Source organism: Symphodus melops (assembly GCF_947650265.1).
Source record: "Symphodus melops genome assembly, chromosome: 17".
NCBI classification, from domain to species: Eukaryota; Metazoa; Chordata; class Actinopteri; order Labriformes; family Labridae; genus Symphodus; species Symphodus melops.
Genome location: NC_136707.1, coordinates 9,102,584 through 9,172,085, shown reverse-complemented (window position 1 = coordinate 9,172,085; position 69,502 = coordinate 9,102,584). Strand labels below are relative to the sequence as shown.

Here is a 69,502-nt window from a genome sequence, read left to right as displayed (position 1 = left end):
GTTCTTACGGTAGTTCAGTCTTTAGTGTTTCCTATTTTATATTATAGTTCTGGTTTTGAGTGTCTGTCTCCCTCTCTTTGTTCAGTCTGCCGCAATAATCAAAATTTTCCCTAAATCTGATCAGAATCCGATGTAAGACTCTCCACAATATTGCAAGTGACCTGGGTGCTTTAAAGTCCTATGAAGCTAGTTATCGACCTTCATTTAACTTCATTTATCACAATCATCACCATGTCTGCCGTCAGCAGACCGTCAAATTTACAAACTCTATACATTCAGAAAAACTATTTGTTCCAGTATTAGTTTGCCTTCAAACTGACTATACTTATTCCTGATTCTTCTCTGAACTGAATGTGTTTCTCTGACTTTTTAAAGTGGCGAGTAGGCCTATAACACTTTGCAAACTTATATTTCAGCAGAGAGGCATAGGGACATTTAACATTATTATGAAAATAGAATTCAAAGCCATAAGAAGCTATTCATACATCTTCAACTTAAAGGCTCCAGTATTTTTTCAGTCTCTGTTGAAGGATATCAGTGAAAAATAATCATGAACTTAACGGACTACAGTCTGATGCAAAATGATGCAGGCTCTTGATTGGCTCCGGGAGCTCCATGATCAAAGGATCTGATTGGTAAGTGGGTGGAGATTTTCACAGTTTGATCTCTTATCTTCATCATAACCTGCTCCTTTTTGGTGTAAAATACACCAAAAAGACCAACATTGCTACTAACATGGCTAATATGTGATTTCTCATGTATAACAATGTTCCTCTATCAGATGTTGTTGTTTTTTTATTGTTTTTTTTTTATCACATTTATTAATATTCATTGTGTTATACATAGTTGACTAGCTGAACTTTGGAATTAGCATTGATTATGTTATAATACTTTTATTTAGATACAATTCATGTTGAGGCTACATTGGCACATCAGAACAAAACTATACTTACCATTATCCTTAACAGACGGATCCACCAGCTCATGGATCTGCAGCACTGACCAACTGAATAAACGAACAGGTAATTCTATCAGGAAGAAAGTCAGGTTTTAGCTGTCTGGAACTCACCTGAGATGATTATTTAACTTGTAGACAACTCAGTCTTCCTGCATAAACTGTGAATGTGGAAAGGTTCATTTATCCAAATGCAAGTGAGACACACAGATTATCAAAAAGATGTAACGAGTATGCTGAACTGTGTTCATCCAGCTTTTCTTCTTCAGAAAGATCCTTGCTGTATTCAGAGACATTTTTTTTCTACATGACCTTTATATAACCAAGGTTTTTTTCTGAGATTGGAATCAATTTTCTGAGAGAGTCCGAGGGAAAATTGTGGCACAATTACATTACACAAACGAATACAGAATCAACACAACCAGAAGCAACAGTGACGAGGAGAGGAAAAATGAATTAAAGCAAGAACATTCAATTAAACCATTTCCCAGAAATTGATGCACTGAAGCATTTGCATTCGTTTATTTTGGATCTAAAATTGGTTGATGACATATTAGAAATATGCACATAATCATATGCCTTCCCGAAATTGAATCACATAATAGTTCATGCAAATGTATGCAGCACTTGGGTCGTGTGTAGAGGGTGTTTCACGTTATAGAAAAATGAATGCAGGGTGAGTCTGAGTTTATCTGAACAACAAACTGATGGCAGAAAAAAATACAAGGACAGGATGACCTGAATGCTTATTTTGAGGATGAAAGATTATCTCATTCTGGCTGCACTGACTATGGTGATTTTTCACAATTACATTCCATTACATTTAGTTTCAGAGTTTATAAAGGAAATTATCTGGCAAGCTTTGCAATTACAGCATGGGAAGAATGTGAAGACAGAGTGGTGACAGGATGTATTCTCACAGAGCAACACTGTGAGAGAGCAAAAACGGCACTTGCAGGGAGGTTTCTTTTATAATAATATTAGGGGAATATACAGAAACAGATAAAGAATTAAAAACAACTATTGATATCCAATGACTAAGTAACATTCAAAAAAAGGCTTTTGTTTTGGAAGAAAATGAATTATTTGATTAATCCATTAAAAAGAAAAAAGCACCAGCTTTCCAAACCATTCCTTTGTTAAACTTTACATTTACTGTATATGTGTGGATGAATTGCATGATTAGTGCAGTGTATGCAAAGGACCGTACTTTTGAGTGTATCTCTCTCTCTATAAAATCAGCAGCAGAGACAAATTGCAAATTGTAAAAACAGCTCCAGAAGGAGGATCTGAAAAAAGAATCATGTTCAACACCTGAATGGAAAAACACATGGTTTATGATATCAAAAGGGATTCCTTGCTGCAAAAAAAAAACTGATCAATCAACCACGTAACCCTTCTTATCAGAGTCTCCACTGGTTGTCTGTAGCTTCTGCTGTACTCACAAGACTACAGGAAGTGACTTTGCCCTGACTGTTGTGTAACGGTCATTGTTTATCACTCTAAAACCATTATATTAGAATGGGTAGATGTTAAAGTTATTCTTTAAGCCATGTGTAAAGTAGTTTTTCTTGCAGCTGCTGAAGCAAAGTGCTTCCAGGTGTGGAGTGCATGCGACTGTGCGTGAAACAGGTAATAACACAGCAGGTTTGGCTCAGTCTAGTAATAATCACCCTTAGCCTCAGCTGAAAGGAATTGACAGGGCATGCTTGATGTTTGGTACATGTCTGCTTCCGCTTTGAGTAAGTTCTTTAGATTTAATGTTAAATTTTAATGACTGGAGTTTCCTATTGTCTTATCCTTTCATGCAATACAAACCAAAAAGCTGTTTTTGTGTTTTGATGACAGGAACCCTTTTTTTTGCCAGAGCTTTGCCCTTTTTTCATATTTTCTTCAAAAAACTGCAGGACCTTGGCAGGAAATGTTCATTCATATAACAGCAGGCTGAGAAAAATGGATGACAGAGCAATTCTAAAAAAAAAATATATATATATATATATACAGTATATTGCATAGTGGAGTCAAGCCCTGTTACAGATGAAGAAGTTTTCACAATTTTGAAGCTCTCCTGCACCGAAGAAATAAAAAGGAAGGGTAGACAGCGGCAAAAGACTATTTTCATTAAGTAAAGCCGGCACAGCGAGAGATGAAGCCACCATATGGCGAGGCGGTGGCGATAGGTTGCGACTGTGCAGAAGGCCGGGGACAGATATAGAGCGTTAATGGGACTCAGGTGCTGCTCGTCGCCTCATCAGGCCGCCCCTCACCTCTCTCCGCCTCCCGGCCACCAACTCTGCTCGGCCCTGAGTGCCACACGCATCCATCTTTTAGCAGACTTTTTTCTTTTTTCTTCCTTTCACAACGATGGGCTTTGGCGTTACAGCGTCAATATTATGCCACTAGAAAATAATGCAAAGCCCCTCTCTCTTCTTTTTTTTCGCCCAGAATTAAAAGAGATCGGGACTTAACCTTTAAATCTTAAACTGTAAACGACTGTTCCGTCTCACAGGTTCACATGGAGACAACACAAAACAATAAACGAATCACTGCAACACAAGATGAATAAATTGACATCGTTAAAAGGAGCAAAAAAGGAAGAGGACTCATGGGTGCAGATAATAAGATATATAACACAACAAAACATTAAGCTTAAGGAGCGGAGTGGAAGGGAATGAAAAGAGCCGAAGACGAAGAGCCCATCAAAACAAGGTGCAAACAGTAATACTACATGACAGATTGTGGCATGTTACCAGTGTGAGTTACATGTTGTTGTTTTGTTACATTATTGTACGTCAACACTGATTGACACCGTCTTGAAAGTCCTCCAAGTCAACACAGGATCTTTACAAATGACATGAATATTTAAAATCACAGCTTGAATCAACCAAAACTCCAAAACAGTAACAAGTCGTCTTGCATAACAACGAGGACAGGTTCTTCCTTGGCATTCATCAGCCTCCCGCTGTTCTTCACTCGGGGAGGATGTTAGATGCGTTGCCAAAAGTGTGGCATTCATCTCCTGCTGGTAAAAATGACAACTCCCCCCCAATAGGTGAAGTTTTACACCTTCTAGGAATGAGACAAGTCAACCATAACAACCAGTGGAAACTCAGTGGGAGCCCGCAGACAGCTCGGCTGAGGAAAAACAACACCCAACACAGTGCCTCGGGTTGTACAAGCAGCTTTCTATACTGTGCTGACATGAACCCAAGGGGAGCTCGCTGTACAGCCATGTCAAGTTCTGCCTTCAGCATCTTTTAAAAAGATTAATGAGCAAGCACAGTCCAAAAGACCAAAACACCCCCCTGCCTCCTCTCTCGTTCTCTAAAATAACCCAGAGGGGAGTTACAGTCATTACCTTGGATGCAAAGTGATTGAATTTCACTTTATACTCTTAGATTTCATAAACATTCTTACTTTAATTTATTAAGCCTTGGCCTTCATGATATCAGAGCAATATCTGTAAACTGTGACTGCATTATACAGCATGAAATCAAATGTTTATTTTTTTTAGACATACTGAAACAAAACATAATTATGCTAACTATAAATCAATTTGTAAGCAAATCAAATAAACTTTATAAAGGATTTATAAAGTTTAAGGATTTATAAAGGATATATTGTAAAAATCCTATAGATAGTCTACAATGCATGTGTTTGGGCAAAAGTTAATGTGATCTTGTCTTCCATGTTTTATCAACTGGACTCCTGAGCTTGGATTTTAATTTCTGACATGGGCGAAAGTATGCTATTTAAAAAATGAAGCAATTATGTGTTTAACCAAGTTAAGGTTTCTTTTCTAAATATGTGATGAAAAAAAAGATATGATATCAGGTTATCACATTATCTTTTCAGAGGTGAAAAAAGAGAGAGAGAGAAACAGGGCTGTGGTTAAAAAAAGAGGATGCTGGATCTACTGGGATGCCAGTGTAATCTATTCATTTGTGAACATGAGGTCTTTGTTGTGTGTAATAAACAACTGAGGTGAGTATTGAGAGTTGAACATAAACATTTTTCAATCCTCTACTACCTCTAAAGTGAAACTGCTTACACCAGTTGTGTTCAAATTAGATTTTGAAAACTTTTTTAGTGAAGTTACTCTGAAATTAAGTTCTTTATCCATTCCTCAAACGCTTGCCTCATATGATTTGGTGTACGGAACAGCCGAACCTGCAAAAGGGGATGTTACTCATTTCTGTTATTTACTCAGTTAATAGCAAAATGAGGAAAGAAAAAAACTTTGGGTGTTGATGATGTCGTTTTCATAGAAAAACCACAAACTGTTGGTGCTTCATGACAAATAGTTACCTAACCTGTATTTGAATATATTCACAGTAACAATACAGGCTGCATAAAACTCCGAACACATGGAAAACACAACTTGTAAATTAAATACAGACTTTTGTTGGTTGTAATTCACAAGCCTCCAAAATGCATCCAACACTATAAATAAAGCTGTTATGTTCAGTTTCAGGTCCACTTTGATTTACACTTAAAAACGTTTGGGAGAAACCTGAAAGCGAGCTGAAACCTACAAAGACAACACATGGATTGTTTTTATCAACTTTCACGCACACATTAGTATTTGACAACAGGCTCTTCATTACATATCCCCACAATTACATAAAGCAAGCAACAACTCTATAAAGGTTGTTTTTTTTTATTTTTATTTTTATTTTTTTTTTTAAGTGAAAATTGGAGGACATTTAAAAGTAGCAACAGTGCTAATCACTGTGACCACCATGTCCCCTGAAGATGACGTGCAGGTTTTTTAAATAAACCTTATTACAGCTGACATGTCAGCCATGGAAAAACATGAAGACATCTGCTTCAGTGGCTCTTGAGGCTTGTCTTCAGATGCTGAGGCACCCTCCTCCATTGGTTCCAGCTGCAGTGTTTGTTCAGCTGGAGATCCCACAGGTCCTGAAGGTTCAGGTGTTCCCACAGATACATCAGGGACGTTGACCTCCATGCACAGCTCATCTTGAGTCTCCTTCCGGCTGGCTCCCTTTCTTCTTGGAAGCACGTAGTCCTCTGTTTTAGCCTTTAGTTCACGGGAAAGCTCCATGTTTTGTGAGATGAGAAGGCTGATCTGTGTTTTCAGCCCCTCCACCTCTTGACATTGGATGCTTTCATTCTCCGTCAAGCAGTCCACTGATCTCCTGCTCCTTTTGTTGGAAGACAATTTTTTCAGTCTTCAAATTCCAGATTATAACCTGGTTCTCTGCAATTACATTGTACAGAGCTTTGTTTTCCATTTCAAGATGACGGTTTTCAGTCTGCTGCTGGAGCTCAGCTGTGAACTTCTCTTGGCTGGCTTGAAAAGCCTCTTGCAGCTTCTTGTGCTCTTCCTCGATGGCTTTGTGATTGCTGAGCTGACTCTTAAGGTCTTCCAGGAACTTAATGTCCTGCTCAGCTCTCAAGGTCCAAATCAGCTGCTGGTCTCTTGGGACACTTTTTCTGCATGAGCCTGACTTTGTTGTCTGTTCTCACGCCGAAGGGTTTCCACCATCTGATTGGCGGCGAGCATGTCAGCGTCATACTTGAGCTTGAGCTCATTGTGAGAGACTTTGAGGTTTTCTACTTCTGCTTGAAGGACATTGTTTTTCTCCTTTCCCCTGTTGATGTACATTTCTTTGAGGGCTTTCTGCTTTGCAAAGTGTACCTTTGTCTCCTGCAGTTCTTGGCTGATCAGGACTCTTTCATTCCTCTCCTTGCAGCAGAGTTGCCTCTCTCTCTCCAACAGTTCAGTGAGCTGCCCCACATCCCGACGGAGTCTTTCAAGCTCCATCTCTTTACCGTTGCCTTGCTGTCTGAAGTACCTGCTGTTCCTTCTTGGTTTGGTTAGTTTCTGCATTTTCTTCGTCTGGTTGTTGTAGACACAAAAAAATGCTGTTGTTTAGAGTTTGCAGATTGTCTCTGATGAACAGAAATATCGAGACAAAGTCTTGTTTAGCGATCGTTGAGTAGTCTCTCTCTAAGTGCTGGCACTTGTTGGAAGGTCAAAAACGGCGTGATAGTCTGGACAGTAGCTATCTCATATTAAAACTTTTTTGTGACGTCATCAAAGACAAAGAAATTCAGAATTTTATTGTTTGTCGCTTTGGGGAGTTCTGAAATTCTATTTCTTCTTCTACTCTTTTTTTCCCTGCGTGTTTACATTCAAAATCAAAATATGTGATACGAATGTAAAAACAAGGATAGTCCCGTTAACTGCATATATTTTTTTTTTCTTTTTTTGTTCTTTTGAGTTATGATAAGACCTCAAATATTTACAAGAAGTATTAAAGCCAGAGAAGTAAAACATTTTACAGTAGACAATTCAGCAAGTGTTCCATATGAAGCAATAATTTTGCGTTAACTCTAAAAATGTTACAAACGATAACATTTTTTAAAATATTAGCAGAGAGCAGCATCCTATTACATTTTCGGGGTGTTTCTTTAACATTAAGCCTTTGTTGGAACACATAGAGTGCATGCTTATCTCTCCAACGATGTGTAAACAGCTACACAAAGTAAGATGTCATACAATTAGCCCCTACACCATCTGTCTTCTGCCCAGTCCTCTATTCCCAGTTGGAGTCTGTTGTTTTTCGATTCCACCAGCAAACAGAACAGCCCCCTGATTCCCACTAGACTGAGCTCCCCACCTGTCCCATGACAAGTTCATTAAATAGAAAAGATTAAAAAAAAACAAAAAACCTTGATTCCTCATTACTTTGTACAGAGCTGCATGTTACTTTAAAGGAATTGCATAGAGTTGCTTTGTTTGGAACCAGCAGTAAAACAATCTGTTTCTTATGTGGTGAGAAAGAGGAACAATGTCCCACAAGCATTGTACACAGTGGATGCGCAGATTTGTAACATAAGGATGAAACTGCTATCGCTGCAGTCATGTCAACTCAAGCCAACTTTATGTTTCATCGCTCCTGAAACCACAAACAATGTCTAAGCAGAGCAACAGCTGCACTGCAGCGTCACGATAGCTTTGGGTCTAAAGACACAAGACTATGGACTCCCAGCAAGCCCATCTCAAATCTGATTAAGGAAAGCTTTGTTGCGTGACATTCCTTCCATCTCTACTGAAATCCAAATTGAAGGCAAAGATCATTTCAGTGGTTTCTGACCCAGATCAAGCTGTAGACTCAGAAGGAAAAACTTCATCCGGCCTCGGCAGCAAGTATTAAGGAAATGTCTTTTTCTTTTGGAGTAAAATAGTGGACCATATGAATCTCAATATTTTATTTTTTTTAAAGTCTAAAACAACAGAGTTTAGAGAGATTCAAGGGATGTGGGGTTCACACCTTAGTTTCAGGTTGGATTCCTTGTATGAGCAAACCGGAACATATTGTGACTATAAGAGATGAGCTGATGTTAAGGATCCACATTTGTTATGTTCTCTTAAATGATGTCAGATACATTTTGACTCCAGATTTATATCAACACATTTTGTAGGAACTTGCACTATGGTTTAGATAAGTGATTTTCATTTGACATTTAAAAAATGAATACATCATATACTGGGTGCATTTTTTTATAGTCAGGAACTCATGACAAACCTTTGCATCAGTCACATGCATCAGTGTTTCTCTGTAGTGATCTCTCAACTTTCACCAGGATCCTGTTAATTCAGTTAGAATTGAATGAACAGCCAAAATAAGGTGCATAAACCTACTAAGGTGATTCTTTTCACCACATTTGACTACATACAGAGTAATTTGGGGCCTTTATGCCTTTATTTGTTAGGACAGTGGATAGAGTAGGAAACCAGGGAAAGAGAGTGGGGAACTATACAGAGAAAAAGGGCCACAGGTCACACTCGATACCTGGCTGTCTGCCATCTGCGGACTCTCGCACCTCTGTATTCAATTCAGTTCAGTTTTAGTTGTCGGGTACACTTAATAAAAGTTTAAACTCAATTTGCTTATCAGAAGACAACAATAAAAATAGACAATATAAACCCTAAAAGGACCCCACAGCAACCATACACACACACACACATACAAAGACAAGCACAAGAGAAAAGCAATGTCTTAAAATAACTTAAAGTTTCCACAGATCTCAGGCAGTTTGTTCCACAGAACAGTACCATGGTGACTCAAAACACCTTCACCACCATTACTTTTGACTTTAGGCAAATTAAGTAGACCCATACCTATTGATCTACATAGGACGCAACCTAATCCATCTGCGCTGGAATAACCTTTTCTTTTTTGTTTGGAAAACAAGTGGTTGGGTTCTAAATATTGTCAGGCAACACTGAGATGAAGCACAGAGCAACGGGCGGGGGGGGGTTGCCATTTGTAATTGTTTTAATTCTTGTTCCACAAATCATCCATGAGCCAAAGACCGCTTTGTTCTGAGATGATTAGATGATTAATAATTCAGACTCGCATATCAAGATGGAGTTGCATAATTCAGAACGGCATAGGGCTACAAGTTGATGTAACTAATTGGACACAGTCTTTGCCGAGATAAGCTTTAAACCATCTTTTTAATACTAAACCCCCCCCCAAAAAAAACAACCTCTCATTGTTTTTCTCTATATTAACAGCATGGTCCGATTTTTTTTTTAATTGGTGTGATACTCAGAACAAGTCATTTGTTTCCACATGTAGGAAAGAGCGAACGTCTTCAAAAAGTGGGGGTGTAATAATGGACAGACAAAAACATGAAAGTTATACCTTCTCATTAGCTGATTCATGAAGCATGATATAAAGATCCATCTATTATAGACTCTTGGAGTGTTTACAGCGCCTGATAAGTGGTCTTTCTGGTCTTCAAAGGATTGCTGATGATGATAATGAAGAATTATTATTCATGAGCTGCAGAGGTTTTTATGCTGTACTCGTGTTTAAAGGGTTTGATAAAGAGCTGCCACTTTTGGGCGTAATGTATAATCAGCTTAGGCGTTCTCTGTTAAGTATTGCAGTAACTAATAAAGTGTAGATAGTTAATCAATGGGAGAAAAAGTTTTCTTAAATAGAAAATGAGGACAGTTGTCAGACGTTTCATTGTTACTTGAACCTTTCAAACTAAAAGTCTGATAAACAACCTGGAGGAAATCTGCATTTGCCGTCACAATGTTATCATAAGGGTATCGGCGTTCAGCTCCCATCTGTATTCATTTACCACACTTGTTCATAAATGTCAGGCTTCGATCTGGGGATGCGAAATGGTGCCCCAGAGTGCAACCTGCGCTGTTTTTGTTCTCTGACGCCGCTGTTTTGTTTTTCCCCTGTCTCTTTAACCCTCCTCCCACAACCATCTCTCACCCTGTTCACATAAATGTTCCTGACATTTTCCTGCAGGTCTTTCTGCAACCAAAAAAAAAGAAAAAGAAAAAAAAAGCAAAGACCAAGAGGAGATACAGCTTGATTATTCACTGACATGTGTCCTTTTGTGTGATAGTGCAAGGGAGGCGGAGACAATGCATCTGGAACTTTTTTTCTGGCACTCTTTGGTGCGTCATGGTGAGATGCACTCCAATATCACGTTTGAACAGGCACAAATATTTCGACTGCACGTTTCACTTAAAAACTCCTATGTTTTCTAAAGCACTCGGTTGTTTACATGGAAATTTCCCCAAGTCATTATGTCACATTGCTTTGCCAAAACACTGACAACATAAACTGAAAATAGTACCCATGCAAAGTTGTCGCGGCGTCCCGAGATTTGAGATTCATTTATTTGTGGAGATGGTAAATTATCATCATAATAGTAGTCATTACTTGGTGCCAGTGAACGCCTGCTTGGCTCGGTCTGGTTACATTCAGGAAAAGGCTCCGGGAATAATGAATGTTGACAGAATGGCAATTCTTTTTGGCAACTCAGGTCAGGCCACAAAATAAATAACTCAATGGTAATAATATTATTAGTATTCAGTTTATTTAGGAAGGAGGCAGTGCAAATGAATAAATTACATGATTATACATGGGTAAAAATGCCGGGATTAGAGCCAAAACGCTACTTTTCATCTGTAGTCCCCATGGCCTCAATGTTAAAGAGGCTTTTTATTATTATTATTATTTCTTTAATTTCCTTTTTTACTGACATTGAACTCCAAAAGGAAACACTCCATTTATAAAATGTGTCACATTTAAGTGTATTGTTGCATTTGAAACAATGCTTTTCTTTCTGTATCTCATCAGTGAAACACTTTCGATCAAATCATGCCCACTAAGATTTTCATTCATTTTGTGTCAAAAACAATGCATGGGCTTCTTTTTTCCCCATCTTCTGCTGCCCTTCGACATCACTGTAAAGTGTCAGAGCACACAAGGAGTAAAGGAGTAAAACACACACGAGTGAGCACAATTTTATTCATAATAACCTGAAAAACAAAAGTGCTGTGTGTTTGATTTGCAAGTAAAACATGATTAAAGCGACATTAAGTGGTAGATGATTATACCAATCTTCATCTTCATAATTTGATGATAAATTACCTCCTGAATTGCCTCAAAGTGACTAGAAAACAGAGGAGCCTCATGATAATTCAGATGTTTTACCTGCTTATATTGACATACACTTTTTAAACACAAGTAGAAAAAGTGTTGCATGATGGGATATCAGGATGTGTCTCCTTTAATATCCTGATAAAATTGTATAAAAGTGCAAAATACAAATATACATTCAGCTAAAAAAAATACAAAAGTGACGCAGTTCAATTATGTTTTTTGTGCAGCAGATTTGTTTTCAAAACTCAGGCCGACATGAGAGACTATTATAGCTTCTCAGCATCGAATCTGAATTTAAAATGGGCAGCTCTCCAACAGTTTTCTCTCTTTATTCACTAATATTTACATCTGAACCTGCAGCTGGCCAGAGAAGACTGAATTAACCTGTGAATGAATCATCATTCAGCCTGAGCCCGAGTGCTCAGCCACAGAGGAATTTACATAAATCCCACAGTCATTTTAGGATCATTTAAATCTAAATAGCAAAGGGCTGAATAATCAACAAGTAATGAGAAGTAAAATTGGTCATCTGCTTGTATCTTTCATGATCAGCTTCATCAACAGGCATGTCTGCTCCCCATTCATTGCAAACAATCATCTTTAGAGGTCAGTCCCTTTCTACGCAGTTAATCTCACCAAGAGGCATGAATGTTTCAGTTCATACAGTATTACTCATTACAGCCGAGACAGAGGCTAAATATTCATGTATTCATGTGAGCCACCTCTTCTTTTGCTGCCATAAATGCTAATTTAGTGCAGATTAATCATCTAATTTTCATTTTGTAGAATGATCAGACTTAAAATGTCAATTAAAGGATCATCTGTTTCCATTACCATCGATAGTGCATCTGTAATTGGGATGATTTTTCTTTTTAATGAGTAAAGATTATCCAGTTATTAAATGATTTATCAACTAAAATGAAGTAATGAATGAATGTAGTCAGATTGAACAAGAAAGCCATCTTTTTTTCTTTTTTTTTTTTTTTTGGAGGGGGGGGTTGGGAATCCTCAAATTAAAAAGAAAACTTCCATGAGGTTGTTTTTTTTCTATTTCTTCCTGAACCAAAGAAGAATTCAAATTCATGATCACCTCTTGTTCAGTGTAAGAAACTTAGGAACTCGCCGATGGGGGCCAAAATTACACACATTCCATTTCTATTGTAATCCTTGTCAGTAAGAAATGATAAGAACACTAATAAAGACAATTATTTGTAGCTACAGCATTGTTAGAGCCTCATTTGGGTCACCCCACCCCTCAAAGGTGAAGTTGGTTCAATCCACTCGTTGTGTGTCTTAAACTAAAGCAATGAGAGGGGATGTTTTTAAGGTAATCAAGCTAAAAAAAAAAAAACATTAATATTAATGATTTCATTGGAATGGGTTGAGAATAAAATCCTCTCCAAAAACACAAGTAAACATTTTTTGGAATACTGAAAGTGTGCTGTGTAGCTTTAGCAGCTCCACTTACTGATAAACGAGGCAAACTAAGCCGTTCATCCTGACACATTTGCAGTATGCAGCAGGAGGGGAGAGTGTCTTGTTTACTTGACTTTAACTCATGTAATCCTTTTTCAGTGCAAATGTGTATATTTGTATTATCTGGCAAACACGATGTCACGTGTTCATCTGGAAATATTTGTACACCTGATATTTATGTCCAACCAAATAAGCTCATTACTGACTCGAGCTACAATGAATAATTGGTTGTTATTCATTTCTTGGCACATGAGGGGACCATCCCCCATCTATCTCTCTTCACTGTTGGACATAATGAAGGTGTAACATGTAAAACGCATCAAGAAAAGTCCAACTAACAAATATTTATTTATTGCAAAATCAAGTTTATTATTACATTTTATGATGTTTTGAGTGAAGAGGGCCCATTAAGGGTGCATATGCACTGGCTCAAATGTATATACTGTACATGAGGCTGTTTTACATTTTGAATCCTTATTGAGATTTCTGAGATGCCACACATGAATGGCGTATTCCCTCCTGCGGCTCTGAAAGAGCCAGCCTTTAATTACATTACCAGCTGATCTGCACTCTGGTCAGAGCACTATCACATTAGTATGAAAGAGAAGAGACAAACAAAACAATAAAACCAAATAAATACTGTTTGCCAGACTTCTCTGTGTACTGATTGAAAAAAATAAATATATTAAAAAGAAAATGTGTCTACTATGACTGAGAATATTTTCCAAGCAAAGGGACATCTCTCCTCTGTCAGAGAGCAAAGCCAGTCAACACTCGCAGGCTGCCAAGCTCCGGCATCATCCCACTTCCCATTAGTCATGCTGGATGTGACTCTTATGTGTTAGGTTTTCCCTTCCTAAGCCCTCAATGAGAGAATGATTACATATTTCTACATGGCTGGCAGAGCACATTATTAGCATAAGCAGTTCTGTTAAATGACATTCTGTAAGAAAGCAAACAGCAGACTGACAGTAGAACAAACACTGTGGGGCAAACAATAACTGGAGAGAACACACAGCATTGGGCTCGTGAGGAACATCACTCTTGGTGATTCTTGCACACGTTTACATATCACTGCTTCACTGCTGCTACTGTGTTAAGTTTGCAGGGATAAGAAATCTGCACCGACAGTATGTAATGTGTACCTGTGCCTGCAGCTGTGATGCTCACTGATGCCTCAACAGTGCCACCTTTTGTTCAAAGGTAAAGTGAGCGTCTTAATTAATGTTCACACCAAACACAGTGTACACTTGTTTGAGTATCCAGAGAACACTTCTATTTTTTCATTTGAGGAGACACGTGTGAAAAAGGGGCAACTACAATCTCTTTTCTTGCTTTCTGTACATTCCAGCGAAGAAATACCTCTCAGCTGAGTCCTTCCTGCTTGCGTTTGGTTTTAAAGTCCGAACACTTCCGAACACGCCGGAGAGTTTCTCCTGGAGTTTATGAGCGAGGATGCCGTCCCAGTATTTACAAAGCAGAGACCCCCCCGGCTGTAAAACCTTCGCGGCCAAGTCAATCAAAGACAAACACATCGAGATGAGTTTCTCGTGGTCCATGTCTCGAAAACCGCTGGCGTTGGGCGCCATGTCGCTGAGGATGACGTGAGCCTGGCTGTGTGGGAGCAGCTTCAGCAGCTTTGCGTGTGTGGCAGGGTCCGTGACATCATGACTAGACAGGAAGTGGGCACCATCCAGAGGTGGGATGTTCAGCAGATCAATGCCAATCACGGTACCACGTGGTAAATCTGGGTCTGCAAAACAACAGATTGTTAAGGGGACATTTCTGTAGGATGTGAACGTGTTAATGTGTTACTTCCTTCATACCTGATGCATCACAGGCTGACGCTGTGATGTGGTTATGCAACACAAACATAGGTGAGTAACTCCTACCACACAAAGAAGAGGGTTTCATAATATAGCATTACATATTTGGATAACTGGAGCCCCAAACTATAACGGAAAACCTGTAAGCTGTTACATGTTTACCTGTCTCTTCGAGGTTTTGGTTTTACAGTTTTCCACATTTTGCTTATAGACATGCAGAAACTAAGAAAGCTGGTGTTTCTGTATTTTAAGAGTAGCATTACTTATATTTATTCTAATTAAAGGACTGTAAGTGTTCTTATATGCATTTATACATCTTCAGTAATTACGTGAATGTCTGTCAGTGTAGACAATGTGCGGTCCACTCCCCATCCATTCATATAAACTGCAGATTACAACTTTTGAATTATTTTTTACAGAAATTCTAAGCTTTTACTTAATGATGTGTTTTAACACAAAACAAAAGGTGGTCAAACCACTTGGAAATGATCCACCGTTATTTGCAATAGTAGTTGTTGTAGCCTTTTAAATGATACTTTAGAGTTGTTATCTAACTGTAAGCCTCCACAAAGATCAACATACAAAACCCCATACACGAGTAAATACACATAGGTACATGGTAACAACATGGTGGAACCGGAATTATGATAACTGTTGAATAGTAACTGGATAGGACTTTTAGGACTTTTGTAATAAGATGAGTCAAAGGCCCTGCAATAATTATGTAATTTACAACAGTTTTAAAAGCACAGAGGGAAAATCCAATAAGACTCCATAAGATGTTTCCAGATAAACATAAGCAAAATCCCTTATCATTCAAGGTTTGTTGACAAGATCCACTGTTTTTGCGCAAAGCAGTGAGTGAGGTGTAGAAATCATCCCAACCACTCCATCACTGCTAAAAGAACACCTTAATGTGAATCACCGGTGCATTACACCGTCTGGTTTCCCTGTTAATTTGTGCAGCCTGCTGTCTCACCTATCCCAGCTGAGTTGACCCTCTGGACTGCCACCTGGCTCCAGGCTCCTGGTGCAGCTCCGCAGTCCACCACGCTGTATCCGGGCTGTAATATATGAAACTTGTCATCTATCTCCAGCAGCTTGAAGGCGCTCCTGCAGCGGAAGTTTAGTTGGTGAGAAGCTTTAACATACGGGTCTTTGAGCTGCCTCTGCAGCCAGCGCTGCTCAGCACCACTTTTACTCTTCACCTTTTTCATTAAACATGGGGAGGAGTGCAGAGATCTCCTCTGCAAAATAAACCACCACATTGTTTTTGACTGTACACGGGGTCATTTGTACTGTGGAAATAACTGCGCTTGCGCGGAAATACAACTTGCCATTGGTCAGAAATTGCGTAACACCTTAATAGGTTCCCAAATGTAAGATTGTTAACAACGGTTCCTACCTGAGTTTTCTGCTCACCAACAAGTAATATTTAAAACAGTTTGTTACACATGACATTCGCCCTATATTCTATTATGGACGACAGAGTTTAAGGTCGAGGTTTAAGGTGAATTCAGGCGGGTGGTTTAATGGGGAGACGCGTTTCTAGTGGAACATATTTAGAGGGGACACATTAAACTGATTTATAAACGATATGATGGCTAGGTGGTTCTTGTCTGACGTTGATGAGACCAAGCCATGGCTTTTAGGCATCAGCGCGTCATGTGACGTCGTCTGTGCCGCTGCACGCGGGATTCACTCAACCCGAGGTGGCGCGTGTGTGTTGTGTGTACTACACCGACTGCTTCCTTTCCTCTGTCATATCTCAGAGTTGGTCCATTTGAGGTCATACATTTGTACAGGCAAGTATGTTCAAACTCAAAAATAATGCCTAACAGTCTGCGCTGCGTCCTTAGTGATTCACGTTTTGTGTATCTTAAAGCCTCCTCCTCTTTCTCGCCTCAGACTGAGGTCATGTTGAGTCCCAAGCTGCTGACCCTGGTGCTGGTGGTCCGGCCCGGCAGAGTGCTGCTCGGCATGAAGAAGAGGGGGTTTGGGGAGGGGAAGTGGAACGGGTTCGGGGGGAAAGTGCAACCTGGAGAAACCATTGAAGATGCTGCGAGAAGGTAAACGCAGCCATTGGTCAATCAATGCCAGGAGAAAGAAAAGAGTGACAGTTTTGATTTATTTGCTTTATTTACAACCCTTTTTCTTTCTCACATGAAACATGATTAGTTGTGATTGCCTCGATGACAAATTCTCAAAATGGGAGAAATGAATAATATATAAAGAGAAATAGATTCCTTGTCTAGGAAGCACTGATGTTATCCCAGCACTGTCTTCTCTGCTTTTAGTGCCCATGTGAAGTGCACTGTAAGTTGACTTTTAAAGTACACAGTATCAAATATTAATCCTTTACAGAGAGCTGCAAGAAGAAAGTGGTCTAACGGTGGATGATCTGAAGAAAGTGGGAAATATCAAATTTGAATTTGTTGGAGAACCCCAGCTGCTGGATGTCCATGTTTTCAGAGCCGATGATTATAATGGAGAACCGACAGAATCAGAGGGTAGGTTCCTACAGCACCACACACAGCTGTGAGCATGTCATGGTAAAGTCCAGCTTAACCTTTTTTTTTTATTTTTTCTAGGAAGTGTTTTTGTTATTCATAATCGTAAGTTTTGAGTTACATAAAACCTGAAATCCTGCTGTTTGTGCACTTTTTTCTTCCCGCAACATTAACCGACTTGACCTTAATGTTTACTCTAAACGTCTGTCTTTTATATGTTATGCTTCCTTACGTTTAAGAAAAAAACAAAATCAAGTTCATTCCAGTTGTTTTGCATGGATAGCACAATAAAAACAAAATAGTCCACCGCACTGATCCTTCTGAGTGAAAGGATTAAAACTGTTCCCTGAAAACTTGTGAACTTTTTCACAGACGTGGCTGTGAGCAAGAGGAGCATATTAGTGAAGGGCAAAAATCTATACGCGCTCTCCGAGTGGTAAAGTTTAAAGACCATAAATACACAAAGGGAAAGAAGAGGCCTGGGGCTGAAAGAATGCTGAGACCTGCAGTGATCTGTGTTTCCTGTAAGTTAAATTTAGGTCAACAGGGTGATGCTCAGAGACACAGGAGGAGTTAGAAATTAGCGTGCCAGAGTCTGAAGGCCAGGAAAAGTCAAACGGAAAAGAGCTGAAGAGATAAAAGGAAGGAAGAGGCTGGAATGGAAAGTTAGTGGCGAAGAGAGAAAGCAGAGCTTCGAACAATGATTTGACAACAGCTGAAGATGAAGAGGAGAGATTTCCTCATTTTATCACACAACACGCCCCCCCCCCCCTTTTTTTTTAACTACACCGTTAATGGAGTTTAGCAGGGAAACCTAGACTGATTTAAGCCTCAAATTATTCCTACTCTCACTAGTCCATCTGGAGTTTCATATTAGCTGAAAGGAATAAGAGAATAGATTGAGTCCCCCAATCTTTTGCATTAGTGTTTAATATGATGTATGAACAAGTGAGATTACGAGAGAAAAACAGAACTTAACTGAATTGTTTGTTTTTTTTTCATTATTTTTATTATTTTTTAGAGATGATGACTTGATATGGTTGTAAGGCCTTATGTAAACTGAGCTGACTGAATACAGGCTCACAGTAGAAAGTGTCTAAATCATCATCGAAAGTGTCTTAAATACTGTGAAGTCTCGTGATTATTTTCTCTATTTTTGTCCAGAAATGAGGCCACGGTGGTTTGAAAACGACAAAATCCCCTTCAGTGAGATGTGGGCTGACGATGTCATGTGGTTCCCCCTGCTGCTCCAGAACAAGAAGTTTGTGGGATACTTTAAGTTTCACGGTCACGATGTGATCCTCAGCCACACACTGGAAGAAGTGGAGGAACTTTGAAGCAAAAACGGAGGAACAAAGTGCCGGTGAACATTCATGAGCGAGACCCGAAACAAAGACAAAAAGCATCAACGTTCGCACTGCTCAGAGTTAGTTGTTTAGCATCATTTGAGGGAGGAAACAATCTGACATGGATGACTTAAAGCAGCAGTGTGTAGGATATAGTGGCCACTTGTGGTGAGAACGCAGATTGCGACAAGTTTATACTGGTTTCTATAGTTGGTGGTGGTTCAAAAGTCTTCTTTAATGTGGCAGGCCGGCTGTACAGCCAACTAGTTCGTCCTCTCAAAAGTTTCCGTAAAAACACAGGCCGACCCCGCGTTTTATAGATGTTTGTATATATAATGAATCAAAGACATCTAATTTCCAGGTGATTCTATATCAATAAATTCTCACTCATGAATATATCTGAAAATAGATCCAGATAAATCTATAGACCGATCCTTTAGAAGAAGTATTTTAACTTTAAGTCAAAATATTTTAAATGTGTACTGCTTTTTTGTTTAGTAAGATCACTCAAATCATTTAAAAAGGATCAAAGCAGGAAATTGCCATTATGGGGTTTTATTACTGAGAATATTTGATTTAACCCATTTCAGGAAAGACTTCTTGAAAAAGATATTTACATTATCTACAGAGATGTTTTTTTTTTTTTTATTGGAACCTCTGCTCTGTGCAAGTCAACTTTGTACCCAATATTAAGAACAAAAACATTTTTCTAAATAAAATAAAAGTTGCATGTGTGCACATGATTTGCATTCTGTTATTTTTCATTTACACTGTTGGAGAGTATTCGAGAGGAGACTATGTGACAATGTGTTTCTGACGCTTCAGATGTCAAATGGTCCACTGGGAGTTTTTGTAACGAAACGTGCCAAATGTTTCTCATGCTACATGTCTAAAAAGCAGCATGTCTAATGGTGTTTAGAATAAAACAATGTACAGATTAAGTTTGTGTTGATACACGTCAATTATTCATTTAATCTATTTTGAAGGCAAACATTTCCAGTGATTTTAGGAAATAAAAGTAGTGATGATTCAATTTCAACTTTTTAAAAATTGCTGTCGGGAATTTTGCAGAGCTGTTTTTCAGGTGAATTTCTATCATACATCTTTGGCAGTTAACAAGTAGCTTATAGTGTTTTATTAATTCACATGTCAGATATTTGCCCTTTGTAGTATAGTTCACTTTGAGAACAGGCTTCTCTGAAACGGCTGACAAACTGAAACTGGAAAGCCGAAAGAAATATATCAAAGGTAAGCTCCATTACAGCGAGAGAAAGAGACTCATGCTGCTCCACATCTGTATGAACTAACATCTGTATCAAAAATACCAAAGTGTAAAAGGACTCCGTATGTAAAAACTTCAGGAATGGAGATTTAGAATAATTTTAACCTTAAACAGTCAAGCTTTCTATCCCTCCCACCTTTACTCAACAATCTGAAGTGTATACAGCTTCTGACACGATTAACATATAAACAGATGCCTTAAGAAGTTAGTTGGAATGCACAAGTATACTGTCATCTTCCACATCTGACATGCTGGCTGGTCCCTTGTAAAATTACATTGAGAGTTTTTTTTTTTCTTTCCTTTCTTGATTTTTGACTTGGAAATGATTTCCTCATCTAGCCGAGCATGAGCTGTCTGATTTCTGAGCCTGCAATGTTTTCCAGTTGCATGGTTGATGATCAAACCAAAAACAATTCAAGAAGTAGAGTTTACTTTTTCTTCTTTTTTTTTAAACAAACAAAAAAAATCCTCGTATTAAATGGAATGTTTGATGGCTTTGTAAAAGATCACAAAGTTTGGCGTTCTACACTTTCAGTAGCGCGTTATTTTCCTGGTTGTGTCCCTCATCACTGGCTGTGTTTCTCTCCTTCCCCTCGACTTTTCAGGTTTTTCATATGGGGGGCTTCAGTCCATTATTAGTGCCAAAAAGACACCCGAGCTTTGGCTGGAGGTCATTCCAAACCTCGCCCATCTGGAAAGAAAGCAAGCAGGTCAGTTTGTGACATCATTGTGAGACTCATAACACCAACAGAAAAAAATTGTCATTCTAAATAGTTTAGTGAAAGTAATTGTAATCATGTTTTAGAAGAACATTTTAGCAGAATTATCATAAAGCCCTCTGAGAAGCAAAGAAACCTTCTCACTATGTGTTCACAGGGATCAAAGTGAGAAACATTTTGCTTTAGGTACCTAACCAAAGGAACAGAGTGTGCTTTATTGATTTAAAATATTCAAAGGCAGATGTGGGATCCAGTCATTCGCGTCCTAAAAGATGATATTATTCATACAGTGTTATCATCCATCATTATTAGTACTTCTGTCGGACTATAAAAGGCAATTTAAACCAGGTTTGACCCTTCTGGAGTGTCACAGAAGCGACGACGCAGAGAAGCATCTGTAGCAAAATGATTTCCCCGACAAGCGGCCTCACCTCTCTGTGTCCTTGGACCTGAGAGTTAACAAAAGCGCCCAGAATGTGGGATGTGATTGGAAGGTAGATGAAGATAAGCTGGGTCTCCTGATGAAGGCAGAACAGGGAGAAGTAGTTCCGCAGCTCCATGGTCTGAATGGCATTTTCTTGCTATTAAAAGGGGGGGAAAAAAAGACGTTATCGTAAATGTCACAACTCGGGAAAAAAAAGCTCAGCTATTTTTGGCTGCTCGTTGTCTGTCTGAAACTCTGTTACTTGTGTTGACATTCTTAAAAAGGAGATTTTTAATCTCAATGAGTGTTTATCTTCCTGGTTAAATAAATGAAAAAAGAAAAATAAGAAAAAAACATCAATACTAATTATGTAAAAGTGAAATAATCAAAGTTTGATCACTTTGCAGATATTACGAATGACTGATAATATCAGTTTAAAGCTTTAAAAAAAAAAGCTGGATGTTGGGTCAATCGCTCCAGTCCAGGATAAAACATTTTTACTTTTAAGCTTTAATTATAATAGAGGACAGGACAGTATAGAGTAGGAAATGAACAGGGGCTGAGAATAACATGCCTGCTTTGAGGAGCGTGGCCTCAACACATGGGGCGCTAAAGTTCACTGCCAGGTCAACAGCAGCCCCCAGAGTAACAACTTTACATGTACTCAGGATGAATCAAATCCACTTTAAAAAATGTTTTTATTCCGGCAATACTTAAGTTGAGAACTAAGCATCTGATTGTAAAAAGTCTGTTTATACTGTAAGTTCCATTAGCTGTACTCTGTGAGCTAATGAGCAGTGTTAGCATGATAACGCGCTAAGCTAAGATGGTAACCTAGCATCAGAATGTGAGCAGATTCACTGTCTGCATATTGGCATGCTTTAATAAGCAGTGACATATGTAGTTTGTTTTACATATCTAACCACGTATTACCTACCCAATTTAGTATTTTGTTTGTCAAATCCTAATTGCTATAAATTAAAGCATCCAAGAAGCCTTCAAATGTGGACAGAAATCATGTGGAGAGACTAAGAAACCTGAATGATTCGTGACTCCAGCTGCTCCACAGACGCCTGCTCTTTGGGCTGCACTGTGGCACTCATCATCTGCCTTTTCATCATGCCGTATTTGTGCAAAGCTCTCTGATGCTCGTGGAGCACGCCCTTCTCGTGACGCTCACACAGATCCTAAAAAAGAAAAAAACACACACAGTCACATGAGGTTCCTCTCATTTGTCTCTCAATGGTCGTATGCAAGTATCAGTAATGCACAGAAAGCCAAGGATGTTGGAAATCTGTCTATGCAAATGATGAAATTAGCATATATATTAGAGTTCACAGATTTAATCAAAGCCATGTAAAATTCGACTTTATCTGCCCACTAAACAATACCTCTTGTTTGATATCCATAAACAACATAAATAATAGGAACATTTTTCCACTGAGAAACACTGTATAAGTAGGATGTTAAATTAATTGCTATGTTGAAATTAATTACTATGCGACCTCAAAAGATGTGTCTCCTTGTTGTGTTGTTCCATCAGGCACACAGGGTTTATAAGCTGAATTCAGGGTTAAAAACATAACTGCAATGTTTCATGAGAAGTGCACAATTCTCTGCAATTTAAAACGCAAAAACATCAAAGCGGAATCCCCTCTCACATTAGTCGGACTTAGGTTAAATGAAGGCACTCACTCTGTAGGATTGGAGCAAATCCAGGAAAACGTTTAGTTTTTCCACGACATCATCCTCTTCCCGTCTGCCCTGAGGACATCAATAAAACATAGAAAACAGAATTTATGACAAATGTTGGTCCGGCAGAGCGGAGCAGGTGATAGACTGAGGGCTGTACCTGCTGAGCGGCTTTGTCAGACAACACAGTGAACTCCACAGACAGACTCTTCAGAGACTGACGCAGGGTCCCCCAGGTGCTTTGTGAGGAGGCCAAGGAGGGAAGAGATGAAGAGTCTGAGCCCAGCGTACTGCAGGAAAAACAAACAGAGGCAAAATGAAACATTGTAGTGTCTTAGCTGCAAAACTCATGCTCAGCTAACCACTATGAAAAGGCAGAAAAAAAAAAAGCTTTGGAATGTTATTAGCCTAAAGTTTGTTTTTCAGAGTCCAAAATCTCTGGATCCTTGATAAAAATGTTGGAATTAAATACCTGAGCTCTCTGCCAAACATGAGAAGATCTGTGGCATTCTCCTTCGAGCGCTCGGCCATTTTCTCGGCTCTGTCACGCAGCTTGTTGAAACTGTTGTGGATGTTTCTGATCAGCTCTCTGCTTGTCGAGAACTGAGCTTGAATGTCAGAAGGGAGATATTCCTGCAAACAGATCAAACGGATCGCTCTCTGAAATTTCAATTTAACATGAATTAGTAAGGGTTTTTTTTTGAGTGCCTACTATTACCAACCTTTGCTAGTGTTGCAATTCTGTTGGTCATGAACTCATCGCCTGTTTTCTTGTAAGTGTCACGCAGCTTAGTCTGAACATCCTGTGTGGGAAGAAGGGTGAGGAAAAAGACACTGAGTGGCTGGAACAGGATGCAGTGTAATTCTCAGTCATCATGATGATAATGCGTTTTTTTTTTCAGCAAGCCCGGGACAAAGAAGAAGTGACAAAATGACAACATACGGAGCCGCTGAAGGTGAGGAAAGTCTTGACTAGCTCATCCTCGGAGAAGAACGGATGCCGCGCCACAAGGTTAATAAATCTGTGGAGAGAACGTCTTCGCCCCTCAATGAACTCCCGCTCAGAGACAGAGGTCAGGACTGTGGAGAGATAACAGAAATCGAACGATTTATATTGGTAGGAAAGGGAAGAACACCATGAGAACACATTTAGCAGTTTGTGTAAATGCTGAAGCAAAAATAAAGAGACTCAAAATAAAGAGTCTCTTGATTTTCAGCCTGTCAGTTTTGGCTCCAGATGGGAGCTGGGCTAGAGATCCTAAATAGCCACATGTGCATGTCTGCATCTGTTTAGGCCTTGGACCAAATGTGTTAAAAATGAGATTAATATTTGGGTGTGGGGTCGGATATAAGTCTGCTTAGCAGAGCTCTTTGGCAGCTCTTAAATTTGACTGGGTTAGAATCTGGGAGCTATGCGAGCGTCTGACACTAGAACACATTCATCTGAAGGCTTTGACAAGCAACAGTTTTCAAATTGAACTATGGGTAATGTAGGAACTCAGTTTTGAGAAGGAAAGTAAATGTTTGACCCTTAACAACTGTTTGGTTTTTTTTGGTTTTTTTTACTGCGGCCCTTTTTTAAACCCTAAATGATAGAACGTTATATACAGGAAGTTCATTGTTAAATATGTCTTTAAATTCACTGTTTTCAGAATCTGACTAACATCCTGTAAAAATGCAAAAATTCCTCTGCACTGATTGGTGAGAAAAACAAAAAAAAAATTATTGAAGTGCTATTGAAGCAGACATTGAGCTGCACTTATGGGCAAGAGTAGAGGAAAAAACTGAGTTGTTGGGGTAACAGCTTTTCTCCTGTGATACATTTTTGACTAATGTACTTTGAGAAGATCTCTAATTGAGTCACTGTACAGATTCCTCAGTGTCTGTGTGTGTGTGTGTGTGTGTGTGTTGACATAATTATCATTCTAAAGTGACAATCAGTCATTGAGAACTGCAAAAGGCTCATTTTACGCATCACTAGTTTCCTTTTTCTTTGAGGCAATAGCCTTGATGAATGGTAATGGCTGTGTTTGAATTCAACAGAACCTGCAGGAGTAACAGTTTGTATTCAAACTCTTTGCTTTTTCTTTTTTCTTTTTTTTTTTTTTACTTTGTTAACCAAAAGCAGTTTAGTTGAAGGACCACTCATGAAATGTACAACTAACCTTTAAGTGAAAACATGAAACAAAATGATTGGTTTCAGAAATAACAACTCTTAACAAAAGGGAGGATATGCTGAACTGAAGAATCACGAGGGGGGAACTTGTATAAGCCGGGGTTCAGACAGAGTAACATACCTCCTTTTAACATTCTTTTAGGTGGTAGTGCCGGCACCACTCTGTAGGCAAATCTCTGAAGCAAAACCTCATGGAACACGTCGAAATCGCTGTAGCGTCTGTACACTGATATCTTGTATCGCTACAAACCAAAAAAAAAAAACAAATCAGGAAAAGGAAAAGGAAAAGTGGAATAAACTTTTAGTCTTCAGTTAAAAGTTTAGTTACACGGCTGATAACAGAAAAGCGAATCAGATCTTTAAATTCTGACCGCAAATGTCTGCATAACAAAAACTCATTGCCAGTGTTTAAGTGGCCTACAGTAAATGTGTTTCTGCAGTGATTAGCATACACATTTTTTAACTTGAAACCAAATTCAATGCCCACATAACCATGAAATGAGTAGTTCCAACATTAAGAAAAAAGGTTTCACAAACAACATCCATCACCAAAGTTATCAAAGTGTGAGACAAAGTGAACTTTTCTTATCGTTGAGATGTATTTTTGTGTTTCCATGCAGTAGGATTTAATAGGAACCCTTGCCTGGCTGGTGATCTGGTACTCCACATGTTTGAGAAACAGGCCCTTCTTCTCAGGTATCAGCTCCACCTGGACTGTGTCTCTGGACAGCAGCTTGTCCAGCGTCTGCGACAGCGTCAGCACGTCCTCCTGAGCCGGCTGCATCCTCAACGCACTCAAATCCCTCGGCTCACCAAGCAGAGGTTTTGGCAACTCTGTCAAACACACAACATGCACCACACCAACTTCTAATATTTGTTTTTTTTAGGATTCCAATGAATCATTTATAAAGGAATGAATTGCTTAACAAGGAGGAATGCTTGGGTTGAAACCACTTTTCTTCTTTCAAGATAACTACGTGTCTTGCTCTATTTGTCTCTGGCTGGCGTTGGATAGTGCATAGTGCCCATGTGATCGTTTATTCCAGTACATTCCAAGAATGTCATGAATTGAATGTAATGCACAGCGACAAACCAAAAGAACTTGTTCTTGCACAGAGGAAGTGGCATGCAGCTCGCTGCCACACTGGCCACACCTGAAATAACAGAGAGAGCTTTAAATAATCACAGAAGGTTGGGAATGGCTCGAACTCAAGCCAGCATAATGGCTACCTCTATGAAAACCATCAAGTTCCCCTCTATCATCTTCCCACTGTGGGAATGGTGAGAGGCAATACTTGTACTCGCTCAGGGTTCCGAGACAAAATACAATACAAAAAACAACGCTGAAGTCGAGCTAAATTTGTCCTTTTTTTGGTAAACGAAACTGGAAATACAGGCTGAGATTTATTCATGTCTCATTCAAATACATTCCCTATAAATATTTTTAAATGTTTCTTTATTAACATTATTCTATTACTATAACAATATTATGCTGTGTATCATATTGAAAGCAATAGGAGGGGGCGTCTCCCAGTAATAAACTGTCAGAGAAAACCTATAAGTAAAGACATGTAGTGTATATGTGAGCCAATAAAAGAGTGACATTTGCCCTGTGCAGATGATAAATCCGAACAGTGGAGGGATGGCTGAAGTTGTCCTTGGATACACAGAGGAATTGTCAAGCTACTCATTAAGCAAAACCTTTAACTGCTCTGCTGTCACTGTGCCACTTCTGCCTACCTTGTATGCAGTTCTCCAGGAGTTTGGGGCTCGGCTGCTTTCCCTTCTGAGCAAAGGCAATCAAAGCGAGTGCTTTATAGAAGGACAATTTACTGAGGAATCCGTCTGAAGAGTCGACATGCTCAGCAATCTGAGGGGGACAAAGACAACATGACATGGAGATCACCGGTTTTTAGAGCAAAATCTAATTTCAACTTTGGTTTCACATTCCTGTCGTCAAAAAGCGCTCACTGGACACAAAGGTCAGGAAGAAGTAAATTCTACTGATTATAACAGGAATGACACACTCAAAGCAATTCATCACACTGATGTGCTGTAGCCCACATTTCACTAACATAATCCAACTGACATACCCTAAAATATTTCATCAACAAATGATAGAAGCCACTGTCTTTAACAGTCTGATAGCAAACATGATGCTTGAACTACCTTTCTGTGAAAATGCAACACCTACCTTCATTACCTTTAGCGTTAATAATACATTTAGGATTTTAACTTACTCATGTATTCCTTTGGTAAACAACATCATTCTCAGCATTTTAAAAACCAATGACATGTTGTTATCCAGACTGTTGTTTTTTCTTTTACTAATTGTGAAAGGGTGGAAAACCTCCAAAGTGTAAATCAAGTTAAAAACATGAACTTAAGACAAGATGTGAAAAGTTTTTTGTTTTTTTTTAAAGACTGTTGCATCATCTTAAATGATATGTCCCCCACAGTCCAGTACAGTGTGAACCCTCACCTGGCCTAAAGCCGCCTTGGAGAGATCGGTCCTTTGGAGCAACCGCTGAAAAACTTCAACCTGCACTCTGTCATCTGTCCTACAGCAGATGGCCTCAAATACTTCCCTGTAATAGGCAGGAACTGAGCCTAAAAGAGGAACAACACCTATAGCATCACATCCACCCAAGGATCACAAATATTTGATCAGCAGCAGTATGTTCCTGATTATTTTTCTCCTAAATATGGGACCTTGCTTTACATCAGTGGTACAAACTGCTGGGGTTGTGGTGATCTTCACAGCTTAATTCAGAACTGCTCATTTTGTTTCTCCTCACATGACTTTAAATACTGTGCCAACACATGGTCGGCATGCAAAGGGCAAGACAATGAGTTTCAGCAAATGATCAACCGATCACAGATTATAGTGAGCAATATAGATAAACAGATTTTAAATGACTTCAATGATGCCTGCTGATCCTCTGCTGAAGTACAGCACAATACAGCACAGGCACTTTTTCACGTGGCAAGAAAAACAACATTTATATAGTTTGATAAACATGTTTCCCCTCTTTAACATTAACATTTACAGTCACTGTTGCTCATCGGGTTTGAGGGAATCGTTAACCGCGATAAATCATCTTGGCTGCTTTTCAGATGGACTGACTTGGTTCCGAGATCTTAATGTACCCAAAAGTTCTCATTGGTCAGTTTCCCACCGCGACCACACTAAACGGTATAACTCATTTGAATAAAGCAACACGGCATTTTTTTTAATAGCTATGACATTGAAACACAATGTAAAACAGCAAAGTAGTTCAGAAATGAGATGGCAACAAGTTTGTCGTACTGTACCTTCATTGATCTCTCCTGCCATGGTGCAGTCTGTCATGTGAGCACAAGAGCACCTCCATGTGATTTCCTGCAGAAAAGAAAAAACAAGTCATTTATTTCTTAAAGTTGTAGTGAGCGTTGGTTAAAGTCCAAGTTTGGAGTAAAGCGGTGCAAACTGACGTTGATGTGTTTATGGCTGACGCGTGTGTCACATCCTGGTGTTTATTTTTATTAAGTGTAGAAACAGGGATTTGCGGTAATTTCCAGTCGTCTCCCCTCTGACTCTAGAAATCAGCAGTTTTGAAATGCTGCCCACGTAAAATCAACGTGTCTGGGACCCGTGTCGTGTTTCAAGGGCCGGTTTATTTCCTGGTTTCACTTGTGTAACTTTCATTTTGTTTAGATTGTATGTTCCCGATTCTTCAAACGAGCCAAGTAATGCGACGTTCAGGAACTCCTGCTTGTACTGCAGCGGCTTTTTTAATTATTAATTTATTTCTATTGCAAGACAAGACACAATACACTCACAAAACAAGACGAGAGACAATTATAGGACAAGCCAGAAAAAAAGTGTGTGTAGGTATTTATGAGTTTGTTTGTTTGAGTCTGTGTGTGTGTGTGTGTGTGTGTGTGTGTGTGTGTGTGTGTATACAGTGTACAATGTACAACAGACAAAACATGAATAAATAAGTAAAGTGAATGGATAGATAAAAATCGGGATGTTATAACAATAACTTAACAAGCTGCGACAAGTTTATCGGTTTATTATTATCTCCTTCTTCTACTCGTAATTTTTCCGAAGAAAAAATCCAATCCGGACGATTTTTAGCTCAACGCTATAAAAGTCCAGATTTTAAAACCAATTAGAACAGCATGGATAGAAATGCACTGTTTAATTTTATTGTTACTGTTTGCTTCCGGGTCTTTAGTCAATGCAATATGTTTGGTTTAGTTTAGTCCAGTTAAATTGAATCCAGTCGTCATTTATCCCGATATGACTTGAACCTCTCAATGTATTTACACTGTTGCTCCTCTGGGGGGCGCACGCGGGTAACTTTTGTGCCTCTGAGTTGTGTTCGTGTGCGGGGCCGCGCACGGTGAGCTGCTGCGCGAGACCGCGCAGGGTGAGCTCGGTGAGTGTCGTGAACAGTGTCCGTGTGTTGGCTCCGGGTTTCCCAGCAGCTCTCTGATCATGACTGGATGGAGGTTGTACTCGGATGTGCTTGTTTGAGCCTCTGTGCTGAAATAGGACTGCAAAAGACAAACCGAGGGATTTCTAACGACAGAGAAAAACAGGATGTAAGGAACCGCAGAGCAGAATGACAAGTGGAACAAAAGAGACTTATTGTTGTTGTTCGCCTTCAGGACCGACTCTGCTGAACTAACCAGCAGCTAACCCGGCTAACGCTAGCCGAGTTCACTTGAGCTTTCATTGCGGGTATGTCCCACCTCTTTATGTTTTTAACCGAAACGTCAATGTACCCCGGCACTTTTGTGTATATACACTTTATAGCTGACTGCGACAAAACATTATTGACTTGATGTGACAGGTTAACAAGCTAACGAGCTTGTTTCCGGGGTCATAGCAACTAGTTTATGTTAGCAAGCTAGTAGCAGCTTCACCAGTGTTTATCCGGTTTATCGAGGTTCTGATCGTGTGTCCTAAAAACTGCAGAACTTTGTGAACATATTTAAAATGTTGTAAGGTTGCCCTTGTAATAAAGTGAGTAGTAAACCACGATTGGCACTGTCTAAATAATACTGAAGTATCTCTAACCCCTGCTAACTTTACTGCACACGCTTTAAGAGCTTGCTTTTGTTTGTGTCTCTCATCCCAGAGACTATTTGTGAAGTGGATTCTCCTCTGTGTTTACAGCATCTCACTATCTCACTGGCATTCACCAGCCATGGCAGCGGTGGTGAGCTACTCTCCACCTTGGTGGGTGAATCTCCTGCACAGACTTCCCCATTTCAACTTGAAGTTCGAGCAAACGAGCAGTGATTTCCAACCAGAGGACTGGACATATCAACAGGTAATAAATATACCTTTTTTCCCCTCCTCCACTAAAATGAGCCTTTGAGTTTACAGGAATGTTTTGATGTTAGTGTAAAATCAAAGTGTCTTTCAGTTGAAGATCAGTAAGGAGTTGTAACTTGTTTTCTACAAGTATGAGTCAAAAAATGATCAGATTTTCTCACTGACAGATGACTTGCTTGCACCTGTCTTTCTCTCTCTCTCTCTCTCTTCACCTTTCGATCCATTTTACCATCTGTGTGCAACAATTATATCCACGTCTTGACCTTTTCCAGACAGCTGGCATTGAGTAGTGTGGTCCAAACCACCTAAAGTGACCTTAGAAGGTTTTTCCACTCGCTTATTGTCAACAAAGAATCTCTTAAAACCGACCAAGTGATACTCTCCTGTTGTTGTGGTAGTTGTGGCAGGTGTGGTTCTTTCAGTGCACTTAATACTACTCACTCATGTCATTGATTTATCTTGTAATGCATTTACTGATTCAGGCTCCACCTAATAGAATCTTTTTTTCCTCTCTCTCTTTTTTTTATGCACATGATCAAGGGAAATGTCCTGATTGAAAATGAGATAACTTGTACCACTGATTGTGCCAGATGGCCACGTGTTAATACAAAACTTTCCTTCCAGTTGTACTTTTAAGATACGCATCCTTAAATGTCTCAACATGCAATGTTGGCACTTCAAAATAGCTTGGTAGTCTAAAATCCTTCAGAGACAGCTGAGTCAACTTGGGGGGGGGGGGCATCTTTGCTCACAGGAATGCGGAAGAATGAAATGGATCATCATTTGACCGTTCAACATAGTTTTTAATTGTTAAAGCTCTTTTTTAAATCTTCTGTTGTCGATGAAGAGGCTTTCCAGAGGCAACTGAGGGTAAAAGACGCACTAAAGAGATAGTAGGTTAACTTTTAATATAAGTGTAAAAAAAAAAAAAAAGTCAAAAGACAACAGTGCTTTGTCTTTAATGTGGAAGTGTGATTCACAGAACCCAGAAGTGAATCCTCCTCTGAAGAAGGAAGACACGTCCCAGACATGATCCTCTTAGGTAGCCGTTGTTTATGAAGCTGAATTAAACCATTTATTTATAGACATGATAAGAAACCAAGAGAGCCTCTTCAAACGCTCTGTGAGGTATTTGCCGACTTTGAGATCGTGGTGCTGAATAATATAACGGAGAAGAAGGAGTTCTAGTTCCGACTGAAGGATTAGTCTAAGAATTAGCTCGTCTGAGGTGCCACTAGATTCCCTTCTGACAAATCCCCACCCCCACCCCACGCCTCATAGTTGCTACTGTTAAGCTGTCTGTATGAGTGAGAATGTAGGTTCCCGTTATGATGCAGGAAGTTTTTTTTTTAAACTTCAGTAATGTGTCCAGAGTTCTCAACAACATCCCTGCGTAGAGGAAGAAGACATTCAGCAGAATGTTTGAATGCAGAGTTGATAAGAACAGACAGGAAGTGATGCAGTTGTTATGCACTCAAGTGAAACACTAAAGAGGTCATTGGGCTAGCTTACTGAAGCATCATCACTGGCTCACTGTGATGACAGACTGCTTATTTCCAATGCTCTCACTGCCTTCAGGGGGAAGTCTCTACTTGTCCAGATGGCTGAGCTCTCTTGAGCGCTGCTCACTGTAGGACTCTGTCATCTTTGGACTCCTTTGAACCGTTGACCTGACCCAAACGTTCAGGAGCTGCGTGTCATTCAGCGGAGTAACCGCAGTGTCTGATTATCCATCCTGTCCTTCGTCGGTCTAACAGTAGACGCTTGATTCTGACACAGATAGTCAGAATCGATCGAGAGAGGAAGTGCCATGTGTCGTGGAATAATACTTTCTGTCTATAGTTCTCATTTGAACTTAGTCAACTCAGACGTTTGTGTGTCATTTGGCAGCAGTTTCTCTGTATGGCCTTGCCTGCATCTCACACATAAACACTTCTACTTCTTGTTATCTGAGCATAGAAGGTTCTCACAGCCGACTGTGTGCACATCCTTAAAAAAGGAGTCACTGTTATTCTGCTGTGCCAGGTGTTTTATGAACGCTTGCATTATTAAAGGGGACATAATATGAAAAAAACTACGTTCACAGCGTTTTTGAACATTTATTTGAGTGTCTGTTCACCCACAACATTTGAAATAAATCCATCCAGTCCTTTTGTTTGTGGCCTGCAGAAGTCGGACCACACAGGGAAAAATGCTCCGTTTTACGTTTTCTCACTTTGTGACATCACAAGTTGGATTCTGGTTGAACAAAATGAAATCCTCTCCCCTCCCCTGGTGTCTCCACCCATGGACTCCACCTCCAGCCGAGAGCTTAACTTTCGTGCCGGTCCGCCATTTTATTTTCTCGCTACAGAGGAGTGACGTCTTACGGGAAAACTCAGGGGGAGGTCACTGCATTTAAAGAGACACACACACCGAAACGGAGCATTCAGAGAGAGCTGGTTTCTACAGGGTCACGAACCTCCTCTGCTGCTTGATTGTTATATTTGGACCAAAGCACAGCCCAGATGTTTCATGTAGAGCACAGGGGACTGTTTGAAAAGGTTTAATATTTCCCCTTTAACAAACTGACCTTGTGACAAACTGTATACATACTCATATATACGTAATATATTGATATCCACATGTCTAAATGTGAGAGAGAGAGAGAGAGATTTAATTACCAACAGAAAAATCAACAACACATGATGGTTGACATAAGGGCGTGTCTGCCGCTGGGACGCAGCCCCTGCATGAGTTTTTTTTTTTTTTTTTAACTAAACAAAAGTGTCAGGATGGAGATTTGCCCCAGCCCTGAATCCTCAGGAGTGAACAGTGAACACAGACTGACCTACATAGGAAGTGCTGCTGTCGGCTGAGAGGTTTCTCTGTGATCATCGTACGCTGCTTTACTGCAAGTCTGTTCCTTTTTTTAAAGTCACAGCATTGTGAATGTTTTTTTTTTATTATTTTATTTATTTATTTTTCATGAAGGAGGTAGATGGAAGCTGTGTTTCAAAGAGTTCAAACTTTTAGCAGCCAAACCAATCAATTTTAAAGCTCAGTGGCGTGTTTGAGGAGCGCTGTGTGATGAGCTCTTTACAGGCCCATTATCTCCTCTGTTATCGATGCGCGAGCAGTGATCAGCCATGACGTTTCCATAACTCTGTCCTCCTGTCCATCAGTCCATCCTGTTACTGGGAGGGTTGGCTCTGGCCTGTCTGGCTCTGGACCTATTGTTCCTCCTCTTCTATTCCATCTGTCTGTGCTGCCGGCGGAAAAAAACCGAAGAGCAGCCCAACGCCGACTGCTGCTGCACGGCCTGGTGCGTGATCATCGCAACGCTTGTGTGCAGGTGAGTACGAGCACGCGAGCAAGTCACCTTTCCCGTTCAGTCACACAAGCCTCAATCTTCTTTTAGAACAACTTCACACCTTCAAAAAGAACTTTTCTTCAATCCTCTAAATTGCCCTAAATTTGGCTAAATTTGCAGGTTAAAATGACAAATGCTTGAATTTGTTGCTAAGATAGATAGATAGATACTTTATTGATCCCGAGGGAAATTCAAGGCATCCAGTAGCAGTATACAGATACAAGGGTATACAAGGGTTGCAGATATACCAACATAGCTACAGCAAATTACAAGGGAGAAAAAAAACAGGTAAAAAATCAAGATGATTGGATCAAAAAAATTCAAAAAAAGATTCTTAACAGGATTTAAAATGGATTCATAACTTCTTTTTTTCTTTCTTTTGGGCTAATTTGTCACTCCCCGCTAAGTGCTCAGGCTAGCTCTTTAGCTTTTAAAGAAATTCAGCCCGTCTCACCGATCCTGAAGTGTGCTTATTCAAAAATACAGTTAGAGTCAATGGATCTGCAATCACGGAGTTGAAAACAGATTCTGAATCGAATCGTGAGACACCGGAAGAGACCTTTACACCAAACTGACTGCCACAGAATCAACTGATAAGTTTCCGCTGTGTTGCCTGTGAAGCAATCCTTTTTGTTTTATGTCAGCCGAATGACTCATAGCAGGAGTGGGAAAAAAAGAAACAAAATGGAACAGCCCTTAAACAATCGTGGTGAAGGTAATATTTGTAATTGTGCACACTGGAAGCACAAAACACACACCATTGAAGTGCCATGCGGTTTTATTTCTGTGTTTTGACGTAGACAGTGACAACTAAACCATCTGGAGCTGCTTTGTGTCCTCAACAAGCTGAAGCAGTTTCCTGTTTTCTTCCGTCTGTCGATGAGCCGCCAGAGAGCCATCACGGCGGATTCGGAGCAGCACAAAGAGCTGGGAGAGCCGATGAGTACAAGAACGGCATTACAATCACTCACTGCATCCGTACCTATGCACGAGTGTGTTTCAGTTCACGCAGGAAGGGATCAAACATCTCTGCGCCAGGCGTTCTCTTCTATCAAAGCATCCGAATTTCTTCCAGCATTTCCGTAGTTGCTTTTTTTTTTTTTTTTTAATGTTACAAAACAGTCCACGGCTTCCGCAGGTTCACATCACAGCAGGGAGGCTGGGTTTTGTTAAAGCTGTGACTCTGCTCTCCCCCCCCCCCCCCCCCCCCCCCCCCCCCCCCCCCATTTTCACCTTCTTTTTTTTCACATTGGAGAGTTTGAGCGGAAGAGATTAGCGGCCCTCTCGGTAGACGGAAAGCCCATTTATGCACTGAGAGCTGCTGGCTGAACGCGGTCCGACTTGGTCTGACTTAGCTTGGAGCGATTCACTTCTCATGATCCCATTTAATGAAATCCGCTCTGGCATAGGATCGGGGTTATCGAAAAGGCCAACAGCTGCAGCCCAGGAGGAGATAACGTTCTTGTTTCAAATAGCTCCTCGGAGCACTGCGAGGAAGTTAATTAACAATGAGAACATACAAAGCAGTGACAGCTTCTATCTGCTGAAAAACAGGATTTTCAAAATAATTTTTTCTGACTTTAAACTGTTTCCTGTGCAGTTTCCAGAAGTGTTTTTCTGCAGCCTGAGGCTTGTCTGTTGGAGTGAGAGCCCATCTCCTGCCACTGTCCAGCCTTTGTGAGCAGTGCTGTGAGGTTTTGGGGCATAGCTGGTCCATTCCTCTGTGTTTCCATGGCTCTGTATGGAGTCTTTCTGCTTCAGCTGAAAGGAGCCCGTTGACTGGGACTCGGAAGCGAGAGGGTTAATGTCGAGTTCACACGCCTCTCTCTCCCTCCTCTGTCTCCTCTCTGTGTCTCTTTTGGGCTAATCCCTCCTCCTCACCACCCTTGTCTCTCTCTCTCTCCCCCCCCTCCCTTCCTTTTGTCTCCCTCTCAGCGCTGGCATTGCTGTCGGTTTCTATGGGAACGGCGAGACTTGCGATGGAGTGAATCGGCTGACGTATTCCCTGCGCCATGCTAACCGCACAATCACTGGGGTGCAGAAGCTGGTAAGACTCGGAGCACAAATGATGCCAGCATGTTTTTAACAATTCATCTCTCTTCTGCCACAAGCTTCCCTGGTTCCCCCCCCCCCCAAAAAAAATGTAATTCTTCTCCTTTTTCCCCCTTGTTTGTTTTAATCCCTGCTCTGGGTCCAGGTATATGACAGTACATCCTCACTGAACCAGACTGTGGATGACAATCTGCAACAGCTTGAGGGCCAGTACGCACAGCACGCAGACTACCTGTCCATCATCCAAAAGCTGCAGGGCCAGCTGGATGAGCTGGTCCGGCAGATGGTGGAGATTCCCTTCTGGGACAACGGCAACATCTCCCTGGAGGAGCTCGCGGTCCAGATCGAGCTGTTCGACTGGTACAGGTACGACTGCAGCAGCAATCAGTGTCATCCACGCTCCGAGATCGTCAAACCTTAATACGACATTGGTGAAATAAATACCAACGCAGTGAGCTAAAAAGAAGCGCAGGACCGCTACATTTGGTCAACGTTGTTGTTTATAATGAGCAACCTGCACTCAGCTCAAAGGCTCAAATATAAACGGTGGCGTAGTGAGCAGTAGCATATGGGCACCACTAACAATGGAGCATCTCTTCATTAAACTTTAACGCCAATTCATATTCCTTCCCTTATTCACTGCCTTCTGTCGTTTCCCTCGCTTTATATATTGTCTCAAGTTTAACGTTACCCGGTCCGCTCTGTCCCGGTTCATGCCGCCGTTTGGTGACTTATGTTACCAGCATACCTCTGCATGAAAAACATTTTTATCCTCGAAGGGCCACCGATTTTTTTTTTTTTTTTTGTCCAGGTACATATTGTGAAATCAAACATGGATGGAGGTTTGCGTGGGTTAATTTTTTTTTTTTATCCAACGAGAGTTCAGAGACACTGAAGTCAAACGTTGTGAAGTAGTCTTTTTTGTGATAGACCGGAGAATAAAAGGTATTCCCCTGAATCTGCTCAAGTGTTGTGGATTCTAAGCGTACAATCGAGCAACATAACACAAATGAAACCTTCACAAAGTCACCAGTGTGGCTACCTGTTCATTTCAATGGGGTTATACAAACAAAGATAAATGGACAGAAGCTTTTAGAGAACACGACACATTCACAGTTCACACAGAGATGGCAGAGGCTTCATATCGGAAGTGATGAGATGGAAAGGAACATGATGCTAAATGAAGGCAAAAAAACAATGACAAGTCGATGTTGTGTTCAATCTTGTTTTTGCTGCCCCCAAAAGGCCAACGTTATTTTTTTTAAACATGAAAAAAAAAAAAAAGTTCTTACTTTGATTTAGCTACATTTCTTGAGAGAAAGTCTTTTTGTCATTTGTCTTCACAGGTGGCTCGGCTACATAGGCCTGCTTCTGTTCGACGTCCTCATCTGCCTCCTGGTGCTGTTCGGCCTCATTCGCAACTCCAAGGGAACGCTCATCGGGTGAGTCTCTCGTCCCAAGCAGCACGGCCGCCAAGAGAACACGCTTTGTGCTTTAACCGTCGTAACACGTCAATAGCAGCGCGTGAAGACAGTGAAGAAGCGTTCCCGCTGTTGGTATTTAGTCAGGAGGAATGAAAGCGCTGTGACATATCATGGCGGTCACAAAGCATCAGTCCAACAGCGTTTTAGAGATAACTGAAGATACTTCATGGCACACAATGAAATCCACAGGTTGGCTTTTTCTTTTAGCCGTTAAGTCCAACATTAAATAGAGAAGCTATAAAAAACACTACTTGCATTTTATAGGCACTAAAACAGAATGAAGTAAATGCTATAAAGCCTTCCCTTGGACCAGTTAGTTTTTACTTTAAGAGCAGATAATAAATAAAAAATGCCAGCTGTTAATTGTCCTTTCTGTAGTTAAGCCTCAACATGCACTTTTTTTTAATCAGCGTTTGGAAATGAGATTACGGTAGTTTTCTTATTTACTGCAGAAAACTGTTTTTATGAAAGCTTTCCTGGCACAGTGTGAGGATTAACCTGCAGACATGAGCGGTGTGTCTCTCTGCAGACTGAAGGTTCCTCAGCGCCTCACCCCTTCTCCCTCCTCTCTCTCTCTCTCTCTCTCTCTCCTCAGTGTGTGCTTGTTCGGCGTGGTCGCTCTGGTAATCAGCTGGCTCTCCCTGGGGCTGGAGTTGGCCGTCTCTGCGGTAAGCGTCTCTGTCGGAGCACGATCCTGTTTTCCAGGTGAAGCGGCCCCAGTTCATTACGTGTAATTGGATTACACGTTTTCTTTTTTTTCTTTTTTTTAAGTTTGCACGGCCAAGAGTGCAAAATGTGGCTGCAGAATTTCTCCTAATTAGTTTCCGTTAAAAAGTAAGAATAAGTCATGATGTTAAAGTGGGAACGATTAAATGTAGCTGCTTTAAGGAGGATGAAAACATCCTCATTGATTGGTTTTGTCACATGAATGCTCTCTGTGCACCTGTCGTGTGTGTGCATTCGTCTCACTCTGTTGCATGCTGGGTAAAGTTCATGAGTTGAGTTTCTTCCTCATTCTCTCTCTTTCTTGTTTTTTTTTTTTTTTTCTAGACATCCAGTGACTTCTGCGTTGCCCCTGATATGTATGTGACCAAAGTGGTAAACCAGTATGCAGCCATCGATCAAGGTACGAGTCTAACGTGAGCTCGGTCTCATTCCTGATGCTACAGAGAGACGACAGAGTCATGACCTTCTTTGTATTCACTCTTCAGCTCTCGAAAATGTTCCCTATTAATCATCTCACATGACAGTAGACGTGTTCGGACTTTCCTACAAACAGTTACAGTGTCTCCAGGAGAGGCAGTGTGTGTGCGCCTCCTTTTTATGTGTGTGTGTGTGAGTGATGGAGATCTGAGCAAAGGAGAGGAGGATCAGAGACTCGGTGTATTTCCTACATCCCTCTCCAGTTAAAAAAAAAAGGAAGAAAATGGTGCTCAGAAATAAAAGCACGGCTCACTTAATGTGTTTTTTGTTTTTTGTTTTTTTTTGTTTTTTTTTTAAATATCAGCTTCATGAACCGTGTTCCTCCGCCTCCCCCTTTCTTCTTCCTCCTCCTCCTCTTCTTTAGTTTGGTTGATAGCCGAACACGCGCATCCTCCAGCTCGTGTTTGCTCATGGCTGAACATGAGCTGTGAACGTTTTATTCTCCTCTGAAGCACGCTCACCCACTCTGTGCACACTTCACTGTTAAATGCCGCAGCTATGAAGCTGACTCACGCAGGCAGGCAGGAAGGGGGGGGGGGGGAGTAACTCATGTTCACGATCAGCTGTTTGAAAAAGGGGCCCCCCTTACCAGACTGAACTTCTCTGGTTATATTGCTCATATGTAAACATAGGGGGGGAAAAGCATTGTGCGTGCACATGTACCAACACTTATCTGCCTTTAAAAAGAACATATCTCTCTCTGTGACTTTCTGAATGTTGCGCCCAGGCGAGCAGAAAGTGTGTTATGACTGTTGTGGATTTATTGCTCTTCCTCTGCTGCTCCGTCGTCCCGATCCTGCATCAATTCAACAACCCACCATTGTTATTCTTTCACGTCTCTGCTTTCTCTCCACTGCACCATAATCCCCGTCTTCTTTTTTCCGTTCTTCACGCGGCTTCCTGTTTCCAATGATTGTTTTCAGTATCTCTCTCTCTCTTAAAAACATCGCCCTCATCAATCCGGTTCTCCCGCGTGATGATTATAATACGGAGCAGGTTTGTTTTGACTCAGTGATTCCAGAAGATCCAGGTTACTGAAGCTCGGTTCAGATTGTAAAAAAAAAAAAAACGATTCCCTCGTCTTGTTCATGTCATCGTTACTTCAGTCTCATCCTGAGATAGAAACACCCAAAACAAATTCTTCACTTCTTGTTTTTTTTTTTCTTCCTCCTTCTTTGGCAGCTGAAGCCACGAAAGAGTCATGTCATCGTTTTTGATTTCATGTGTCAGCACAGTTGACACCATGTGACAAACGAGTCAGCTTTGAAATCCCTTCTGTGAACAAGGATGTATCTGCTGACCGGTTCTTAACCATCACATTGTGTGTGTGTGTGTGTGTGTGTGTGTGTGTGTGTGTTTTAAACGTGTTTGGCTCTTGTGTAGGAGGCAGGTTTATTGGGAGTCTTAACAATCAGACTTCCTTAAAGCGGACCTCTCCAGACCCGAAGTCTCCCTCGCTGAGTTTGGGAAAGGAGGAGTCCAGTGAGTCACCTGGCTTTTACACCATGTGTTCTGTCGGCAGTGGAGTCCTCACAGCTTTTTTTTTTTTTTTTTTTTAAATCTCTCAGGATTTGTCATCGACTCCTACTCGCTGATGCGAGCCAGAAGAAGTAGCTGGAGTGGGCGGTAGCAGCGTGTGAAAGTGAAATGCGCTGATCGCAGTCAGCACCGTTTCATGTTTTACTGAGAATGGAACACTTGAGAGTCGTGTTCAGAGTTACCAAAACGTCCTGTTTGTGCTGTTTTACAGGAGACTCTGTTTTCAAAGAACGGGTCATACCTTCACTCTGATTGGCTGTGTGTTCTTCTCTTCCTCAGAGTTTGTTCTTCTTTGTTTTGAATGTTATTACAGCATGTTCACTTCACGAGCAGGCCAGTTTCATTTCTTTAAAGTGAAAACAGTTTGGATTTATTATCTGACTTTTGGAACAACTCTTTTCTTTTCTCTTCTTCCCGATGACTCCGAATCAAAGTGTTTTACCTCCGCTCTGAAATTCCCTTTTCAAATTTTAAAGTCTCCGGACTTCCTGCTTGGAAAAAAAGTCCTTGCGTGCTTGTCTTTCACTCATGTTAATAACTTTAACAAACTGTAACTGTTCGTAGGAAATTCAGCCCAAATTTCCGCTCCACTCGAAGCCTCCTGTGACCTCTGACCTCCCACTGTCCTCTTATTTTCAGATATCCTCAAGTACTACCTAAGTTGCAGTCTGGAACTAACCAATCCCTTCCAGCAGGTTTGTTACAAATCTTTCTGAATGTGTTGTATAAAACCTATGTCCAACTTCATAACGCAACATTATTGTCATTTTAAAATCAGTCTAATTGAGGGTCGCAGGTAGCCTAGCGCTTATGTCACTCGCCCCTTTTATAAAGGCTAAAGTCCACATTGCAGCGGCGGTCTGCTGCATGTCATCCCCCACTATCTCCTCCCAACATTTCCTGTCTCTCCTCTCCATTAAAGGAAAAAAGCTGGCCCAAAAATATCTTGCACCAAAAAAAGAAAAACAAAATCACACTGGCTGGCTTCACAGTATGAGAAGTCGTCTCTGCATGCGTGTGATGTATGATCTTGTATCTGGTGAGAATGTATGTGGGCACAGTGAATCGCTCTCTTTTGCTACAGAGCTGGACTTTTATCTCTCCGCGCGTGAGCACAATACTTTCCATTCTTCAGCAGCGCAGCCTTTCCTGTGTGTCCACACTGATAGCAAACAGAGTGCATGAGGAAATGTGCGTTAGCATCTGGAGAAGTGAAAGCCACTTCACAGTGAACATATATATATATATATATATATATATATATATATATATATATATATATATATATATATATGCACTGCCTCCACTCTATGTTGCAAACAGCATAAATAAATCAAGTCTTTGAGTGCTATTGAAGTCCAGGCGTCTATTATTAGTTTGACTGTACAGAAAGTGAAGAGATATATAAAGTAGAAGCTATATGATGTCAGCACACTTCACTTTGACTGCAGCTGAAGGAAACGTTCAAGATTAAAGAATTGGAAATGCTCTTAGATGCCTTTTTTCTCTTCTTCTTCCAGAAGCTTTCCGGGAGCCACAAGGCTTTAGTGGAGATGCAGGATGACGTATCTGAGCTGCTGCGCTCTGCCACCAGAGAGTACGAGCAAACTAAGGTACGTTTCCAGCCGCCCCATCGATTCCCTCCCCCCCCCACCGCACCACAGACGAGCTGCAGCCACACAAGCCTCCTCCCCCCCCAACAAGCTGTCCTGCTCTATTGTACCGTTTGTGATGACAGAATATCCCGTTCAAAGGGAGCAAACAGATGAGCTGCAGAGCAGGGAAGAGCACCTGTCCACATACAGAGCTGCTGACGGCCCACCTTGGACCTGCATTATGTCCATTTAGGCTTTCACTGGCCCTTGTCAATACAACACTGGGCCATTGTCCAGCGCTGGTCCTTACACTGTGTTGACAGAGGCACAAATGAGAGCTGACATCGGGAATAGAGAGAGAGGCATATTTCACTCCACATACCCATACAGACAAATGTGCTGAGCTCGTGGAAATGTTTATACCGGCCAATCAGACATCTTTTGGCGTCGGAGCTGCATTGAGAAGGCGAGGGAGAAGAGAATTACTACATTTCAATGTATCATTCAGAAAAGAAACAAAAAAAAAAAATCTGCTTTTTCAGTTCAGCTGTCGAGTATGGATGAGAGACGCGCGGATGGAAAATCAGTGTGAGAAAACAAATGTTGCTGTTATCTAAAGAGATTGTGAAAATCAGGCCAGTAACAATGAAGACTATTCCAAAGAGTGTTTTTATTTTCAATACTTTTTTTTTATAATTCTTCCTGTCTGTTTTTCAGATGCCAAAGAGGGTTTGATGTCTTAAAAACTGTTTTTTGTTTTTTTTTAATAGAGCTAGAACTTTCCCACACTGCACACTTTTTCTTTGATATTCGGCGATGTAAACAAATGTGTTTTTCTGCCCAGTAAAACCCAGTTCTCTCGACCAGCAGTTAGATGTATACCAGCTTGAAAATATTCAATCATTGCAACACAACAGATTCTTACTGGCTGCTGGTAACTCAGTTTCTGAGGCCTACGTATACTGATGCATCGCTGCATCCCTGAAGTTTTCTTATCTTTCACTGTTTATACCCACTGGCTTCACAGCACCACCAAGTCATCCAGTTCATAAATAATCATATTAATTAGCTCTGTTTTGATGTCTTTTTGCTGTTTTGGGGCATTCCAGGCATATCCAAGACGTCAAGACTTTTATCTGTGCAGCACATTTAGAATCAACAGGAGTGTGTTTTACAGCAGACATTGTGCAAGACTCAAGAATGAAGAAGTCAAGTGAGGCCTGTTTAAAAATGTCCCCTTTTTTTTTTTTCATCTTCATTCATTTGCAGGGGAATTTGGAAGAGATCCAGGGGATCCTGAACACCACAGAGATCAGTCTGCATCAGCTCACAGCCCTGGTGGACTGTCGCAGCCTTCACATGGTGAGCACTCACAAACACAGACACTCTTCCGTTTCGGCGAGGTTTCTCCGCGCCGGGATGGAATGGGACCCGTCGATTGATTGGTCGTGGCATCCTTGTAGTGCAGCTTAGCTGTAGAAAGCAGTCGGTTCTTTTTTTTATGCTGGTGCAGCCGAGTAATCCTGTCCCCATGAATAAAATAGTTCCGTCCTCTATGTGCGCTCTTGTCCGTTTAATGCTGGCTGCGTACCATTTTTATGAAGCTGGCTGGATGACAGGTGCTTGGCTATCTTAAAGCTCTGGAGGATTCTTCCTCAGTGGCTTCCAGCGCTAAGTGCACACGTGCAGATACATTTTTTTTTTTTTCCTTTTAGTTTCTTTTCCGCTATCTCACGTTGTTTTTTAAAAAAAAAATTGTCATGAAAGTTGGAATAGCTCCTCCTCACATAATGCGTTTCAGCCGCGCGGATATTCTCGGTCACAATATTGTGAAGGTTAACGCGCTGACTTCCCTTTTAGCATGCCAGCCGTGACTTCAGTGGTTCGACCCAGTTTCAAAGAGAAATCACAGAGGATGAATTATTTTAAGACCCCTCCGAGTCCACACACGCCAACATTTAAAAACAGCAACTTCATCTTCTATGCCTGCCTCAGCAGTTTTTTTTTTTTTTTTTTTTTTTTTTTGCTGCCTCTGATGTGTCCGTGCCTAGAAGTGAAACACTGAGGCCGAAGAATATTAGCACACTCCCATGCCAGTTTGGTTTTTACAAGTTGGTACATGAACGATCGTTGGACAAAATAAGCCATTTTCACAGTTATCTGAAATCTTAACCGTTCACTTTTCTTCATCGTAAAAACAAATCGCTGATCAATCCTCGATGAAAGTCGAACCTCCCTCTGACTGACCTCCGCCGTCCCCTCTTTTCTTAGGACTACGTGCAGGCCATGACGGGACTGTGCTACGACGGACTGGAGGGCCTCATCTACCTCGTGCTCTTCTCCTTCGTCACCGCTCTCATGTTCAGCTCCATCATCTGCAGCGTGCCGCACACCTGGCACAGCAAGAGGTAGGAACACGGCAGCTGCATTCAGCCGCCAACTCCGCGGCGGCGGCGGGCAGCTTCTAGGCTGAGTTTGCGTGAGAGGACTGTGTACACAGTGAGAAATAATTCAGGAGGAGAAGCTTATCAATTAATTACACTTTTATGGCGTTTATTTGAACCCTCTCCTGCTTTCCTTTTTTTTTTCTTTTCTTTTTTTTTTAAACACATCAAAGAACAACAAAGGGAATGAAAATACGTCTCCACAGATATGGACACCTGATTCCAGACTTTTGTTTGTTTACTAGTCAAAGAGCGGCTGTGTTTATCCCTGGGTTCTATCCAGAAGGCTGCAGCTGCTTCCTCAAATAGATTGCTTCCTGTTATTCCCCCCACCCCCTTAATTGTGCAGAGACGGCCTAAATCCATCATAACCACCACCGGAGCGGGTGTCTTTTTCTACAACTGAAATCGTTCTGATGTCTTTGTCCTGTCTATAGCGGATAGCGACGGGGAACTGGGGTTTTCAAGCCCTTCAGCTCAGCTGCAGCGCTTAATTATCAGTTTGATCTCAGCTGGAGCTTCCTGTTGTAAATCACACTGACATGCTACCAGCCTGATTTTTTTTTTTTTCTTCCTGACCCCTGCCAAGCTCGCTCTTTCAGATTTATTTTTTGTGAAAAAGTCAGCTCATCATTTCTGCCGAGGATCATCTGACTGAACGTTTCTAAGAATCATCAATATCCTAAATGAACGTGTGAGTCCCACTCTGTCTGATAATGCATACTGTGTTGTTCTAATAGATGTATTGTAGCATATGCTGAATGAAAAGGAATGATGTCATGATTAAAATATGCAGGAAATGACATGAGATGAACACTAGAGGGCGACAGGCTCCATGATGGCCGTGTCATCGTTGCTCTTTTCACAGAAGGGCTCTCAGCTCATTCATGGCCCCTCTTTATTCTCTACAGAGCTCCATTTGTATTCACTGAATCAGGTTTAACCAACGTCTGCAGCAGTTTATCATTGACAACTGGAACAAATGCAAGTGAACGTCCCGATGCAAAATCAAGCCTTTTCACAACAACAAAAAATCGGAAACTGAACCAATGTCTTCAGGCTTTGTTTGATCAGATTCAGGTCAGCTGAAAACTGCAGCCCAGGATTCTCGTGCTTTTCTCCCTCAGGCAGCAAAGAGTGACTCAGAATGAGAACAACAAATAAAAAAAAAAAACCGGTAAACCACGTGGCACCTCTGTGCGCCCTTTGTCGTCAGTCACACAGGACAGGGGCTCCCTCTGCTGGTGGTGGTGGTGTTGTTGTTTTTTTTCACGCTGCTGTGTGATGTTTGCAGGAGCGACGAGGACAGTGAGGACGAGTCTCTGAGCCACGGCGGGCGGCAAAACCACGACAATCTGTACCGCGTCCACATGCCCAGCCTGTACAGCTGTGGCAGCAGCTACGGCAGCGAGACCTCCATCCCTGCTGCAGCCCACACCGTCAGCAACGCGCCCGTCACCGAGTACATGTACGTCATCCCCGCTGCACACTCCTGGAGATTAAAGCCACACTAAGGGAAAGGCAGATTATTTTCAGAACCAGTCGAGCTGACATAAGATCCTTCATGTTCTCAGGAGTCTTTTTTTTTATGACTCCAGAGAAGTGGCCAGCGCCTGCAGCTGTTGTTCTCCAGCTGTGACATCTATGAAAACCAAACTCTCTGACTTATACGGGGGGGGGGGTCGTCATCATGAGACATGGTTAAATATCCTGGAAGCTGTGTGGAGGCGGTGTGGACTTGATGTCATGTTGTACTGATCTCTCTTTGTGTTTCATTCTTCAGGGCACAGAACGCCAACTTCCAGAACTCCCGCTGTGAAAACACGCCTCTGATAGGACGAGAGTCTCCTCCCCCTTCGGTATGTTTCGCATTTCTATGACAGCAGGAACTCTTTTTTTTTTTTTTTTTTTTTTTTTTTTTTTTTAAGTGTACTCCTTTAAAATCCAAAAGTACCATAAACCACAGAACCAGAGGAAGTAAAGCAGCACTTTTTTTTTTTTTTTTAAGTTAAAGAAGGGCTTCATGAGAGCAACTCCTAAAGCAGCATCATGACTCGTGACTTTGACGTCACGACTGAATTTAAAGCAGAAGCGTTCTGCTCAGATTGTCCTCCCCGCTCACTTTTGCTGCCTCCCACATGGCCCGGTCTGTAGCTCAGTCGACCGCAGCCTCCATCTCACTCGCTCTTCTTGATTCTCCCACTCTGCTTTGTAAAGACTTCTTTTTTCACTTTCACGTCGAGACCATCGTCAAACAAAAACTAAAGAACATCCACTCCTTGTCTTAACTTGTTGACACTTGTAGCGACAGTCCCAGAGCCGTCAGAGATGATCCCCCCGACACACACACACACACACACACACACACACACACACACACACACACACACACATGCACGTCTTCTACTAGAGCTCCCTGGTTCTCTCTACTTTGTAAACTGTTTATCCTTGTGTTGAAACGATGTGCTCCTCAGACCTTCATCACATCAAGTTCTTTCTACGATCCGCACACGAGTGAACACACAGTGCGGAGTCGATGATTACTGGAGGCTACAGAGAGGTTTTTCCCAGTGTGACTCTCTTTTAATGCCTTCTCCTGGTTTCACTTTCCCAATCTGAACTTTTTCCTGATGACAGTCTGAGGACGGAAAGGTTTAAAAGTTTGTGATCCTTCGCTAAACGTTTCAGCTTGTACCAAGTTGAGGTACAAACTGCTGACATACTGTGTGTTAGGGCCAAGCTTCCATCACTCCTACCTGACCCCCCCCCCCCCCCCGGCCCTCCCCGGCCTAAACCTCCAGAGACCGTCCCCCAAACCCCCCCCCCCCCCCCCCCCCTCTCCAGTGTTTGTGTGTCTCCCTGGACCTCGACGCTGCTTTTGTATATCTTCTCTATACTCTCTTCTTGTGTTTTTTTTTTTTCCTTTTTTTTTTTTTTGTTCTGCGAATCCATCCAGCTGTATTTGACTGCTGCGGACAGTAACAGCGGTCACAGCTGGCAGTTAAAGCCTTCGGGGAGTTCAAGATCGTTTTGGTAACCTCATCTGCTATGCTAACAGGTACTAAACATGCCCGCCTCCTCCCTCCCTCCCTCCCTCCCTCCCTCCCTCCCTCCTCCTGCTGGCCTCTTCCTTCTCTGTGCCACCTCCCAAACTCCCAGCTCTACTCACCCCTGTATTCATACTGTACAGATCCCACCGGGGCTGCTGGACCCCCACCGCCCCCCCTACCTCCACTCCCAGCCCGTCCTTAACTCTTGCTAAGTGTCCCCCACCTGGTGTCTTACCTGATGTTTGTTTCCTGTAGCCCTGGGCTGCATGTCCACCCACCACCCACCACCCACCACCCCCCACCCTGCACTGCAGAAACATCGGGTGGAAAATGTGAGTCTGTGCTGTAAAGACCTTTAAGTCAAAGATCTATATTATAGACATCAGATGCAGAGGGTGAGCCCTCAGGAGTCAGGGTGGAAACGTTTCACACGAGAGGATTCAGCTAGTTTATGGTTGAACGTCTTCACAAATGAGCGATCAGATTTTCACAATAAAAGACAACCGCATCCTCGCGGATGAGCCACGCGGCTCGCCTTCCTCGAACTGATGTTCCATCGATCGTCTGCTTGTTGCTGAAACACCAAAGGGAAGTGGAGTCCTTTCAGCGGGCTGTTCTTAAAGACACAGATCCAAACATAACGGACAGACACGTGCTTTATGCTTTCTGTCGAAGTGTGAAATGCAGCCTTTTTTTCTTTTTTTTTGTGCTTGTGCCGCCTGTTTGATGAAGTGCATGAGTGCATCCTGAAAGCGTATGTGTGTGAAACCCCTCCCAAAGAGACGGAAAGGACAAAAAAAAAAGTGAAAGGAGAAAAAAAAGAACTCCAGCTGGTGGTGAACTCCTTGTTTTGATCTCCCCCGTCCTCTGTGGCTGTTTTCTCGTCTCTCTCTGTATTTGAATCGTGTACGATCCCTTTAGATGCCACCACCTCTGGAGTCCCTAGTTTGGAAGGTAATCTGTGTAGGATTTTTCTACATTCTGCTTCTCTATGTTGTTCTATTTAGCAGAAGGGCTCCTCCTATTTGTCAAAACAAAGACTTGTTAAATCAGTTCATCTATCCAGCAAAGAGCTTTTTACAGGCTTTACAACCTGAATCTTGAAGTAATACTGACGTTGTTTTTGTTAACACGTGAGTGGATGATTTAACTCTTTTCGTGCTCTGTTTCCTGACGCAGTACACCTCCAGCATGAGGGCCAAGTACCTGGCCAACAGCCGACCAGACCCCAACAGCCGACCAGACCCCAACAGCCGACCAGACCCCAACAGCCGACCAGACCCCAACAACCGACCAGACCCCAACAACCCTCCTGCGCACTAGAGCAGCGCTGACGTCTCCGAGGTCTGTCCGCACTCCCTCGTCCTGTCAGCGGGCTCTTACGTCTCATTGAAATCCAAAAAGCATCCAACATGCTCCTTCTTTGTTTTTTTCCCCCCCCCATCAATCCAACAGCTTGACGTTCATAGATGTTTAAAAAAAAAAAAAAAAAAAGTTTTTCGGTGCTGGGGAGTTTCTCTGTACGTGTGATGCGATGGAGCCTGGACTGATGTTTACACCAACCTTCACACGAATGCACGGCGAGATGAGCAGTGTCTCGTCCAAACAGGACTCTGGAAGCACCCCATGGACTAACACTGATGACTGCTGGTTGTTTTATTTTGTAAAGTACTGTACTGCACTCTGTCATTGCTTCTAGAGAGAAACAGGAACGCCTTACGCAGACACATGACATCACTGAACTGAGTCTTTCTTCTCTGAGCTTACATCAAACTGTCTTAAAATAGCTCGCTCGCTCTTTCTTTCTTTCCTTCTTTCTTTCTTTCTTTCTTTCTTCTTTTTTTCATTTACCTTCATTTCTTTCTTTTTTCCCTTTTTTTCTTTCTTTCTTTCTTTCCTTCCTTCTTTCTTTACATTTTGTAAAAACTTGAATTGCAACCAGTCAAATTGATTTCTTCTCTGGTAAATGCTGGGTTTTTTTTTTTTTGCGATGATGTCTGGGACCAGTTTTCCTGCCGTCTTAACAGGTATGACTCCCCCCCCCCCTCCTCAGGGGACTCTGTACTCATGTATGAGCCACTATTCCACAGCAGTGACTGTTTCTGATGAATCTGTGGATTTTTTTTATTTTATTTTATTTTTTTAGCAAATTCTCTGGAGAGGATTTGTAAAGGACAAAGATGACGTGCATGATGGAGAAGCATCTGAATGATGATGTTCATCCTGGAGAAGAGGAAAAGTTTCACCTTCTTGAGTTTGACGAGAAGTTTTTATACTACTGGAAGCAAAAACAAAAAAAAATACTTTTTTACAGCCCTCTTGAAGACGACGGTGAAGGTTGTGCAGGACGTTTTGTGCTACATTCCTTCAAATATTCAACGATTTGCCAATTCACCAGACTGCTTGTTATTCTATCTACATCCCTGTTAAGTTGAAGAGCCTCATCTTTCTAAACAGAGCTTGAATTGTCCTCACACACACACACACACACACACACACACACACACGCGCGCGCGCGTACTTGACCCTGCCAGAGATGCTCATCTCTTTAAAAGGCAGCTGTTCATTGTCAAAAAAAATACTCTCACTGATTATTCCTTAAAAGAAACTTCATGCAGGTTTATGTATAAAAAAAAACAACTAGTGCAGCTTCTGAGAGAATTCAAAAGTGAAAATTGGTGCATTGGCAATGCAGTGTCTCTGAAAATGTGTTTTAGCATTTCTAACAAACAAAGTAGATGGGAGTGAGTTGATGCTGTGAAGGGACTGTGAAGACTCTGCCTTCTCTTTCATCAGAGCTCTGCTGATTCCCCAAGCAGAGGTCACATTTTAAACGTGGAGCCAGATGTTCTTACGTCTGCATCTTCGGCCTGCTTCTGTCAAAAGTGCTTCTTGAAACCTGATTTTCGAGGCCGCGTGAACACCTTAAGCACAACTCTTTTACAATCTTCTTCTCTTCTCGATGTTTTGCATTTGGGCCGGGTTGTGAGACATGAAAGTGATCACACTGATGCAGTCTTACTTTTTTTGAGTAGTAGTCATATTCTCTTTGTCGTTGGTTGTGCGAGGCTGTTGTACAGTGTATACAAATAATTCAAAATGAAAAAAAAGAAAAAAAAGTGGTTGACAATGACTTTTTTTTTTAATTTCATAAATGCTTTTTACACCTTTTTGATTTGTGAATAGTTTCTTTTATTTCATTTTAGGAAGTATAGAACACATGATTTGTGGCTTCATTAATGTGAATATGGTTAAAAATAGATTTTAATTTCTCATTGAGTTTTATTTTGGAGGAAAAAAATCACTGTAGATGTAATGGGGGTTTTTTCCCCCATCTTTTTTTTTTTTGTACATCCTTTTTGCAGTCTCTAAAACGTGTCCATGTAAAACCTGTGGTTCTATTGAGCTTGAATGCTGTGTTTTAAAATTAAACCAACTTTTAACTGTTCATCTGCTGCTTGGCTTTCTTCTTCTTCTTCTTCTTTTTGGATTGAGATCATTTCCTCTTGAGAGGCGGATGAATCCTGACAGCCTGACCACAAACAGACACTAGGTAGCAGCACAGCTCCACTGCTCTGCTGAGAACGCTGTCTTCACTTTCACAGAGGTACAGGAAGTTCACTGTTCCTCTTTTGGCACCATTTTTTTTTTTTTTTTTTTTGCAAGTAAAACAAGGTCATCACGGGTCATTGGCTGCCTTTACTCTTTTAGTTTAAATGTAACCTTCGACTAAACTAGAGCTTGGCTAAGCTGGCAGCATGTTGTCTTTCCTCGTGTGTCGGTTACACATGGGTGTCATGTATAACCACATTTACATGATTAATTATTATGAGGGGGAAAACTTGAGCGTAATGAGTGATCAGAATCCTCAGTAAACAGAATCTGGACACCAAACCATTTTCCCTCCAGATGATGTGATGCCTAACAGATATTACTGAACATGAGTGAACCTGTTTGATCTGAATCACAAAGGTCAAATGATAAATATAAAAAAAGACATGAAGCATATGTCGAGGAAAATGTAGTCACAGACATGTTAAAGATTATCACTCAAGGAGTCCTGAAGGCAACAAAAAAACGTTTTTGTGCTGTTCGCAGTGACGGCCTGGAGGCCTGCGTGCAGACGGCTCGGAGCGAGCACAGCAGAAAGGGAGTTTTGTGTTTGTGACCTTTCTGCTCCGACAGCAGGCCGGAGGTCAGTGTCAGCGCCGGGCCACCAGTCTGGTTTTGTTGACTTCCTTCGTCAACTGCCAGCCAGCTGCTGTCGCCCCAAACTCTGACCTCTCATGTGGAAGTCTGCCAACGAAGGATGGATTATACACGATCACAGCCTTTATTTTTCTTATTATTCGTTGTTTAAATGCTTCCCTAAACTAACATCACTACTAAAATAGACCAAGTACTTGTCTGTAAACATAACCAACACTTGACCATCTTTCCATCTTTTTAGTCTCAGAAGATGAATCCAGAGAAGACATCACCTCCCACATTCCCTGCTGTTTACTTTAGGGGTGGGACTAAACAAAGCGATAAACAAAGCGTGATGGAGGCAGAAAGCCTTTTACAACCCCTCTTACATGGAGACCAGGACATGCAAATGAAACTTCACACGGCCTTGCTGTCGAAGGAAATTGAATTGGCCTGCTTGTTGCTGGACTAGAGGAATGCGGCTCTAATGCTTTGAGGTGAATGAAGAGGAAAAGAGGGGAGGGGAGAGGAAGGAGGTGCCTGCACCCTCTGAACCCCCTTCCTGGGCTCTCTTTCAGGTGGTTGGACTTCAGCTCTCTTTTATCTCCGATGCCAGGCAGCTGCGTGATAGCCAAGAGACAGAGGAGAGAGAAAAGGCTTCTCAATGGCAGAAGAGACAATTGAAAAAAAAGCGTCCGTTTAGGGACTTAATCAATGGGCAGGAGGGGCCCAGACCTTTCCATGACAAATGTTTTACCTTCATTCTCTTTGATCAATAATCAAAAAGTAAGATGTATTTAATTGCTCACGATTTCCAATTTCCTCAAATATAAATGCCACAAGAATACGAGAAGAAAAATTGGCAAAACTGAGACCTTTAGGGTCGAAAAGGACTAAAAATCCAGTTTTGCCTCTTTTTTTTCTGCACTGTTTGCTTTAATACACAAACACATTGCAACAGGGAATTATCTGGTGGTTACACCAACAGCTCAGAAACATCTGGAATGATTTAGGAGGGTAACATTCACTTGTCACCATGTTTACTTTTACCTCATTTCACCACGTTAAAACCTTGTCCTCACAGAGGACTGATGAACACTCGCTCAAACACAGGACGTGAGCACCTTTGTGTCTCATTTCGGGAGGTATTCCCGCTGCTATTTTTTGCTCTCTCGCTTACGAGGGAGAGGGAGTCGAGTCTACAGGGTGCCTGATTTGTCTCTTTTGTTTGACGAACTCAAAGGGCGGCAGCTGCGTCCATGGGCCTTGGTTGCTCCTGTTATTCACACCTCACCTCCTCCTTTGTGCGCAGCGCCCCGGGCAGTCAGATGGAGCACGTACCACAGCAGAGGATTTATGGAGCTGTCCAGTTATCCCCGTCCTCACCTTTTAACTCCACACCAGAAAGCCCTCTGCTCACTGTGACGCTTCAAGACTTTCTTCGAGCGTTGCCCTTCCCTGTTTGCTCTTTGAAAGTCGTCTGAAGTCTGGATTTGTCATGATCCAGTGGTTAACCACCATCTTGAAAATGAACCAACGGAGATTTAACCACATGATCTCAGCTCACACAGCAAGGACGTTAAGATTTCCTCGTTTCCATGGTGACGACAATGATACAAAAACAATGATTTAGTTGTTTTACTAAGAGAACATCAAAGACAAAGCAATAAGATAGTGACACTTTAACCTATCTGCTCTTGCTTGTTCCATCATATCTGTACAGTTAAACGTGAAAAGTGTGTTGCAGTGATTGCACACAAATCTTTGTCTCATGACGTCACTGAGTCGTCAGTATTATGAGTAATCACTGCTCAAGGTGTGACAGCATCATTTGCATCCTGATTTGCATTTCTGTTAGGCCTCATGACTCTGTTATGTCACTGATGCAAATAATCTTCACATACGTTTTAAGTGTCTGTGTAAACACGAGACCACCAGAAGACTCCTGAAGAAATCCATTAAGTCAGAGTTTTGAATGCGATGAGACGTTTTCTTTGCAAACAAACCGACGTGAGGCTGGGCAATGGATTTGATTGGTTACAAACCCATCGCTATGAGAAGCAACTCAGATGATTAGCGTTTGACACAGGTGTGATTGGAAACTGAATAACTCATCATCATAGCAGTTATATTGATGTAATACATTATATTATATTATATTATATTATATTATATTAATCTATAATAATAGAAACTCAAACATGCCTTAATGTGTGCTTGTTAATGCTCGCTAGTTGATGGCATGTTTCCATTATGCTTTCACATCATGAATAGTGATTACCTTTCATATTTTTTAGGATGATCACATGACGTGATGAACAATAGTATTCAGTTATCAACACATTAGAGAGAGAGAGAAAACACATCTAAATGAATCTAAAGTCTGACTAAAATATAAAAATGTTTTTTAAAAAAAAGATTAAAAAGCCTTAATGTCAGACTCATTGTGTCCAAGATCGGCATTTTTTTTTAAATGTTTATGACAGATCCAGGAAGTCAAAGAGTCTGGCAGCACAACACTCAATGAGAAAAATGAATCATTTCCTGCCAAACTCTATCAAACTGAAGAGAGAAAAAACAGGTTCCTGGTCATCTCCCGCCATGCCTGCTGATCCTCTTCCAAATTCCTCAAGTCCTCCACTCAAGTGCTGCTTAAGTTCAAGTCCTTCTTTAGTCAGGATATGTGATACCTGGATTAGAGTAAACTCCCACTTGGTCAGCCTCTGGAGCACATGTTGAGCAGGATTAAGGCCTGTGCCAGTTGCTCTTGGATCTCTGTGCCGGCCGCCAATGGGACTTGCCCGTCGCGCCTAATCCTTCAGACAATGCAGGCTGTTAATTGGAGACTGACTGATATAGCACAGGAAAGTCATGAAGACAATGTGCCAGTGGTCGGCTGTTCTGTAATCCCCTACACTGTGAAGAATGTCCGTCTGTCGCTGCCATCTTTGATTCTCCATGTCTGCTCCCAGTTCTCACCTCACACTCCGGGGTTTTCCATTTTATTCACAGTTAAAGGGCCTGTTTTGTTTTCGGAGTCACACCAACACAAAGAGAACAATTTAACAGAGATGTGAAATTTCACATATTCCACTCAGACTTCTAATGGGAGGTGCAAAAAAGCACGCCGACGTGTTTGTGTTTTAATCAGCAGGGAGCAGACCGTTAACAGAGTTACAAGTGTTTCCTGTCAACACAAGGATTCAATAAGTTCATTATTTAGAGCTGTGAAGCTGTTTGGAGTTATTATCAGGGTAGACTAAATTGGTTTCGATTCTAAAAACAAAGTTACATAAAGCTGTTTTGTTGATGTTTGGTGCATCTGAGTCTTTACATGTGAAGTTGTTGACGTTCCGTCATTTGTGACTGTCTTTGTGTTTGTATTGTGTCTCTTCAGTCATTTACAATTACTTTTGAACTGTTTGAGCCCCTTAAATAGTGTGCATCTTCCATTAGGGTTTTCACACTTGCAGAAAATTCCTAAAACAAATTTAAAAAAAAGTCCTGATATTTCTACAGGGAGCTGTATGTGTGAAAGGGATAAATAAATGTTCTTTATTCAAGTGTGCACATAAACTTCCAGCTATCCCTACGATAGTCATAAACCCAGCTGGGCTACCCCGTCCAAAAAGTCTGTAGACTGTACGTTACTAGCAACCACGACTTCTTGTATACATGTCTGAACCGTCTCAAAAATGAGAGAGACTGACAGATTTATGTCTCCCTGGGGAGATAAAAAAAAAAGTCAGGTGGGTAGAAAACTGTAAGTTCTCCAAAAGTGTGACTCAGAGTGAGCCAGACACAAGTCATGCAGGACTTTTGTGTTTAGTCAACAGTCTGATGGACAGTGTGGACGCTTTATCAGTGTAAGATAATCAGCCACAGTAACAGCCTCCAGTCAGATTTGGCACAGTTCACTTGACAGTTGGTGGTCGAGCAGCAGACTGCAGTTAGATGTTTATGTTCATGTAATTTCTCACCTGCTGCCACAACATACATATGCAAAACAGCTTGACAGACATTTGGAGCTACGTTACAGCTAATTTATCATTTCAATTAAGACACTGATGGTGCACTTCAAAGCAGGAGAACAACTGAAATCCACTTTGATGTAAAGGTTGTGAAAGCGCTATGTAGTTCATTTATTCTATCTTCATCATGTAGGCATGTTGTCTTTCCTCGTGTGTCTGTTTAATATGAAGCTATTATTAGCTTAATTTAGCACTAGGACTGCACAGCCACAAAAATGAACAAATGATATCTTATTATTTACAGTGATATACAAAATAGTGACAAAAAAACTGGCCCTGAACCCATCTAATTTTACCATGATGGGTGAATTCAAATGCTCAGAGTGTAGGCTACACTTGAAAGAGTTCGGTCTGACTGTCCTTATAATTCTGCAGTTCCTCGTATGGTAAAATACATAACTGCAATAGCAAACATTGAGGGAAGCGAAACAGAGGAAAACCAACACAGGACAGTTTTTACAGAAAAAACAAATTTATTCAAAGCTGATAATTCATGTTACAGGTGTGTGTGTGGGAAGGACAACTGATGTCATATACTTCAATGTAATTCTCATGCCTTCTTTAATAATTAAGCACACTATAGTTATAACAATTATAACAAAAAATGTCCCTCGAGAAGCACAGTTTGTGACTTTAAGACGTGTGGAGACAGGTTAGAGCGACACTCTAATGGTTTATTGATGCATAAACTTTCTTTTTTCTTTGTAGGGAAAGATCAAAATGCTGCTGATCCGATTACTGTTTGCACATTCACAGCTTGCCAATGTAATAATACAAGCGTTTCACATTTAAGCCACATGCCCCCTTTTTCCCATGGGTGCAGTGCCAGCTGAGGAATCTCTTTCTTCCTCTGCTTATAGCAAGCAATGTCAGGCGTATAAACAATCATCACAACTTCCAGTCAAACTGTTTTTCATTGTTCTTTTCTATACCAGTGTGTGATTGAAAACTTCTGCACAGATTCATTTCAAACTTTTATGAGTAAACGGACAGAAGAAAGACGTTGCAAATGACGGATGTCTGTTTGAACGGAAGATTTAGACACATAAAAGGGTGCCATTTTTTTCCCACTATACATTTCTAGAAAGCAAAGCAGTGATTATGGTTTGTGGTGGGGATGTTTGCTCTAAGTAATTTGTCTCCCATGCAAGAGTTCAGCCAGCATGTGTTCATGGAGGCTGATGAAGTTTCTCAAAATTGTGTACAAAGTTAAAGATATTGAAATTACTGTTTTTGTTTTTTTGTTTTGCTTGAGAGGCTAAAGCTATTAAAAAAAAAAGGTTGTATAATTCAATAACTCACCATGACCTTTCCTCAGTCACATGAAAGTCTTGTTCCTTATTTTGAAAGTTCCCCGAGTGCCAGGATTCATCATCATCAGCAAGTACAAGTAAAAGTCTTAAAAAGTATTGGACTTTATCTTGGTTGTTTAAAGGCTTTAAAGACTTAATGGACTGATGTGTAAGTAGAGTGCATAAATGTTGTAGCTGGTTGATCTTTTGAACACATTTTCAATGTCATTTTAAATAAACGTATGGCTCATAGATTTCAAAAATTACTTATGAATAAATACAATTTAAGTTGTTTTTTTGTTTTTTTTAATAAAGTAACCAGAAAGTGAAAAGGCACATAAAGTCCAGACCCCTAAGTACTAAAAATTGCTCCTCGTGACACCAGACAGCATTTCTCCTCTGAGCTCAGACTAGATCCATGTAAAGTTGAAAGTTATTCACAAGTGTCTTAGTCCTTAAAGTTGTGTGTAGAACTGTTAGGAGTAGTGAGGAAGACTTCTAACAGGCTTAAGCATTTCTCAAACTGAAGAGAAACTAGAGAAATGTTCTTCAAACACTACCTGAAGAATATTATGGAGTCATAGGGCAGAACAGACACAAATGATTTGTGCAGACTTTTCAATCCATTTCTGACTTTTTTCAGTCAGAGTGAGACGTGCGTGTTTTATCTCTCTGCGTGTGGTCAGCTCCACAGGTGTATCCAATCACGAGACGTAACGATCAGCAGGTGAAGAAGCTGCTGCACAAGTGCACAAACTACGCTTTGATGAGTTTCAGTGTCAAGCCTTCTTCAGTTAATCTGACAAAACCTATTTGTTTTTGTGAATGGACAAAGTCAGATGAGCTTTTACTCATTAATGGTTCATATTAAACAAATGTGAAATTTCTCAAAAATGAATGGATGTACGGTATTGTTGGTACAATTTGTCCTACTACCGTCTTTGGAAAATTAGGAGATGTTGTTTTACAAAATTGTGTTAGATGGGAAAATAAAAACAGGACCAAAAGCGTTGAGTTTCTCAGTGGTTATACATTTTATTTAAACTTTAAGATCCCACCACGGGTCCCATTGAAGATTTAATACCAGGATCAACTCATAATCCCTGAGAAGCCGATATTGGGGATGAACTGTTCAAACCCTCCAGATACTGGAGAAAAACAACAGCGCAGTCATTGAGACAGTTCAAAGCAGTACAAAATCATGTTCAGGTCATTAAAAGCACGTGTCAACCACAAAAGGGAGAGTTACATTCTAAACATTACACATTCAACACTAATTTAAACAGAAGCACAGTACACAGTACTGTGATTAAAATGTCAAGAGTAACCCAATATGGGTAAAGATGACACAGAGGGGAACAGACACCTCCATGTAGAAACACTGATGTTGCTCTTGTTAAGTTCTCACCTCATTGGTCTCAACAGTGACCAGCCAGTATTTTGTGTAAATAAACATTCAGGTTAATGACAGAGAAGCCATTCTTTTGTGCAAACTCTTAGACTGTGGCTGGGATCAAATGTGAGACTATAATTTAGATGCTATTTCCCAATACAAGAGTCATGTTTTCTTCACTGTTGAACCCCATGAGGTGAGTGTCTTTCCAGGAGCAAAAATCAGCTTATTTGAAACTCAGCTGTGCAATTTTTAAACAAACTTAAAAGAAAAAAAGAAAAAAAAATCAAAGCAATTCAAGATCTGATTGTAACCCCAAATCAAAATCTCATCCACTCCTTATTTTCCCTGATTGTTACAAATGCAAGGAGACATTAAATACATAAGAATGAATGGATTTTGAGATTTTGAGGGGTTATTTTTTTTTTCTTTTTGTCAGTTTGGACACAAATCTGAAGCATGTCATTCAAAGATGTGAATAAGATCAGTTCTTTAAAAAAAAAAAAAAACCCTGGGAAAAGTGCTTAGTCCTGACATACTTCAGATTAGGTCATTCAAAAAAGGGATGCATTTGGAAAACTGCCAACTGCCAGCTCAGTTTGTGTAAGAAATAACACTGTTAACCGAAAAGCACAAAACATCTTCATAATAGAGTTTTTCCGGAGTCATCGTCGTTAAAAGAGCTTAACAAAAATGCATGAAAAAAGTCAATAATATGATAAAAGCCTACAAAGACCTTTGTTTTAAAATTCAAAAATAAAACATAAAAAGTGTTAATGAAGCTGGCAAAAAGGCTTGGAAATATGTCAATACATTCTATGAGAATTGCAGATTCATTTACAAGCAACATGTACATCAAAAAGCTCAACTGATTGCCTGCAAAGCTTCACGCTGAAAGCTACTTCCTGCCAAGACTTGGAGTCCTCCACCTGTGCATTACAGGCGGAACAAGGTCCTGGTCCGGTGCAGGAAGGTAAAGTCCCAAGGCGGGCCGCACAGCAGCCCAGTAAAACTATTAAAGACCGCACACCACTGTAGCAAGAAAACAGCAGCAATGCGGTCTAATACCAAACACTGGTCCCCACAAGCCTTTCAGATACCGAGGCATGACGGGGACGAGGATGAGAAAGGAGCGGTCGTCCTAAAAGGCAACCTGAGGGGGACACCACGGGGTGTCTGGGTACAGTAGACAGTGCACAGACTTGAACCTGGAAGACAGATAAGAGGGTTCAGGTTAGGGTTTTCTAAAAAGCTTGGACATATGAAGCCAGTCACTAAACACAAAGCTATCTCTCACCTCGATGGATCATCCTCCACGGAAAAAGCTCCTTTCAAATTAATGATGTTGCTCTTGTTTTCGAACATCCCATAACTGAGAGTAATCTGAAGAAAGCAACAAAAAAAAAAACAACATCAGCAAAAGAGGAACAACATCTCATTGCAACTTACATACGTGTAAGAAGAGCTGTACGCCTTTTACCTGCTTGTGCATCTCAGCTCTCGACACAAGCTGCAAGTTCTCCAGGTGAGAGTGGAACAGGTTGCTTCGGGTCAGAGGGACCCCCAGCACTGACTCGATGATGTAACCGATGGTACAGTCGTCGGGCAGCCGGATCTTCTCAGCTGTGTTCATGAAGTGACCGCCACTGGAGAAGATTAAAAAAGAGGAGACACACAATGTAAGGTCAGCGTTATAACGATGAACTGCTTTTTTTATTCTGATGTAGGATTTTATGAACACCCATTTAGCTCCTATTGTCTTGAAACTAAAATAATTCAAAAACATAGTGATGGGGTTCCTTTTCTCAATATTGAAAGAGAATTGTGCATGTGTATCTGTATCTCACCTGGCCCATGGGCTCATCTTCAGTGCCAGACCTCGGCTCACACAGAAGCCTGCTCCTCCAGTAGCAAACCAGAAGTTGACTGGTTTCTAAGAAGGAAAACGACAGTTTGTCATTATACAGAATAATCCCATCAATTGCCTTTGTCACCCTCCAACTGTGAGGCACAGCAAGTAAGAGAAGCGTCCTCGTACCATCTTATTGTCGCCCAGTCTCTCTGTGGCCTCGATCGGCCGGTCCAGACTGGGTTTACCCAGGTACATGTCCTGGGTGTGGGGGTACTGGGACAGGAACTTCACCAGAGAGGGAACATTCACATAGTTGTCATCGTCCACATGACAGAACCACCTGAGAGGCAGAAAAAAAATATACAAATTATTAGATTTTGAATTTCACTCATACAGATGTTTACTAAATCTCTGTAATCCTTACTTTTTCCTCGACTCGATGAACTTGTCATATTCCACCGCCATCTTGCACGACAGAGCCTGTCTACTGTGTGCTGCTGAACAGTTTGTGTTGATGGCATGACTCCCTGTTGCAACAGTGGAGAAAAAAAACGTTCAAAATTATTATGGAAAGATGAAACCATCACATGGAGGAAAACAGCTCAAAGCTCATGTTTTGGTCGCTCATGTATTCTTGAACAATATGCATCTTTGTTCCTGTTAAATAAATCCCTTTCAGGCCACTCACCAATTTTCTTTTTTAGCTCTTCATCTTCTCCATCTGTGAAGATGTAAGTCTGTAAACACACAAAGGACACTACAGATAAGTGGACGAGGACTTGAAATCCTTCAAACCAAAAGCATCATGAGGAGCGGTCACATGATCAAATTCAACAGTGTACAAAGTCCCTCTTTCTCCGGCCGGGTGTGATTAGCATCAATCAACATGTCTTTTATGCAGTGGAAAACACATTGAGTTAAACAACCCCTTGCTCTAATAAAGGCCTTTTGTCCGGCATTTCATTCTCTCCATGGCAACTCTGCCGCCGCCCCGAAGCATCCCAGACATAGAACAAAGCAGGGAGGCAGACTGTCCGCCCCCACACACACCCCATTCAAGTATCCCATCCCCCGACTGAGCCCCCTCCACTCTGCTGGACCTGCTGCCGGACTTCAACGTGTCGAATCTGATATGACAAACAAACAGCACTAAACTTTTTTGTGTGTGTGTGTGTGTGTGTGTGTGTGCATCTTGTGTTTGCTCGCCGCTTTGTGACTGACGGCGCCCCGAGAATCAAACCACGAGCCTGCAGGTGCTTGTTAAATGTAGCAGTTAGTCATAAAAAGGAGTGAACAACAAAGTGCACCTTACAGGAACACACTTTAAAAGGAGCAGGGGGGGGGGAAAGATTAGACCCCTCTTTATGATCACCCACGGAGCAGGTGCAAGCTTCTGAATGGCTATGATGAAAGTCTGCGCGGGGCTTTGTAACCGCCAGTGCTGTTTACTCTTCACCTCAGGTGAGGCAGCACCTGCCGCACTTCACACTACCTTATCTGAGCCACGTGTCGAGACACGCCAGCAGCTCGTGGTGCTTAAATCTTCACTGACGGAGCACTTTTTGTCAACTAAAAGCCGCATTCCTTCAGCTTGTCTGCCCGGCTCCTGGGTGACTGCATTTGTGATTTGAATCTTTAGACCGACGTCTCTTGAATGAAAAGACACGTCTTTCTGCTCCAGTGCTCTTTTTTTCGCTACTGAACTGTTTATGGAACAAACTTTGAGCAGATGCTGCTCTGCGTTGATGCCATGAGCCTGTGTTTGTTTAAGGAAGGGTGGTAGTTTTAGCTGGTGAAGGGATCAGAGGCTGGCGCTGTTTGCTTTAAAGCCCGTTGAATAGACAGCCTAATCACTGAGGCAGCTGCCAGAGCTGCCAGGGCACTGACAGAAAGGGAGGGGGGGGGGAAGGAGGGGAGGAATCTCATTGCTGATTAGTAAATCGCGAACCGTGTGTGGCCATTCACCCCCTCTTCATCCTCTATCCTGCCCCCCCCCCCCTCTCCACCTCCGGCCAGAGCCCCATGAATGGAACAATGCTGTGAGTTTTCATGCTGGGTAAAGTCTCCACTGGGTAAATTCTAAATATGTTTGCCTGCATTTGCATACAGCTGCAGGAGTTAACTAAAGAGAAACCTCCCGGGGAAGTTTTTTTTCTTTTTTTTTTCTCTCTCATTGTTTCTAAACTGAAACTTTAAAGAACAGTTACTTTCATTGAATACGTGTCCAAACAAAACAAAAAAAGAGTGCAGTGTGTGAAGTAGAGATAAATGGGGAGGGGGGGGGCAAAGTGTGAGGGACGCATGGAGAAGAAGAGAGCAAACAGAAAAGGGGGGGGGGGGGCCTGCACTCCTGACCACAGGAAGGCCTGGCAAGGCCCCGTCTGAGCTGAACGTGGTGCCTGGCTGGCTGTCTCCATCTCTACAGGAAGGAAGGGCATCAGGGCTCCCCTCCCTCCATCAAACACATCCACCCTGAGGACTTCCCCCTCGGTGCCAGAAATTCTAAGTCTTTTCAGCAACTTTTATCAAGCCAAATTACATCATCATCGAAGAGGGCCTAAACCCAACCTCACTCTGAACACCTCAACTTCACCGCTCATTACTGAAGTTATCTGATCTCCATACTGTATGTACGCCGCCAAATGCTCTTCTTATATAGTAAAAGCGCTAATTGTTGGGGAATTGTTGAATTACCATATCTTTAGAGTGGCATGCATGGCACAACATGGAGATGTAGTCATGCTGCAAAATGAATTCTACAGGCTATTTTTATAAATTAATTTGCTGTTGATCTTTTGAACAGGAAGCATTATAATGTCATTTTGTTCCTTTGTTTTATGGTCCTGTGCTTAGCAAGACACTATTTTGTTCGAGGGCAATTCACAGGGAAATGAAAGAAAACAAAAAAACGCCTGTAGCTGAAATTGTTATGTATGGACATAGATATTAATGCTGGCATTTATCAGCCACAAAGTAAAAAAGAAAAAAAAAAAGTCCCAACACTGGGGGGTTAATGTAATGCACAAAAAAGGCTATTTATGCTGTGAATGGGCTCAAAGATTAGGAAGGCCACAGGCTATTGTGTCAACACAGCTATCTCACAGATAATCAATCTTCTCTGTTCTCATGTAAACTGCTGCAGAGAGCAGCTTTATCTGCACAAGAGCGAAGAGATGTGCGAGAAGGAAATGTAGTAATGAAATATCTTCTGCGTCGTGTTTTGCAGTCCCTGATGTCTTCAGCAAAACAAAAAAAAAACAAAAAAAGAGTCAGAACTGCACAGATGTTCATCCGCTGAGCGTGGGAATCAAACCTGAACACAGAGGATGGCCATATGTACATGATGGGAAGTGGGGGCATCATATGGCTAGCATTAAGGCCCTCCTTTGTTCCGTCTCTCCTGACCACCTGTCACCCCTTCTCCAGGAACTCCCTCTCTCATTGTGAGCCGAGTCTGTGCTTTTTGTCCATGCAGGCACCCACCAGCTGCCTGCATGTGTGAGCCCTGTTTACACTGCCGAACATCATCCAGAGCAGCCATTAGTACATATATTAAGAATTAATTCCCAAAATAAACACATGTTGAGAGCATGGTTAGGATTTTAACTGAATAACAGAAAATCATACCAAAGAGGAAACACCTCATCCTCAACTCTCCTGGTTTAAAAGAATGAACCGCAGTGTGGTGGCACACAAGGCAAATTAAAAGGACATTTAAAAAAAGCAAAGATGGCACCTCTCTGTGCATGATAAAATTACTTTGACTGGAAACTTTTTTTTAACCATGCATGTCTTTGTGAATCCTCTAAAGGCGCTTGGTTCTCAGGGCAACATTTTCACACTCAGCGTGCACAAACTGTCCTATAGATGCACCCCTTTGTCCCCATGCGTCTCCTCAACCAAGCCCCCCAGTTTCCCATCCCTCCAGTGAGCTTGACCCAGACTCGGCTCCCATGTTCCCATGGAGAGAGGGGGAAGAAGAGGGGCTGGGAAAAAAAAAAGGCTTTTCTTTTCCCCCCTTCAGAAAGAAGCTTTGTTAGCCCCTGGAAGGGGGACAGCGTTGGAGTCGCTGCTGTGAAGCATCCATTGCACCAGGGGCATTCACAGGGACACCCGAAAAGAGGAGGCATAATAGAGGAGAGGGGAGAGAGGGGGGGCTGAAGGAGGGTGAAGAAGAGGGAGTCCTGGAACTGCTCCCTCCGTTCTCAGGGACATCACTCAGTGGAGGATAAAAAAAGTGACAGAGCTGAAGAAACTCAGCATGGTTAACAGGGGTTTTGTGGGTATTTCACTGTGTCATCTGGTGACAGGGGGAACAATGCAGCACTGTAAGCAGCCATCAAAAAGGCATCACCTGCATATGCACACTGGCTTACTGTTTCTATCTGCAGCAGCGGCCCAGCAACGATGAAGGCAACCCCAAAAAAAACTAAATCAAATCTACATTTGGAACTTTATGTAGCTTAATTTCATAGTTGAAAACGTAAATAAATACAGATAATTGTTGTTCCATTACCTGCTGAATGCTTCTTGAGATCCACGTGTCCATCAGCAGATTGAGCCTGGACTGGTGGAACTTCTTGGTGGTCTTCACAGCGATGAAGATGTCATCCGCGCTGATGTCCTCGGCAGGTAGCGGAGCGGATGGAGAGGACCGCGCGGGCTTCTCCACCTCCCTCCGTCCCCGGGTTAGTTTGGTTAAGTACGCAGAGAATCCTCTCTTCACGGGCGCACTCCCTGGCTCTGCGTCAAGAGCGCGCATCCCGGTGTCCTCTCCGTTCGCACCCTCATCCACCTGAACGCCGTGATGCTGCACCGCGACGAGGAGCAGCAGCAGACACAGACATGCTGTGCTGACTACAGAGATAACTATCTTCTTAACATTATTATTCAGCATGATTAAATTAAAAAAAAGAAACGTCTAAAAACTATGAAGAAATGAAACGGATCTCCAACGTAAAGTCCATGTGGTATTGTTTAAATATAGGAAAAAAGAAGCGCACCAGACCTCTGTAGGTGCATAACTGAATCTTAAATGAGGTGATTGTCGCGAGGGGACGCTTAAAAGTTTCCATTCTGGCCACGCCTCCTGGGAGGTCCTTGAATGCAGCATGCGTGCGAGTGACGCGGGAATGGGCGTGGTTAGTTTTGAGAGCGTGTGTTTAGTCCATTGAGTGACTGATAATAGTAGTAATACATTGACAGGGTAAAATCAATGAATCAACTTATTTTTAATTGTATAGCACCAATTCACATCAAATATTAACTCAAAACATGTTACAAAAAGCGCAGGTCTAGACTGTATTCTTTATTATATTTATTATATATACCCAGCAGTAATCTGCCATGAGCACAGCCCTTGAAATTTAGCAACAGTGGACAGGAAGAACTGTCTTTTAACAAGCAGAAAGCTTAATCATAAGAGCAACACTCATGTTGAACAGCCATCTGCCGCAACTGTGCTGGGCTGGGACAGATGAAGGAAGAAAGAGAAGGAGCTGTGTTTTGCATCATTGTCACATCACTCTTCCATGACTCTTCCATCTGTGTTTTTTAAATTTGCCATCAGACTCCAGACGATTTGAATTTAGTCGAATGTGAGCCGGGTGTTCACCAGAGAAACAGCCTCTTTGTTCCCGCTCTGACCTTGTGAGGGCTCTAAACAGTTGGCCATTCCCGAACACTTGTTATTCAAATTTTTGGCTCTCAAACCCGAGTGCCGTCTGGTGCGGTGCCAGGGCGCTGACCAAAAGTTTCATTCTATAACCAGCAGACAGCTGTTCAAGCATCACAGCACCATTCTCACTGTTTTATATCAAAATGATCTCAAACTATGTGTGTCCAACTCCGGTGCTCAGATTAAAAGGCAAGCGTTCTTATTGCAAGTTTGAAGACAACTCTAAAAACAACACACATTGGTCAAGCCAGTATTACATCAAAAAAGAAGATTGCTTTAAATAATTCCCAAAAGGCGACGTTGTCCTGCATCCTGCATCTCTGCATGGTCAGGAGAAATGTTTAGCAAAAGAAAAACTTCATTTCCGCTGCATGTTTGGTGATGTTTTTTTTTTTGATGCAGGGACACCCCATGAGTTCCCTCTCTGCTTTGTTTCTCTTGACTAGGCCCTTTATTAACCTGTTAAAGAAAGGCTTAGGACCCAGTGTAAGAAACCAGGCAGAAGGGGATGTCCCTGTGGCCCTTATTCTTCTTCAATCAAATGCTGCTTTCTGCAGGGCTTGCATGGAATTCATCCCACCTCAGAAGCCTTTTTCTGTTTCTTTGGACTTGTGAAAACAATGTCACTTGTTAAAATTTGAAAGGAAAAGAAAAGTTCCCCTCTCATATAAGCTCCAGCCCTATACCACTCAGTTTTTTAATCTCACATTTCCCCTAATCACTTTTTTGTCTCTTTTGAAATCCCTCATCAACCTCCTCTTAGACCCCCCAAACTATCAAACCGCTGAATACCAGTGAGATTGAATCCAGTTTCTTCAGACAGGCCCACTTCCTCACCACAGCGCCCACAAACCCATAAATGAACCTCACAGTGCGTTTGATTTTCCTCCTGATTGTAGCAGCAGGGATGTAGAAAATTAAAGCGACGCTATTTATACTTCAAAGATGATTTCACAGGATGCACATGCAGGTAATAAATTCCAGCATCCATTATGTCAAATCAAAATCCCCACATGTCTAAAAAGCCTTGTTAAAGTATCTCTTCTGTTCTCTGATATTCACCACAGAGAAACTGGAAACATGTGTTTTGTAAGATGTCATCTCTCCTCAATGGCCTGCATATAGATCCAGCTTTTTGTAAACCACGGAGGGCATTAACTCAAAACCACAACTTTCCTGATGTTTCCATTTATTTGATATTTCAGTCTGATGTTTGACATTCCTCGCGATGACTCCATGAAAGTTTAAACTGAGTCAAGATGTATCCAATGGGGTCGGGTCTTACACAGTTTAACAAAGGACCATAGCTGAGTGTAAGATCTCCAGCCATGAAGCTTATAGGATCGAATGCCTCTGTCTGAGAGTGAACATGTGCTGAAAAACATCAAATAAAAAGTTTGATCAGAAGATGAGAGCTTGGCTGTAGGATCAGTCTCTGTGCTGTTTATTTTCCCAGTATGGACACACTAGCTCTGGTGGGATTACAGGTCACACCCGGAGTGAGAGCCAGGGGACCAGGCGTCCTCCTCAGAACCCGGTTTCAGTTTTCCCTCTTCATGCAACATTAGAGGAAACTCTCCAAGGACCACGGCTGAGAATGCTTCAGCTGCAGGAGAGACAAATAAATACAAGCCCTTTCATTGATCGAGTCAGAGAGTTCCCATAAATCTGAATAGACATCCTTAGGGGTGAAGACAATGAACAGTTCTTAGGCAGAAACTTAAGTTACACAGCAATCAAATAAATCACAAGATACATCATAGTTATTAAACATAAGCAGCACCAATGTTGCTTTTAAAAAGTGCCACAATTACAAAAAGTGTGTTTTCTTAACAAAATGGTCTGGAAATATCAAAGTCTTCAAATGTTTTTAATTTATACCAATGTATCACATTTCATCAGGATATATGTATACTGATTTAAAACCCTGTTAAATCAATGTCAGTTATTAGGTAAAAAGCAACACAATGGCTTGTGAAGTGGAATATGGAATAACACATTTCGCATAAAATTACCTTAAATTGTACTTAAGAAGCTTTCAAGACAGCACCGTTGTGAGTTTGGGGTAATTACTTTCCATTGATGGTTACATGATCATTACTCACCAATGCAAGTTATCTCAGACTCTCAAGGTGTTTTCCCACAACTCCTGAACAACTTTTTTTAGGATGAGCTGCTTGTATGAAGGTATACAGACAGATTTTTCACTCCAACTTGATCTGATTTTTTTTACCTGCCAGCCCTCTAGTAAATGTTCCACGTGAGGTCGGATGAGTTGCTGTTTCAACCTTATTTCACCACTTTGTTAGCCACTTCCGCATCATTCTTTTACCGTCATGTTCTGCCTCCTGAGGCATTAGCCCACTGCTGCGAGGTGTACGTGTGAACAAGCTAGTCAGGAAAACGTTAAGAATGTTCCATTAAAGGCAAAAACATTTGATGCAAGGTTTCCCTTTGATTCTTTCAATTTGTATTTGATCAACTGAGTGACGGGTTACATGCTGACATGCCTCCCACATGATTTCCTCTATCCAAACAGAAGACTTATTAACCATCATTATGTGTCATCGTCTTTTAGCAAGCAGTCTCATAATATCTTGAACATTTTGGTCATGTTACCAACCTTGGTTGCTTGGAGCAGTATCTCTGTACTCTGTAATGAAAACACAGCTACGTGAAATAAGAGAGGCACTGGAGACCCCTCAGGTTTATATTTCCACTAAGAGCTCGAAAAACTCAGGGGAACTCTAAAAGCTGCCGACAAGTTTGAGTTATTTCCATATCAGAATGTGGAAATTTAAGAGGTAGGAGAAAGGGGGGGGGGAAGGGGTGAAAAGCTTCCTTGTGTTGTGTTAAATGGCCTTTGTTCTTCAGCAATATATACTGTCTTTTTGTTTGTAGGCTGCTAACTCACCAGGACATACAAAGGGAGGTCCAGCAGACAAAAGGAAAGACACAGCAATCCGAGGTGGTTTAATAGCTTGTTGTGTCGTCTCCTCGGGCCTTTTCTCATGTAAATACATTTAATGTGTGAGCCATTTCCGAGGTGGTTTACATAAACTGGTTTGCTTGTTTCTGTAATCACAGGGCATTACATGAAAAGACGTTGTTGTTACAGCAGAATAACCGTGACGGAGTAAGTTGACTTTGACATTTCCAGAGGATGTATCAGTACTGATGAAGTTTACCCTGAATTTCTCAACTAAATAAACACGCTCAGGCAAGGCGAGGGAGATCTCAGCTGCACGACTTTGCAGATCCAAACAAAACAGGAAGCTCACGGCCGGTGGTTGATGTCCTATTTTTAAGTACTAATCGTTCCCTTTTTTTGCTCTCCTCCCGATAACCAAGGAGAAGACCTGCTCGACACCCCCTGCCCATGCCCTACTTCCACTCCGTCAGCCTAATGCTTCCCAGCACTCTCCCGTTGTGCTGGCCCCTGTTGTTCTGGGAACATCAAATGATTGACACATTCAATTGGCAGAACTCTTGTCTTGTCTGGACTTTACAGTCTGAAGACCGCGACTCCAAACAAATGCGTTCAGCGGGCATAGTTAGCTATTTGTTGTCTCTTCTCAGTGCTACAGGGAGGGCTTTATGTTGATGAGCATAAAGAGGTGCAGAGATATGATCTGTGTGTGTATGTGTGTATTATGTTGTCAGAAAAGGGCCAGTGGGATGTGATACTGTGAAAATGACCGAGTGAGGTTGAAGTGTCAGACTCTCACGAGACAGCAGGCTGAAGGGAGAGAGGCTCCAGTGGGAAACTGCTGAGGTTTCTCTCTGTGTTGTGTGGGTGTTGCACGTATTGTGTAATTTCCCTGCCTCTCAGACTTGTGGGTTTGGTGGTAACAATGCTAACAGCTTTATTGGAAATGGGTTTGTTTAGACTTTGGTATTCCAACCAACAGTCTGAAATAAAGTAAGCAGCTAGAGTACCGCTTTTTAACGGATAATGAAGAGGAACCCTTCCTTACTCTTAAGTAATTGTTTATGTTCCCATAGTATATTGTTCTGACAGATGGGGGTATAGTGGTAGAGCATTTGACTGCAGGTCAAGAGGTCTCTGGTTCAAATCCAGATGCCCTCTCACTTTCTGACACATCCTTAGACTGGAATCAAGAATAAAGGAGGTGTGGTGTGGCGTTGTAGAAA

At 41.5% G+C, this 69,502-nt stretch overlaps 5 protein-coding genes across 8 annotated transcripts; 2 read left to right on the top strand and 3 right to left on the bottom strand.

The window, feature by feature from the left end:
- Positions 1–13,217: 13,217 nt before the first annotated feature.
- Positions 13,218–16,067, bottom strand: mrm2 (mitochondrial rRNA methyltransferase 2). Its single transcript, XM_079365662.1, has 2 exons — positions 15,694–16,067; positions 13,218–14,641 (listed from the first exon to the last, which is right to left on the bottom strand). The coding sequence occupies exons 1-2, from the start codon at positions 15,980–15,982 to the stop codon at positions 14,205–14,207; spliced, it is 726 nt and encodes a 241-aa protein (XP_079221788.1). The 5' UTR covers positions 15,983–16,067; the 3' UTR covers positions 13,218–14,204.
- An 85-nt stretch (positions 16,068–16,152) lies between these two features.
- nudt1 (nudix (nucleoside diphosphate linked moiety X)-type motif 1) lies at positions 16,153–19,313 on the top strand. Of its 2 annotated transcripts, none has more exons than XM_079365664.1 (4): positions 16,153–16,523; positions 16,623–16,783; positions 17,079–17,224; positions 18,389–19,313. In XM_079365664.1, exons 2-4 carry the CDS (start codon positions 16,632–16,634, stop codon positions 18,559–18,561), a joined length of 471 nt encoding a protein of 156 aa, XP_079221790.1. In that variant the 5' UTR covers positions 16,153–16,523; positions 16,623–16,631; the 3' UTR covers positions 18,562–19,313. The 2 variants fall into 2 exon arrangements, with proteins under 2 accessions (XP_079221790.1, XP_079221789.1); XM_079365663.1 differs by having other exon boundaries at positions 16,154–16,502.
- Positions 19,314–19,512: 199 nt separating this feature from the next.
- Positions 19,513–28,611, bottom strand: snx8a (sorting nexin 8a). 2 transcript variants are annotated; one of them, XM_079365660.1, is made up of 14 exons: positions 28,338–28,611; positions 28,179–28,245; positions 27,346–27,473; positions 26,604–26,733; positions 25,507–25,697; positions 24,985–25,105; positions 23,631–23,767; positions 23,410–23,490; positions 23,160–23,320; positions 22,848–22,977; positions 22,691–22,759; positions 22,033–22,182; positions 21,003–21,152; positions 19,513–20,543 (listed from the first exon to the last, which is right to left on the bottom strand). In XM_079365660.1, the coding sequence occupies exons 2-14, from the start codon at positions 28,213–28,215 to the stop codon at positions 20,463–20,465; spliced, it is 1,566 nt and encodes a 521-aa protein (XP_079221786.1). In that variant the 5' UTR covers positions 28,216–28,245; positions 28,338–28,611; the 3' UTR covers positions 19,513–20,462. The 2 variants fall into 2 exon arrangements, with proteins under 2 accessions (XP_079221786.1, XP_079221787.1); XM_079365661.1 differs by lacking the exon at positions 27,346–27,473.
- Positions 28,612–29,233: 622 nt separating this feature from the next.
- On the top strand, positions 29,234–50,362 carry ttyh3a (tweety family member 3a). 2 transcript variants are annotated; one of them, XM_079365499.1, is made up of 16 exons: positions 29,234–29,595; positions 30,034–30,190; positions 33,360–33,529; positions 35,483–35,594; positions 35,745–35,965; positions 36,946–37,041; positions 37,679–37,751; positions 38,134–38,209; positions 40,465–40,520; positions 41,346–41,438; positions 42,690–42,782; positions 43,692–43,828; positions 45,159–45,332; positions 45,648–45,723; positions 46,821–46,922; positions 48,094–48,182. In XM_079365499.1, exons 2-15 carry the CDS (start codon positions 30,065–30,067, stop codon positions 46,899–46,901), a joined length of 1,584 nt encoding a protein of 527 aa, XP_079221625.1. In that variant the 5' UTR covers positions 29,234–29,595; positions 30,034–30,064; the 3' UTR covers positions 46,902–46,922; positions 48,094–48,182. The 2 variants fall into 2 exon arrangements, with proteins under 2 accessions (XP_079221625.1, XP_079221624.1); XM_079365498.1 differs by lacking the exon at positions 46,821–46,922 and having other exon boundaries at positions 48,094–50,362.
- A 7,450-nt stretch (positions 50,363–57,812) lies between these two features.
- On the bottom strand, positions 57,813–66,016 carry lfng (LFNG O-fucosylpeptide 3-beta-N-acetylglucosaminyltransferase). The gene is made up of 8 exons (XM_079365913.1): positions 64,187–66,016; positions 60,359–60,407; positions 60,095–60,197; positions 59,857–60,010; positions 59,666–59,751; positions 59,299–59,464; positions 59,116–59,201; positions 57,813–59,026 (listed from the first exon to the last, which is right to left on the bottom strand). Exons 1-8 carry the CDS (start codon positions 64,565–64,567, stop codon positions 58,960–58,962), a joined length of 1,092 nt encoding a protein of 363 aa, XP_079222039.1. The 5' UTR covers positions 64,568–66,016; the 3' UTR covers positions 57,813–58,959.
- Positions 66,017–69,502: the final 3,486 nt, after the last annotated feature.

Bases quoted from the DNA above. Each gene is read 5' to 3' on its own strand.
- snx8a (XM_079365660.1), bottom strand. From the start codon at position 28,215: ATGACAGACTGCACCATGGCAGGAGAGATCAATGAAG. The intron at 25,106-25,506 runs GCAAGGGTTCCT...TTTGGTTTGTAG, and splicing joins AGTACCAGATCACCAGCCAG to CGATACAAGATATCAGTGTA. The intron at 23,491-23,630 runs GTATGTTGTCAT...CTTCCCACACAG, and splicing joins TCCTCACCTTCAGCGGCTCC to GATGTTCAGACTAAGCTGCG.
- lfng (XM_079365913.1), bottom strand. From the start codon at position 64,567: ATGCTGAATAATAATGTTAAGAAGATAGTTATCTCTGTAGTCAGCACA. The intron at 60,011-60,094 runs GTAAGGATTACA...TCTGCCTCTCAG, and splicing joins TTCATCGAGTCGAGGAAAAA to GTGGTTCTGTCATGTGGACG. The intron at 59,027-59,115 runs GTGAGAGATAGC...TCTGTCTTCCAG, and splicing joins GTGGAGGATGATCCATCGAG to GTTCAAGTCTGTGCACTGTC.
- mrm2 (XM_079365662.1), bottom strand. From the start codon at position 15,982: ATGTGGTGGTTTATTTTGCAGAGGAGATCTCTGCACTCCTCCCCATGT. The intron at 14,642-15,693 runs GTGAGACAGCAG...GTTGTTTTGCAG, and splicing joins GGTCAACTCAGCTGGGATAG to ACCCAGATTTACCACGTGGT.
- ttyh3a (XM_079365498.1), top strand. From the start codon at position 30,065: ATGGCAGCGGTGGTGAGCTACTCTCCACCTTGGTGGGTGAATCTCCTG. The intron at 41,439-42,689 runs GTACGTTTCCAG...ATTCATTTGCAG, and splicing joins GAGAGTACGAGCAAACTAAG to GGGAATTTGGAAGAGATCCA. The intron at 45,724-48,093 runs GTATGTTTCGCA...TTCCTGACGCAG, and splicing joins GAGAGTCTCCTCCCCCTTCG to TACACCTCCAGCATGAGGGC.
- nudt1 (XM_079365664.1), top strand. From the start codon at position 16,632: ATGTTGAGTCCCAAGCTGCTGACCCTGGTGCTGGTGGTCCGGCCCGGC. The intron at 16,784-17,078 runs GTAAACGCAGCC...AATCCTTTACAG, and splicing joins ATTGAAGATGCTGCGAGAAG to AGAGCTGCAAGAAGAAAGTG. The intron at 17,225-18,388 runs GTAGGTTCCTAC...ATTTTTGTCCAG, and splicing joins AGAACCGACAGAATCAGAGG to AAATGAGGCCACGGTGGTTT.